Source organism: Clytia hemisphaerica, unplaced genomic scaffold, assembly GCF_902728285.1.
Source record: "Clytia hemisphaerica strain Z4C2 unplaced genomic scaffold, Clytia hemisphaerica genome assembly, whole genome shotgun sequence".
NCBI lineage: Eukaryota > Metazoa > Cnidaria > Hydrozoa > Leptothecata > Clytiidae > Clytia > Clytia hemisphaerica.
In genome coordinates, this window is record NW_027103510.1 from 202501 (window position 1) to 261226 (window position 58726).

Consider the following 58726-nt stretch of genomic DNA (forward strand, 5'->3'; position numbering starts at 1 on the left):
ATTGTGTAGTAACAAATTTGAAACTGTACAAACCCGGAGGGGGGCAGCTGGGCAAAAGGACCGATGGGTATGTGCGGGTCCTAAGGGTACCTTTTCCAATATGTTAAAAATGCACTGTAAAGGTCGGAAAAACTAGAAATGCACTGTAAGGGTAGAAATTTCAGAAAATTCTTGAAAAATCTAGATGAAAATGCTAGAATTTTGACAATTTTTTGGGGGGAAAATGCACTCTAAGGGTTTGATTTTCACTGATTTTTGCTGCACTGTAAGGGTGCAATTTTAAAAGCCAATTTTTGGCCCGCACATACCGTCAGTCCACAAACTCAGTGCCCCCCGGGTGTAGAAACAAGTCTTGTACTTTATGAGGCCCCCCAGTCAAGCCTCAATTCAGGTATTCACGCACAAATCTTTGCCAATTCACGTATTCACGCGCGAAAAAAAAACATTTTCACGTTCACGCACCAATTTTGCTTTGACATCTTTGGTTAAACGATTGTGACCTTATTGGGCTAAATTTAACCTTTTTATGGTCTCTTTTAAACAGATTGACCTATTCTTATACCAAACATTTTTGCCAATATATAAAGTTATTTGCTAGTTTTGTGACCTTATTCTCGATATCGTCGACTTTTTAAGGCCTCTTTTACAGGTATTTGAGCTTTCATAAAGGAATATTTTAGGTCTACTGCGCCCAACTTACTTGCTTGTTACGGGAGGTAGATGCAAAATGAAGCCTTTTCCCCAATAATTTCTTCATCGCAGACCCGTAAGATATCTTTTATATTGAGAATTAATTTAAAATCGAGGTTTGGGCCAATCATGGTCAGAGAAGCTGTAGACGTCCACATAGGCTTCATAGAGGTGGTTTTGTGGTGCTACTAGAGGATGCGAATTCTAAAGTTTAACCCTCCCCCTATCGGAGGAAAGAAAAGAAGTGAAAAATAAGAACGCGAGCGAAGCGAGCGCGAAAATTTTTCGCCAAGTTTCGCTCTCCTTTTTTATTAAAAAACGGCCTTAATACGCTATTGCTAGCCAAGTATGCCTTGTTTGGTCACACAATTTTTGATTTTATTTAACACTAAACATTTGTTGGCAAAAATATGGTACGGCAAAGCGACGTACCTGCCATACCCAGTGCGGCGTTCCAAGAGTTTCGCCCAAGAAAAAATTTAAAATTTAGAATGCCTAGATTGCCTGAAAACGCATCATATGCATCATGATGTGAATCATTTTTTAATCGTTCGATGCTGCACAAGATGTTTTTAGAACCTACTTTTACAAATTATTGAAGGAGTAAATACCGCCTTTACTGTCTCAAAGTTACTGCAGTATCAGTGTATTGTATTGCAGTAGCAATATAAGTGAATACGGAGAGACGACCATATCATTTAGGGCTGACGGAGAAAACTTTATCTAGACTCATTCGTTGGATGCAGTATTTGCATCACAAAAGTGTTGTCATTAAAAAAATGCGCCCGCAGATAAATAACGAAAATATTTGTTTAGATGTCGTAAAGTTTTGCTTATTTTGAATAACCTCACAATGACAATGAGAATAAGTCAATAGGACATCCGAGATTGTGCGAGCGAAGCGAGCAAGAAAATTTTACTGGTTAAATAGCGGAATAGACTTATCTTTTTTGAAAATTTTTCTGCATGAAACTCATAAAGAAACTAAAAGGTAAATAGTTTTATACCGAAATACCGTTTTTTATTGATAAAAATATCGAAATACCGACAAAAAAACAGGCAATTTACCGATACCGGTAGAAAATGAAATACCGTAATCCCGTCGTTTTTTTCTCGTAATACCGATTTACCGGTGGTAAAAAGGCCCAATACCGTCATACCGTAAAAGTGAAAACTCCCCCCAATACCCGTCGGTCAATTTGCCTGACTGCCCCCCCCCCCGGGACTTTTTCCAGTCAATGAATCAGCTCATCATCATAACCAGTCTGCCATTTTGTTTGTTTTGATTTCCACAAGTAATATTGTAAGGCATAATTATTGTTAAGGTGTAATTACTATAAACTTTGACAATTTGCATTTATAACACTCGCTTCAGCTTTTCAATGCTAAATCAAAACTTAAAATGTAATATGTAATAATGGTAATCGTCAGCCGTGCAAAATTACTCGAATCTGATTGGTTTAGAGGAGTGCGATTAATCGTTAATTGCACTATTACCACTTTTTGCACTCTTCGGCGGGGGTTCACTTTTGTCCCCTTATTCTTTTCTTTCCCAAGTCCTGTGTCAGAGACTTTTTTTTACTATATAATAAAAAACAAAGACATTTTTTTTCTTCAATATAAAAAAGAACAAAGAAATTTTACGTTACAATAGCTTCTTTTAATTGAAAACAAAGAAAAATTACACTGCAATGTTTTCTTTTTAAACAAAAGAAAAAAAGGAGGTTTTCGAATGTTTACAAAAATATAAAAGTTAGAAAAAGATTCTTTTTCAAAACGATTACCTCGGAATCGTATGTTTTGTCGTGCAATTAACGATTAACTCCAAACCATACGATTACTAGTACTAATAGCATACAACGTATTATGAAAATATGTATACTACCGTCCTGGAAAAAAACCGAGTAATTACGTAAGAGGGGGTTGGTCTAAAAAGCAGGGTAGCCAATTGGGGTAGCCAATTGGGCTAGGTTGTGGGGTACCTAAATATTTTACAGACCAGAATAGAAATACCGAAAATGAATGCATAGAACCACATTTTACTGACCAGGGAGCATGAATCTGATTGATACTTAGATTGATCATGTATGATTCCAAAGATAAACAAAGATATAAATTACCACGTGTTAATGCACGAGGAGTAAGAAATAGAGCTTCATTATTATAGAGCTATTTCAAAAGACCTTTTGTACCTATTATAAGCTGCCATATTTAAAATTTTGAAAGGAATTAATTGTTTGAAACATCTAAACATGATTTAAATTAAACAATAGATTCAATAACAAAGGATTGTTAAGATATGACAAGATTAGAGATCATATGGCCCAAAAGGCGATTCCAAAACTATTATCATCGAATTACAGCTTCACGGAAATAACAATTTAAAACATAAATAAAATCTAAATCTAAAATATTAAAAACTGTTTTGTATATATTTTTTATTCGGGTCTGTAAATTTTCAAACGAAGCCAAGAAGGAAGACAAAATGGCGCCAGGTCTCTTGAGAAGTGACAAAGTTCAGTACCTTTGGAAAAAAGGCTATTGTGGATGAAGTTCGAAAAGAATCTTAAATTTTATTACATGGAATCATTAACAAGATGTTGTAATAGTTATTTCCACATGAAAACAGGTTTCAGATTTCAAAGGTTTAGGCAAAAAGAGGTACCCCATAACCTAGCCCAATTGGCTACCCCATTGGCTACCCTGCTTTTTAGACCAACCCCGTAAGAGGTTAAGTACGGAACAGAAGAGTGCGACAAAAACAGTCGCAAGAAAACTAAAACTCTCCTTTGCAGAGGCTAAAACTGCGAAAACCCCTTTAGAAGAGTTTATTGTAAACATTTCAATCAGAGGGATTTCCCCAGACATAATATTTACTTTTCGAATCCGAACGAAAGAGAAAATATTCGAATCATAACAACAAAGGGTTTTCCGTCAGCATTAATAATAAGAAGATGCAACAGATCAGAAAGGTTTCCCCCTTCTTCTTTCTAAAAAAACATAACCATTCGAATGTAAAAAGATTCGACCTTCCGGATGAAGACAACTCTTTAACTGACATTGGCTGGATATTCAGATTGGCTTATCTAACAAAAAGCATTCACTTGGTTAATGCTTTGTAAGAGGGAAAACCCGTTGAAATTTATTAGCAATTGTTCGAAAAAATCTCTGAGAAAACCCAGAAAGATCGTGGATTTTTAACATACGAGTTGCGAGTTGGTCCTACGAGTTGCGAGTTGCTATCAAATATGCGAGTTGCGAGTTACGAGTTGCTATTTTAACCAAAAAGTGCGAGTTGCGAGTTGAAAATTTCACGTTAAGACATCAAAATCGCGAGTTGCAGATTAAAATCGCGAGTTGAAAAATCAAAAGTGCGAGTTGCAAATTAAAATTGCGAGTTGAAAAATCAAAAGTGCGAGTTGCAAATTAAAATCGCGAGTTGAAAAATCAAAAGTGCGAGTTGCAAATTAAAATCGCGAGTTGAAAAATTAAAAATGCGAGTTGCAAATTAAAATCGCGAGTTGCAAATTAAAATCGCGAGTTGAAAAATCAAAAGTGCGAGTTGCAAATTAAAATCGCGAGTTGAAAAATCAAAAGTGCGAGTTGCAAATTAAAATCGCGAGTTGAAAAATCAAAAGTGCGAGTTGCAAATTAAAATCGCGAGTTGAAAAATTAAAAATGCGAGTTGAAAATTAAAATCGAGAGTTGAAATGAAATTTTGTTTTATTCGTACTTTCTTAGTTAAAGTTACATGAATTTCGCATTTTTGCAGTTTGATTATTGTCTTTATTTTGCAGAAATACGGTATATATATATTTTTTTTTACTTAAGTCTCTTTCATCACCAAAAACTTGGTATATAATAACTAAATATCTCCTAGGTCTATAAACTAAAAATTTTGATGATAAAGAAATATTTTTTAGACCATCAACATTCAAGCGTCTGAATGTACCCTGAGTATCAGAGGTCAAGTTTTCAAAGAGAAAATATTAACCTCTGAGGACGAGGTTGGGTTTTCTAATCGGAAGGCGAATTTATTCGCGCTGTGATACTCACGGTAGTCTGAATGGGTGTTTTTTTGTCATTTCGAAAAAGAAGTCATTGCATTGTTTTTTCGCGCGCGTTCTATTTTATACTGAAAGATTCGAAAATGTTGCAATCATAACATAACAAATAGTTTCATTTGGGATTTTTGCTTTGGAAAGAACACATATTTGAATTATTGTGATTTTATCATTAAAAAAAGTTTAAGAATGAAGTAAAATTATAAAATTTTATAAATTTAGATTTGATTGAAAGAAGTATCTATCTATGTAGGGGAATGAAATGCTTTGTTTGCTTCAGTTTTCTCACACAGTAGACTTTTCCTGCCTTCGAAATTCAGTTTTCGAAGGGAGCCTTTATTTATAAAAACTTTATTTTCATCAATGGTGATTCATTTTTCGACAGCAAAACCTTCCAAAGGATAACTAGTAAGTTTTTATTTAATTTGGAGATGAAAAATGCCCGAAAGAAAATGAGTAGAAAACATATCCCGTCGGCGGTGATTCGTAAAAAAATGGATTTCTTTTTCGAATTTTCTTTCTTCAATCGACACTATCAAATTCTCTGCAAGCTTTTTTGTGCGTAACGTCAATTTTCACAAGCAAGATTATTTTATATAAGTGAAAAGTGACGGTTATAAATACCCTACATGTATTCATGCATTGAATTGGTGATCTATTTCTATTGATTTTTTTTGAGTTTCGAAATAACGAATCAAGCGAAAAATAACTCGAGAATGTTAAAGAAGGAAAAAAAATCGATTTAAAACACGAAATAACTCGAAAATTTAAAGGAACGCAAAATAACTCGATAATCTACAGGAAGGAAAAAATTTAAAAGACCGAAAAAAAATCGAGAAATAACTCGAAAATTTAAGGGAAGGAAAAAACCGAGTTACGAAATTTAGAATGATGTCATAAAAGGTACAAAATGACGTCATAACTCGTTTTTTTCGTAACTCGTTTTTTTAACTCGAGAAAAATAACTCGGGTTTTCTGAGCCATTTTTCCCGGAGCTTATAAATTTTCAAGAGAAAACTCAGGTTTGTCAATCGCGCTTTTAAATGATCGCTTTTATCGCTTTTAATATCGCAAAATCGTCTGCCGTAAAATTCGAACTTAGATTTTCTTATAAGAAGCGTATTGGTCTTTTTTTCCAGAAATTCATGGTTATGTTTGTCTATTGCTCATTCCGACATTTTAAATTTTCCGGGGGTTTTGTTGTTTGGAATTGCTTAGGTCAGGGTTACTAGTAACGGCTTGTCACTGTGCCGGGTGCATACTCGGCGCCTTGGGCCCCGCAGGGTTGCTAGTAACGGCTCGAATTTCAGTCAGGTTAAAAAAGGGGTAACTTTACCCATATTATAATAACATTACCCCCGTCTTTTTTGTCATTCTATAAGTATTTCCAAATCTTATCTCTCGTCAACCGAGATTTCTTGTCTTTTAGTAATTCATCAAAACAACATTGACCAAAGGAGACATGTTCTATCAAAAAACTTGAATTTTCTGAGATCTTTCTGTGTCTTCTTTAGAAAAACTAGGGTTTTCACCCGAAAAACCAGGTTTTTGACAGAAAACCCAGGTTTTTGGCAGAAAAACCTAGTTTTTCTCGAAATTGTGATTTTCGCTTGCCATACAAAAGAACGAGTACAATTTATTATTTCCAATATAGGATTTTCTTGTTGTTTTCCCGAGCGAAAACAGTAATTCTATCGTAAATATTTATTATACCACCTACTAAGGAAATTTTAAGATTCGAATTACACGAGTTTCACAGTATAAATACTTTTTATATATCAGCTTTTAATCTTACGATACAAAACTTTTCGCCAATTTTGAACCTAGACATGTCGCCCTAACGACAAAATGCTCCACACTGGTTGAACAAGCGTGCAACTCGCACTTTAAAATTTGCAACTCGCGATTTTAATTTGCAACTCGCACTTTTGATTTTTCAACTCGCGATTTTAATTTGCAACTCGCACTTTTGATTTTTCAACTCGCGATTTTAATTTGCAACTCGCGATTTTAATTTGCAACTCGCACTTTTGATTTTTCAACTCGCGATTTTAATTTGCAACTCGCGATTTTAATCTGCAACTCACGATTTTGATGTCTTAACGTGAAATTTTCAACTCGCAACTCGCACTTTTATTTACTTAAAATAGCAACTCGTAACTCGTAACTCGCAACTTGCAACTCGCAACTCGCATATTTGATAGCAACTCGCAACTCGCAGGACCAACTCGCAACTCGCATATTATCAATTCACGATATTGCTTTAAAATTTACGTTTTCGAGTTAGAAAAAGTAATATACGGAGGAGATATTTACGTGTTTTTTCTACATTATACTACGTTCTGTAAAATACAACTGTCAAAATTAAAATGGCGATAAGCATTTTCAGTGGATCATGGATTTTCTTCATCATCCAAAATTCAAATTTACAGCTTTCTACCCTTTATTTTCTTTAGAAAATGGTATATTTGTTTTGTTGAAAGTATTATTTTTCAAATTCTCCTTATTATAGCCTCTAAAGGGGGGCTCTAAAATTGACATTTTTCAAATATTATGCATTATGCATTATGCAATATGCATTATGTCTTATGCATTATGTACCTGTCGGAAATAAAAATGCCGGCACTGCTATATTGAAAAGCTGTCTGCAATATATTGTCAGCTCAATTCGCAATATTCCAACAATACATGGGGATTGTTTACAGAAAAAAAAATTTCCTTTTTATATAGATCACCTGTTGTCTACTCCGTACATTACGGTCCGTAAACTTTATTGTCCAATATTAGTCACCAATATATTGTGTAGTAGCCCTTAAGATACAGAAAATCAGAAAAGCTTAATTAAGTATAAATCTTAAAACTTTGATGTCATTTTTAAAACAGTAATTAAGAAGTTCTCATTGTTTTTTTTCATCGCCATTTTTTCAACGGTGTTTAGCTTTTAAATTTAGTATAAATGGTTGCTTAGAAAATAATAAAAAAGTATAGTCTCCACATACTTTGGAGAAATTTCTTAAAAACAGCCAAACATATTAAAAATAACAACATAATTCTTTTATTATAAAGTATTTATATTCATTTGGATCATAAAATAGTAATTATCTATCGATCATGGTTACATTGGCATTTGATTTCGGATTCCTGGCGTCTGTCCTCCGTTCATTGCGAGTGGCGCTCGGATACCCTGTTGCCCTGCTCCTTGCATCGGCATTCGATTTCGGATTCCTGGTGTCTGCCCTCCATTTATTGCAAATGGCGCTCGAATACCCTGTTGCCCTCCTCCTTGCATAGGCATTCGATTTCGGATTCCTGGCGTCTGTCCTCCATTTATTGCGAATGGTGCTCGAATACCCTGTTGCCCTCCTCCTTGCATAGGCATTCGATTTCGGATTCCTGGTGTCTGCCCTCCATTCATTGCGAATGGCACTCGAATGCCCTGTTGCCCTCCTCCTTGCATAGGCATTTGATTTCGGATCCCTGGCATTTGCCCTCCGTTCATTGGAAGTGGCCCTCGGATACCTTGTTGCCCTCCTCCTGGAATTGACATTTGCTTTTGGATCCCTTCAGGCTGTCCTCCGCTCATTGCAAATGGTGCTCCAATACCCTGTTGCCCTCCTCCTGGTATAGATATTTGCTTTTGGATCCCTGCATGCTGTGCTCCGTTCATATCGAGTGGCGCTAGGATACCCTGTTGTCCTCCTTCTGGAATTGACATTTGCTTTTGGATCCCTGCAGGCTGTGCTCCGTTCATATCGAGTGGCGCTAGGATACCCTGTTGCCCACCTCCTGGTATAGATATTTGCTTTTGGATCCCTGCAGGCTGTGCTCCGTTCATATCGAGTGGCGCTAGGATACCCTGTTGTCCTCCTTCTGGAATTGACATTTGCTTTTGGATCCCTGGAGGCTGTCCTCCGGGTATTGATTGAGCGTTCAGCGCAGATTCTTCCAGCTCGGAGCTTCGCATCGTGTTTGGTACATCAGATGTACCCCCTCCTCCAGGTAGCTCCAGTATTCTTTGGGTATCTACTACGTCTTTTTGGGCAGTTTCTCGATAATTTTCCCCAATTTTTTCATCACTTGAGTCATCATCCAGCTTCCTAAAAAAATGCCAGAAAACATTCATAACTTGTAGATGAAAAAATTTACGCGTAAGAAATGCACTTAGTGTCTACATTAAGGTATAATCTTACAAATTTTTATTCAAAACTTTGCTTCATTTTGAAATGTTTTAAAAGGAGCTCGAGTAATATATTTTTTTCTTCACTATCTTTTGACGTTATTATACATCTTTGTAGGTAAATATAGAAATATCTAAAGATAACATACTTTTGGAGATAAAATTTCCAAATGGCGAAGACCGTAGCAAGTGCCATACATAATGAACATAGTGATGCAACCGCCTTCGAAGCTCCGGAACTGGTTTTCTTAGGTTTGGGTTTGATTATTGTAGGGGTTGTTGTTATTGTTCTTGGAGCTGTTGTCTTTCCTTTTGACGTTGGATCTAAGGAGACGAAATGAAAAAAAATTACTGTTACGGTGGAGTCTCCATAACTTGAACAGGCATGGGGAAGACGAATCTGTTCGAGTTAAGTTAAGAATTTTGAGTAATCGAGTAAAGTTTATAGAATCACTGGTTTCTAAAATCCTCTAAATAGTAAAATAAATAGCCAAAACTTGTTTTTTACCTTAGAAAAAATACGAACAAAATAAGAACAATTCAAGGCTCAAAGTGCCAAAAAAATAAGAACAGCCGAGCCTCAGCAAAAATTTACTGGTTCTTATAGAAAAAAAGTGTACTCAACTTCGTAAGCTTTTGAGCACAATTTAGCGAAATTCAGAATTATTCAAAATGACCAAAATTGCAAAATTGACTACGCGCAAACGATTCCCAAAGCTAAAACCCGCGTAATTTGAAACACGTGAAGCATATTTCTTTCGCAAAATTACAGTTAGAAAAAGATTTTGCACGTGTGTCAAAGTATAAAAAGTTAAAAGATATTCGAAAACTTTTGGATAGAAGGATGAAATGAAATTGGCCCGCTCCTTTAGAGCTTTAGCCTGGGCGGCCGCCAATCCACCATCGGAATATCAGATAAATTGCGATTTGGTGATGTAAAGAATACCAGCAAAAATTTGTAATAATGACTCACCATGAACATGTACGACAACTTCGGACGAAATCTTTTTCGGACAAACTTCATTGGTATGCCACTGGCTTTTCCAAACGCCTTCTTGTTTCTTTTGTATATCGTGAATGGTCAAAGCTTTTGATACAAGAAATAAAGAAATTAAAAGTGCAAGCAATTGGTTAAGTATTATTACATTTTGAATGTACTTTAAAGATATACCAACAATAATTTTTTTAGCAAAAACGTTGAAAGGAAGGGCAAATGTTTCGAAATTCAGTCTCTCTAAGGTTCGATTTTCAGACTCTCGGACATACCCGGACATCTCAAACCTAGTACCCCCGGGCTTCAAATATAGGTTAAAACTGGGCTTTTCCAGAAAAACCATATACCCCCTGTTGAAGAGATCCATTTCCGTTCCTAGGGGGTAAGGTTTGATATGTAGCGGAATTCCATATGGATATACAAAAATCTGTCAAAATTAGCAGGAATTCCATGGGGAATTTTTAATTTTTTTAAATCCTACTAAAATTCAGAATTCGAGAGGGGTTTTATACCTAAAATTTCCTAGAATTCTAAGGGGTTACAGTATTTCTAGCAACAAAAGTTTGGACCTCTTCAACAGGGGGTTTACAGTTTTTTTTCTGGAAAAGCCCAATATAACTCACCTGTATAAGTCAAGACAGAATATTTGTATTTCTCAAAATCATTTGTCATATACTGAAAGGGTATTCTTTTGACTTTACTTTCAAGTTTGTAATTTACTGTGTTGCCATTATTTCCGTCAAACATGACTTTACCGTCCATTTTGTATATCTTGGAATCTTTAGGATTATATGTCTCTGGTATGTTTGAATAAAATCCTAAAATAGCAGTGTCTCCCTGTTTAATCTTGATACTCGAGCTGTTGGATTCACTTCTTAAACCTGAAAAGTGAAAGTAAAAGTTTTATTAAATTTTGTTAAATGTTATATTATTGTTAAGACAATATCTAACGAATTTCAATTAATTTTTAACATCTAGCACTGAAGATGGTTGTTTTTATTCTTAATTTCTGGAATCGACTGATTTAAACCAAATATTTAACAGTATTTAACCTTTTCCAGCGCGTATTATCTTTTTGAAATTCTAAATTTCAAATTTAGAAATAAAAGCTTGAAGCTTAAAAGGTAAGTAGACAATTAGTAGAATTACGGTTGTGCACATTTAAATCAAGTGGTCAGGAGTTATTATAACCTCAAATCTTGCACTCTGTTTATTAGCTTAGAAATTTGGTTTGATTCAAGAAAGGAGTAAAAACCTTTAGCGTTGCGTCAATCCACAATAAAGGAAGATATTTCCTTGCTTTTTGAGAGGTCCGCCAAAGCAAGAGTTCCCTGCCAAATATAATGCTGATTTTGATCTTAGGTCATTTTAAAGGTTTTGTTTTTAAATAAGAGTGATATCGTTTGCTTACTCATCAATTTTAATTTACAAGCTTTTTCACATTGAATTGACACGATTGTGGAGCAAAATTAGTCAGAAGAAGGAAAAGAAAAATATTTTTTGTTTATATCAGCATAATATAACAATACAAGACACTTGTCCTGATATGAAACATGTGTCTGATATGAAACGGAAACACTTATGTAAAAGTAAAACCTTTAAGTGCGTTTCTCCTTACCATGACAAGGCTAATCAGTAACTCCGCTGATGGCAGACAACGTTATGGCGTTATATTGACGATATGACCGCTAAGAAGACCTTTGAAGTTATGTTTAAGCTGGGTTGGTTGATCTAAACTTGTTTGCCCAAATAGCTGATTCAGCATTTCAGTCGTGGGAAAGCAAGCGGGGCGTCTTCTATGAAAAATACAATGCAAATATCTTACCATATACGTTTAGCCTATAATTTGGACATTCGAGGATTGTTGTAAATTTTCGTTTATAGAAGTATAATGCGTGGTCAGTGGGTACAAGTTCTTTAATACGCAGGGAACCACCTTCAATAGAATGCCTTTCATCATTTTTGATTTCGTATCCATCTTGATCGAAAACAGTGTTCTTTAGTTGTGCGGGTTTTTCCTTTTCGTTGACTCTAAACCAAGCATAATCCTGTTTTTCTGCATGGGATAGGAAAGCAGACTGTCCAACGCAGTACTCGTATGTCTTATATTTGTCACATCCTGAAATAAATAAAAAACATCTTTAATGAATTGACTAATTTTTGAGGAATTCACAAATTTCTTATTAGCAGATTCATATAAGAAAGTCACGAGAAAATGCCGAGTAAAACTCTGATTGGCTGAGACATGCAAAGATTACCTCATACGAATTTTTCAGTTAGAATGGGATATAAATAAATCCTATTTACCTTGCACCATGTGGTTATAAATTATACTCAACACGAGTGGAGAGTTGAAAAATACCAAACATATTAACACTTTATGATTTATAGAAACCTTCATTGCCTTTAGTTCCAATTTCCTCTTCATTCGAATCCATCACGGTGTTTGTTTTGCCTTTGTTCGATTTTTTTCTTTAAATTTATTTTCATAGAGGAAAAATGTTCAATTGTGTATTTGACGTCAAATTTTTAAGGCGGAAATCTGACGAATTTCAAATGCAACTCTAGAATATCGCCTTCAACGTACGTGTTTTCTTCGTTGAGGCGAGTCAAAATTTGATTTACTCTTTTAAAAACCGATCAACTCTAGAATTCGAAAAATGCACCGTCCCAAAAAAAAATATCAGATATTTTTATCTTTCAGACGACTCCAGCTCACAGAAAGCTGTTATACTTCATTAGTATTTTTGTTTCAGAATTGATCCGTGCCATGTAGATCGGTCCTTACAGCTTTAGCGAAGTGAGCGCAAGCAAGTGAACTGCATTCTTATACGAGAATGTAAAACGCACTAGGGAGACCAGGCTGTAAACCAGACAATAAAATATCAAAAACTAGACTGTGAAATAGTTTACAGCCTGGATATCCAGACTAGCGTTTACACTGAAAGGTTTCCTTAATTAAATCCATCAAAGTCAAACAAAGATATTTATGGCGGGGGGCTTCTGATGGTACGAAATACCGGAATACCGGTATTTTTTTTCGTCAAATACACAAATATCGGTAACGGTAAAACCCAGTCGAATCCGAGAAATACCGGCGTACTAGTAAGAAAATTCGCCGATACCGGACGGAAATGTTAGAAATCTTTCCTTGTCTAAAACAAGGAAAAACATAACTTTACTAAAGGTTTCTGCGTAACTCATTTTACACCCCTGTTTTAGTTACCCGGTCGGCTAAGAAAAAAACAGGGTTTCACCGGGGTAGATATTTTGATTGAGTAAATACACCGGAGTGGAAAATTTGAGCCAAGTTTTCACCGGGGTACACTATTTTTTTGTAAGAACCAGTAAATTTTTGTCGAAACTTATTTTAGGCTCAGTTATTTTTATGGCACCTCAAGCCTCAAATTGTTGTTATGCTGTTCTCGAGGCTAATATTAAGCCATCACAGGTTTGAGTCATTTGATTCAGTCATTTCCGGGCTCAGAACTGCTATGATTCTTTTTTCGGTATTGCTTAACCTCATTTATTCTTTTAAAATTGAGTATACGAAAAAAATAACTTTTCCCATAACATAAAATCTTGGAACGGAACCAATTTATACTTGAATCTGATTTGTCAACCCAGGGTAGGTTTACTCGAAACTTATAGGACCGAGGCGCCGCCATGGTTGGTCATTCGTTTGTAGATTTCTTTCATTGTTCTAGCTGAGCAAAGCCTAAAGATCGTTTATGTGTATCTATTTTCAAAATTCGAGATTCCAAGTTACAAGTCTTCCGAAATTATTGGCGTTTCAATTGTAGTCTCAGAGAAAAGAATCTATCAAATTTACTTTTCAAACATAAAAAGATTTTTCATAAAAAAATAAAATTTGTTGACAATCTTTATTATTCATTATTCGAGAATATCATCTCCTTACCAGGGTTGTGTACCCTGTTGTCCTGCTCATTGCATTTGCATCTGATACTGGTTATCTGCCATATGTGTTCCATTCATTGCGTACTGTTCTTGGCCATTCTGCTGCCATCCTCCTTGTGTTGACATCTGATTTTGGATCCCTAAAGGCTGTCCTCTATTCATTTCATATTGTGCTTGTGTACCCTGTTGTCCTCCTCCAATTGAGATCTGCTTTTGGATTCCTAAAGGCTGCCTTCCATTCATTGCGAATTGGGCTTGGGTACCCTGTTGTCCTCCTCCAATTGAGATCTGCTTTTGGATTCCTAAAGGCTGTCCTCCATTCATTGCGAATTGGGCTTGGGTACCCTGTTGTCCTCCTCCAATTGAGATCTGCTTTTGGATTCCTAAAGGCTGTCCTCCATTCAATGCGAATTGGGCTTGGGTACCCTGTTGTCCTCCTCCAATTGAGACCTGCTTTTGGATTCCTAAAGGGTGTCCTCCATTCATTGCGAATTGGGCTTGGGTACCCTGTTGTCCTCCTCCAATTGAGATCTGCTTTTGGATTCCTAAAGGCTGTCCTCCATTCAATGCGAATTGGGCTTGGGTACCCTGTTGTCCTCCTCCAATTGAGACCTGCTTTTGGATTCCTAAAGGGTGTCCTCCATTCATTGCGAATTGGGCTTGGGTACCCTGTTGTCCTCCTCCAATTGAGATCTGTTTTTGGATCCCTAAAGGCTGTCCTCCATTCATTCCGTATTGTGCTTGGTAGCCTTGCTGTCCTCCTCCTGGTACACCAGATGTTGTTTTTGAGTCTTCTTCATCCAATTTTCTAAATGTCAGAAAACATTCATTTATAGCCAAGACGACCGTAGTGCAGTGGTAGAGCATCCGGCTACGGTTCGCAAAGTTGTGGGTTCAACCCCTAGTTGGGTCATACCAAAGGTTGCCAAAATGGTACATGATGCCTCTCTGCTTGATGCTAGGGTAAGTGGAGCAATCCAGGGAGAAAGAGTGGAGCCCTCCCCTACCTTCGGGTAGATAGCTATTGAAAGAGGAGCCTTCGGGTTGCCTCTGACTGCGGTCGCAGTCTTACTTACTTATAGACAAGACATTGGGAAACGGGTTGAAAATATATGTATGTCCCTAAAAAAGTCGAATTCATCATTCAAAAATCTTTCTTAATAAAAAAAATAATTTGAAATAATCTTTTCATTATTTTTGTGTCTCTTCCATTGGAAAGCGTAGATAAAACAATCAGCCTTCATGAAAAAGATATCTTGAACACTTTTTCCTTTATGGCGAAATCGAGGTATTTCAAATGCTATACCAAATTTTTGTAGGCCATTTCACAGTCGAAAAGATCATGAGTAATCAGGACTGATTGCGCCTCCATACTGGATTTCTGTTGGCTATACGCAATAATCTTCAAAGAATTTTCAAAACTTTGGACCAACAGAGTGGTCCTGATTACCCATTATGCTTTGCAACTGTGAAATGGCATGCTACTTTCAACCTGAATTTATAAAATTGGTATTATATAGAAAAAGAAGAACGTAGTCAGATAATGACTCCTTACTTTTGAAGATAGAATTTCCAAAAAACGAAGACCGAAGCACATGAAATAGCGATCATGAAAAGTGCCCCGATTGCTTTTGTGGAACCAGATTCAAGAGGATCCTTTGGTTTAGGTGTGGTCGGTGGTGTTGGTGTGGTCGTTGTGGTCGTTGTCGTTGATGTTGTTGTTGTAGTGGTAGTTGTTGTTGTGGTCGTTGGTGGTACTATCAAAATGAAAAAGAAAATTTTACTTCTGTTTTTTTCGCCACCGTTTCTCTTCTCAAAGCATTGACCGTAGTTTGACCCAGCTGACACACAACGTTGTTTCAACGTTCATCTAACGTTATATGGACGTTGTGAACGTTAAATAAACGTCGAAACAACGTTATGTGCCAGCTGGGGGAAGTTAGAGCATGTGGTGGTCTAGCATGCTAGACGGCTATTCCAGACAAAGTAGAAAATAAGCAAAAAAGAATGGAAGGGTAAATTGTACAAACTTATTTTTTTTCCCCGTAACGTTATCCTCCTGTAACACTAATATTACTGTATTAAATAGATTATAAATGAATTTGGTCTAAGAAGCATCCGTCTGTGGTCAGTATACTTTCTTACGTGACTTGGTGAAAATGGAATCATTGGGGTCTTAGGACTTGCATATTTTACCGGGTCAGTGGAACTGAGACAGGGGTGTATCAGGTCAGTGGAACTGAGACAGGGGTGTATTAGGTCAGTGGAAATGAGACAGGGGTGTGTCAGATCAATGAACTGAGAGACAGGGGTGTGTCAGGTCAGTGGAACTGAGACAGGAGTGTATCAGGTCAGTGGAACTGAGACAGTGGTGTATCAGGTCAGTGTAACTGAGACAGGGGTGTATTAGGTCAGTGGAGCTGAGACAGGAGTGTGTCAGGTCAATGAACTGAGACAGGGGTGTATCAGGTCAGTGGAACTAAGACAGGGGTGTATTAGGTCAGTGGAACTGAGACAGGGATGTATCAGGTCAGTGGGACTGAGAGGCCAATGAACTGAGACAGGGGTGTAACAGTTCAGTGGAACTGAGACAGGGGTGTATCAGGTCAGTGGAACTGAGACAGGGGTGTATTAGGTCAGTTGGACTGAGACAGGGGTGTGTCAGGTCAATGAACTGAGACAGGGGTGTAACAGGTCAGTGGAACTGAGACAGGGGTGTATTAGGTCAGTGGAAATGAGACAGGGGTGTATCATGATGGAATAACTTACGAGGATCAAACCACACATGAACAGCGAGAGAAAAATTTCTTGGGCATAACCCTTTAGTTGTCCATTCGGTTTTCCAAACTCCTGCTTGTTTCCTCTTTATGTTGCGGATCGTCAAATCTTTAGATATGAGATAAAAAAAGACATATATATAAATAATTCTTGCTTAAGTCCGCCTATTTAGAATGTTTAGAAATATGAAGTACATTCATTAAGGTCATTCCGAGAAAATGTCAACCACGATTGCTGGAGAGCTATGCCCGATTGAACCCTCTATGGTTGCTATCAAATAGTACATGGGTCGCGGCGCTCCTAGGTCTCTACTGGCGGTATTCAGTCAAGAATGCGCGTGACGCAACGTATCCCTTATTCTGGAATGGCTGATTAAGCATTTACACGCTTATAAAAATGGTGTTTTTCATTTAATCATGGATATTGTTACCCAACTGGCACACAATGTTTTTTTGACGTTTATCTAACGTTCACAACGTCCATATAACGTTAGACGAACGTTGAAACAAAGTTGGGTGTCAGCTGGGTACCTTTTTGAGAAAATCTATAGGCTTCTGCTCATCCTCTAGCAAAAAGAGTCTCTTATTGGAAGTATATCTATCGAGGTCTTCGATTCAAACTAGAGGAAATCATCTTACGGTATACGTTCAGGCTAGGATCAAAATTTAGTCTAGATTTAACAAGAAGATACACCCGAAGCATAAAATGGCATTTTTGTGAAAGTATTGGGCTTTTACTGTGAGTTAATTGCCAATTTAAAGTAAAAACTTTTCTATAAATGGGCTTTTCCAGAAAAAAACCGTGCACCCCCTGTTGAGGAGTCCATTTCTATTCCAAGGGGGTATGGTTTGAAATGCAGTGGAATTCCATAGCAGTAGACAAAAATCTGTCAAAAATAAGCGGAATTCCATGGGGGTAATGATTGGAAATCTGTAAAAATTCGGAATTCCAGGGGGTATGATCCTAAAATTGCCTGGAATTCCAAGGGGATAATTCACAAAAGGTTGGAGCTCCTCAACAGGGGGATACGGTTTTTTTCTGGAAAAGCCCAATGACATTAGACTACACTAAAATTCAAACTGATACCTTAAAAGATAAATTCTGATGGGAATTTGATTTAGCGGATGTCCCAATTTCCGAAAAAAATGTCACCTACGAGGGACAGATTTTATTCGATAGGCTCCTTTATTCGATGAAATTCAAAGTCCCCGTTAATAAGAAACGATGCTTTATTAACTCCCTTATTCGATGAAAATCATATTCCTCTTTGAAAATCAAATTAGTGAGCGTCAACTTTATGCAACCCTACCTGGAACTCATAAAAGTGTAAAAAAAGGTACCCTGACCACTACACGTTTTTTTTTATAAGAACAAACTATATAAGAACATGCAGGCACGACGGAAGCTTTTTATATCTGGTACGGCGAATGAGGAAATTTAAGCGATTTTATAGCGATTTTACCGACGAAGAGGAAAACTTCGGGTATTTTTGTGAAAATCTGGTACGGCGGCCGCCGTACCTGCCGTACCCGTTGCGTCGTGCCTTTAAGGCTTCGAGGCCCAAAAATTTAAGAACATTCTTAGCACATTCTAAGGCTTTGGAGACTTAAAAACATGCAATTTCTTAAGAAATTACATCAAAATGCTAAAAAAATGCTGAAAATAAGAACATTTTAAGAACATTTTTAGGCTTCAAATCCAAAAAAATAAGAACATCCGAAGGCTTCGAAAATTTTTGACGTTCTTATAAAAAAAAAAAACGTGTAACTTACTTGTATATGTATGTGCAGCATATTTGAAATTATGTGTAACATCTGATCTGTACCGAAAATTAACGCTCTTGGTAGTACTTGTAAGTGCATAATTATCTTCATCCCCATTGTTACCATCAAACATTATTTTATCCTTCACTTTGAATATCTTAGAAGCTTTAGGTTTGAATTCTCTTATTGGTATGTTTGACCAAAATCTTAAAACAACTGTACCGCCTTCTTCAGCTTTGATTCTGTTGATTAATGGTTTTACTTCTGTAAAAAGGAAATTAAATTTTTTAGAGTACACTTTTTTTTATAAAAACAAACTATATATAAGTACATAAGGCTTGGATGTGGCAAGTATTAAGAACATTTTTTTAGGAAAATAGAATACTTAAAAAATGGCGAAAATAAGAACATGTTAAGAATATATTTAGGCTTAAAACTCAAAAAGTTGAGAAACATCCAAAGGTTTCAAAAAATTTTAATATTGTTATAAAAGAACGTGCATCCCTGCACCCTTCCTTTGAAATTGAAAATGATCATTCAATAACGTTTATCTTACCATATACATTAACTTCATAGTCGGGGCATTCAAGAAATGTCGTCGATGCTCGCGTATAGAAGTAAAATGCATGATCAGAGGGTGCAAGGTCTTTGATGTGTAGATTGCCAGCTTCGATAGTATGTCTGTTGCTATTTTTGACTTCAAATCCTTCATCGAATTCACTGCTTCTTTTTTTTTGCTTTGCGATAACTTTAAACCAAATATAATCTTTTTTCTGTGCGTGGTGTAGTGTAGTAGATTGTCCAGGACAATAATCAAAAGTCTTGTAATCGACACATCCTGAAACAAATTAAAATTATTACACTGTTTTATAAGAACAAACTATATAAGAATGAAAGATTTCGATGGCAAGAATATTAAGAACGAGTTAAGAATATTTTAAGGCTTGTCGATTCTTAATCACCTAATTTCTTTTCAAAATTTTTAAATGTTCTTGTAAAAAATGTGTGTATTATTAACAGGTGACTAATAGACCTTATGTTTATAAAAAAGTGATGCATTGTGAGATTGTTTCGAGTGAATTACAATAGAATCATCTCGATGAATTTCTAAGAGATTTCTATTTTGATACACTCGAAACAATCCCACAATGCATCGCTTTTTCAAAAAAAATCAAAAACTTCGATAAGGTCTATTGTTTAAGATCTGACGCTTCGAGAGTCTAGTGAGAAATTAACCAAGTCGTTGTATTTCGCCACAGCTTACGCTTGCACACGTTACATTTTCACTGAAGGAAAAACTATGAGATGCCTTGGAGTTTTTACAAGATACTTCACTAATCGGTCATTTAAAGTGATAGAGATGACGCGTTCTTTAGAAAAAGTAATAGGATTCTTTTATTACATTTTAACAGATCGCTGCCTTTAAAGGGACATAAAGTACTGACGAAATTTATAAACAAACTGTATGCAGCAGATACAAAATCAAAACAAATACCACATGTCAAAATAAAAATTAAAAACAAATATGACTGACTTTGATTGTTTCAATTGTTTTACAAGTTTGCTTTGAACACGTGATTCTAATTGTTCTCTTTAATCACACGTGGTTCTCGCGATGTTTACATTTTACTACTTTTATGTCCCTTTAAGGGCTCTGGACTACCCAATTTTTCGATTTTACACCAACTTAAATGGCAATTTCTGTATTTTAAAAAGATCAATGTATAACTTTTTTTATATGTCCTGTTAAACCTACCCTTTTAGAATTTAAAAATCAAAAAATTTAAATGAAAAAATTAAATGAAGAAGAAAAAGAAGAGTTTTTCGAAGAAGAGTATTTCACCTTTCAAAGCCCTAATCTCGGTAAAAATATAACATTTTGGAATTTTTTTTTGGTTCAGGTGATGTATCTATTTAGTATCTAAAAATACAATTCCGGAAAATTTTTGTGGAAGTATCTTTCCTTTAAAATCTGCAAAAAACCTCATTTTTGGCAATTTTCTTCACCAAATTTCCTAGCCTGGGAATCCAAGCGTTAAACTTTTTTCACAGTCTAGTTTATGATATTTTTGCTGCTGGTTTAACGCTTGGTGCAGGTAACTCGCCTGCAGGGAGATTTTTCCCTGCAATGCAGGTTCGGCCTGATTGGCCAGCTTTCGGCGTATTACTTAGCAGTACTTTCGCGCGCATTTTGATTATTTCGATGCGCGCGCATAATTTATGGAAAAAGCTGACTCTGCAGAAAAAAGGAAAACAAATGAAAATGAAAACATAGATTCATTTAGAAACAAAATGGCTGTTGGCTGGATGTCTAAATACATGTGGCTGATGTTTTGATGTGGTTTTTAGTAGTTTTGAAAGTCCTTAGAACTTGTGAATAAGTTTTTATGGTAAGTTGATTATGTGTGTTTACATGGGTTTCCAAAGTTCAGAAAGTCTGTCAACAAGGGTTCACACACAGACTGTTTATAACATTCTGTGTCAGACTAATCTACCTGCACCAAGCTCTATAATTTTAGAACTTTGTGAGGTGAGGTATTTTTTGTTTTTTCTAAAATTATGAGCTTGGATTCCCAGGCTACAAATTTCCATACGAAAACAGCTATTACTTGGGATGTAGCCAAATAGAAAATTTTTCCGAAAAAATCGAAATAAAGAAATTATTTGTCATTAACTTAAAAAAAGTTTGAAACAATAAAATGATTTCCCCAAAGAGATTAGGCTTTTTTTGTGAAAAGTATATGAATAGCGTCGTTATGACGTTTTATTAAGGTCCATGCCACACTTATTCCTTAATTACTCATGATGTAATTACTTAAATTTATTTTTTCAAAAGCAGTTTGTTCTTAAACATGTCAAAGCAGCGAAAACATGAGGTTTAAAATTTTACAGACGGCTGCAACGAAATTTACATTTTGGTGTAAATGCATCAGAAATTGCACAGTATAGCTGACTCGTTAAATCTACAGCGTAAAAAAATAATACAGATTAATTTACAAGTACCTGCATCAGAATTAGTTCAAACTCTATTTTATTGCACGCGCTTACAATTATTCCCTGCCATCCTCTGTCACCATAGCAGCCTGGAAAGAACATCAGTGTGGCCTTAGCCTTGACGAGCCCCCTCCCCCAAGCAGACCTTCAATTCACGCAATCACACAATTCATTTTTCTAATTCACGAAATTCACGCAGCTTTTCAAAATTTTCACGCATTCACGCAAGTCAAAACCGCGGGGAGGAACTTTAATGCTTTAAATAAATTCTTAAAAACCGTAAGCATGTGTACCTCTTGGAAACCGATGGTTAAAAAGTACACCAAAACCACTAAGCCCAAACACAAAAGAAGGGTCGAAAAACAGCAAATATATCAAAGTTTTATAATTTAGCACGGTCATTTCTTCTTGTTCCAGTCTCCCCCGACATTTGTATCCAACACACAATTTCTTTCTTTGCTTCTTTCCTCTCTTTTCTTGTTTTGAATTTATTTTCATGTAGAAATAAAATTTTCATCTGACATTTTTATTTGACGTCAAAAATTTTTAAGGTGCAAAAAATTGACGAGTTCAAATGCAATTCGAGAAAATTGGGAAGTTTTTTTAGAATTTCTAAAATATATTTTTTAAGAATATATTTTTAAGAATCCTCATTCATCATCAAATCAAACTTGATAAAGTTGGACGTTCTCTGATTCGACGTTCTATTATTCGATACGCTCCATAATTTGATAATATTGAATAAAACCACCGTCAACAAAAAACTCTCATAAACGACGCTCTACCATTCGATACGCTCCCTTGCTCGATAGAAATCCGAGTACCCTTGAAAATCGAATTAGAGAGCGTAAACTGTATTGTTAAATGTAACAGTAGTCTCTTGTTTCAAAACCATATCAAAAGTATCTTTCCAGCTGGTACACAACGTTGTTTCAACGTTCATTTAACGTTATATGGACGTTGTGAACGTTAAACAAAACGTAAACAACGTTATGTGCCAGCTGGGTTTCCACTTGGTTTCCACAATCATGTTCCCGTCGTTGTGTTGTTTGCTCCAACGACCTACCTTATCGACCAAAACTTAGTCGGCCTTAATTTTAGTCGGCCCTAATTTTAGTCACCTATCGTCAAAATTTAGTCACTAAGGGCCGACTAATAATTAAGACCGACTAAATATTTAGGCAATTTCTAAATTTACAAGCAGATGGAAAATAGGAGAAAGCTTAAAATACTGCAAAATAAGGAAAGCTTAATTATAAACTTTTTATTTGGCCCAAATTTTAGTCGGCCCAAATTTTTAGTCGGATCTAATTTATAGGGCACTTATAGGGCCGACTAAGTTTTGGCTTTGGTTTTATATAAGAACATCCAAAATTTATTGAAACCTTACGATATTCTTAATCTTTTGAGTTTAAGCCTTAAAATGTTCTGAACATGTTCTTATCTTCACAATTTTGTGCTTGGGCAATTTAATCATATGCAAAATTTTTCAAATTTACCTTAAATTTTTATCACCGTTTCCACTTGTCAAATCCTAATCCTACCACTTCATACATCGAAAGAAGCGTATTGTAGTGTAGATCACTGGACTAGCTGTGTCATAATTAATTTTTACACCAAAAGACATATTAGTCAGCAAAACTTGTTTTTTGAATATTTCCAGTTTGGCTAATTGTGGCTAATTTACCGAACAAAACTTACCTTGTTCTGCGTTTTTTAGAAATTTTATTCTGGTCTGTATTTTTTCGAGTAAGAGAAGAAGGAAGACAACATGGCGCCTGACCATGATAGTAGTAGTATATTTCAGTACCTTTGGGAAAATGACTATTGCGACTTAAGTTTTATACCCGGGGGGACTAGGGTTGTGAGCTGACAGGGAAATACCGCCCGACTTTCGACCCTTGGACTTTTACTGAGACTAAAAAGGAGAACAAAAAGGAACATTTTGTGAATTTTAAGACCATTATTGGGACCAATCTGACCAATTTTGACCAAATTTCGATCTTTCCCGGGGTAAAAAGTTGAAATTTTCCTATTTTTCCGACCCTTAGTGGGACTGAACTTTGATTTTCTGATTTGTTCGACCCTTAGCGGGACTTTGGAAATCCAAAAAAAGGTACCCTTAAGGGCGGCACATACCGTACCCTCTATTTGCCTAAGTCCCCCCCCCCGGGGTTTATAGCAATCTTAAATCTGATTTTTGTAAAAGATCACTCGTAGGTTTTAGTATCATTTTATCATGTATTTAAGCATCAGTTTGTAAAATTTAGGGAAAAAAGGGGTACCCCAATAAGCAGCCCAATTGGGGTAACCTAATTTTTAGGAACACCCCTTAAAGGGAGAAACTAGACATACACACACAAGAAGACAGAAGACACCCCGTACATAAAAAAGGCAAATAGATTTTTTGATTTAACTAGGAAGCTATGTTTTTAACAAAAAAAGGCAATCGATGCAGTTCATAACATTAATTATAAGTCATTATAAAAAAACTAAAATCCACCAATACCACTAAAAACAAGGTTGAAAACATATCTGTTTTATCATACTGGGGTTATAGTTTCTTGAGTATAACGTAATGATTTTGAAGGGTAATATCGATCTTCGAATTGTGTCCATGGTTTAAATAATTTAATGATAAATCTTCGAAACTCTTTCATTCGTCCTGCATAAATTAAACAATTCACACAATTATTCGTAAATAAGAGTAGCATCATTGATTGTATAGCAATTAAAATTTCGTGGTTAAATTCTGGCCAGAAATTCAGATAAAGACAATATTCAAGAGTTACTTTAATAACTCGAACAGGAACTATATTAATAACGTAAACAGCCGTTAAAACTTTAATGATTTTCAAAGCTTCTTGGTTACGCTTGAAAAGCGCGTTTGATGTTTTCGGTGTCTGTTCTCTTAATGGTTTTGTGACGTCGTCCAATTTGGTTGATAATCGGTTGTATAATATTATCATAAAACCAACTGGGATAACACAGTCAATAGTGGTGTAGGCCAAACTGTAAAGTATCAGGTTATACAGTATATCTGGTAGAAGTTGATCCAACTTCGTGTATAAATACTCGATTATAAATGCAACTAACACCATGAAAAAATACGCAAATATTGTTTTAGCTTTATGATTGCTCGTACAACAGAATGGTTTTGTAATGGCTCGATAGCGGTCATATGCTACTCCGCATAGTGAGAATATAGTGACCAACATACAGACGTTTGAAGCACGTGCTAGAACAAGTGAGAAATATTTCTGATCTCGAATCACAACAAATAATGCGAAGCCACATGTGCAAGTGAATAAATCACTGATTGCTAGTAACATTATCCATATATGATACGTAATCATACCTTCGATTCTATTCTTAGTGACAAAGAATATAACAATAAGGAAATTACCCACAATTCCAAATGTGAATAGAAATATACAGAAAATGAGCATTGGGATGTCCATGATGTTTGATGCTTTAAATGTTTGATCGTTGTATATGAATGTTGAACTGTTGCTGATGAATGTAAGATTAGATGAGTTTGAAGATTCCATCATTATCTTGGTGAAAATTTCCGGAGATGATGTCCTTATTACCTTACGGTTAGGCTGTTTTGTATACCAGCTTGGTCACTGGATCTCGGCTTGTTATTAGGTCACGGCTGGTTATTCGGTCACGGTTTGATCAATAGATCACAACTTCTTCCCGGATAACGGCTTGTCCCTGGACCACGGGTTTTTACTGGAATACTGCTTGTTTCTGGGTCAATGCCTACTACTGGATGATGGCTTGATATTCAAATGGCTTGCTACTGGATGACGGTTTGATACTGGATGACGGCTTGCTACTGGATGACGGCTTGCTACTGGATGACGGCTTGCTACTGGATGACGGTTTGATACTGGATGATGGCTTGCTACTGGATGACGGCTTGCTACTGGATGACGGCTTGATACTGGATGACGGCTTGATACTGAATGACGGCTTGATATTCGAACGGCTTGTTTCTGGAATACTGCTTGCTACTGGAATACTGCTTGCTACTGGATGACGGCTTGCTACTGGATGACGGCTTGATACTGGATCAAGGCTTGCTACTGGATGACGGCTTGATACTGGATGACGACTTGATACTGGATCAAGGCTTGTTACTGGATCACGGCTTGTTACTGGATGAAGGCTTGTTACTGGATCAAGTGTTTTTTTATCTTCGAGTTTTTTTTTTTTTTTTGAGGTTCGATTGCCCCTTTTTACCTTTTGACTCCTCTTCTCACGTTGTTTTCCTAGAATGAATTAGAAAAAAACTTGCATGATACAATTTCCTTTCTTCAGAGAGCTGGCTACCCAATGAGGATTTCCTGATACTTCAGTTAAAGTTTCATGTTTTTGGTTTTTGCAATCTTCAATTTGAAATGAATTTCCTCGTGACCGAACATATTTAGATTTTGGAAAAACGTCTGAATTTTCCATATTTTCAGAATGTTTAGTCTCCAATATCAATAATCCGGAAAGGGTTTTATCTCAAATTTATTGTTATGGTGAGAAATGAGTATAAGTAGGTTTTGGGATTATATTTTTTCATTGTATTCCCACGAATTATTTTTACAAACCTTTAAAACAAATTTTTAAAAATCGAACAAAAACTTCCAAAGTCATATCTTAGTATTCTGATTCCGAGCGTTATTTATTTCTTATTCCTTCCGATGAGTCCCTTTTCTCGTATCTGTTCGAGTTGTTAGGTATTTATATATTTCATACACACTGCCCATACATTATAACGCTTTTCTTGTAAGAAAAAACAACGGAAATTAAGGAAATAATGTTTAAATAAAAAGTACTACAGTAATGTATCAAAAACAGAAAACATTGGGGTAAAATTCACTAAGTGGGGAAAATTAACACACTCTCGCAAAAAAAAAACTCGTTCAGACTCATTCAAATATTTTCATTATGTCACAGACCCGGTGGACCCCAACCCCCAAAAATTTAACCCCACTTGTAGATTGACTTTAATTTCATCTCCATTCGAAATTCAATGTAAAACCTTGAAATTCAAATTGAGATTTGACAGAAATTTCATCCCGGCTGTAGCAAAAAAAATAACCGGGTTGATGAGACAGGGATGTTTTACTGCCAGTGGCATGCAAATGTTACAATACAAGTATTAGAGTATTTTATTCCCCAAATTTCATGCCTTCACGCTTCCAAATGTTCATACTCGACAACTATCTTCTCTATAACTGTAGAAATCATTGCTAGAGCACGGCGTTTCCTATCGGAAATACACAAAAAAAACTGTAGTTTGAACCCTGTTTGTTACTTAGGATAGTAAACTCCGGCCTTTTCGGGTGTCTCCGAAAGAAAAAAATAACAAAATCTTGAGAGTGAAAAAAAATTGCCCATAAATATAAAGAGAAGTTTTCTTCTTCTTGTTTATAATTTAGAGATCCATCTTTTGGTCATGAAAGCTGATTTAGGTATTTTTCATCGTCGCCTATTTAAATACACATGATAATAAATCCTTGTGCTTTTACAGTTATGGTCAGTTGTTTATCAGTTTTTCAATCTTTCTTCAATTTTATTTTTTTCTTTACATTTCTGTATTCCTCTTCCCCCTCTTTCCTTTCTAGCTTTTGTAGTAGCACTTCACAAACATTATGCATGATGTTATCCCACTGTAAGAACATTTTTAGGCTTAAATCTCAAAATTAAGAACATCCGAAGGCTTCAATAATTTTGGATGAACGTATTAAAAAAAGTGTAGACGGGTTGGGGAACTATCAAATTTTGGAGAAAAGCTTTTGGGAGATGCCGAAGGAGCTAAAGATGAAACTCCAATCTGGAAAGCGTAATCCGTGTGGTTTCAGCACAAACATAAAAAATTTATCCAGATTTGGATAGTATATGTCACGTGAAATCAAAGAATGTGCTAGATTCAATCCTTCATTCTAAACGCGGTGCAAATTTCAAGACTTTTGTTTACTTGAGAAAGGTTGTTCTAGGTGCAGATGTATATAATCTGTAAATAATCTTATTATGAAAGGGATGATCATATTGCAGAAATACCCTATTCTTATAGTAGTTTGTTCTTATAAGAAAACGTGTATTTGAAATCACTATTAAACAAGGAATACTAAAAAAGAAACAAAAAGTACTACAGGGTGTCCCTAATTAAAGTATCGAGTCGAAACACAACTATGAGTAGAAAGTTTTATGTGCGTGTTCACAAAATTGTATTTTAAGCTCTCCCTCTTTTTTCTTTGTCATTACGATTAATTTATACGTTGTAACTACCTTTTGTAATAAGCCTGTGTGATGTAGAACGTTCTTATATTTTAGCGATAACACACACAAACTTTTCTACTCAATCGCATGTTCAAACTCGATACTTTAATTAGGGACACCCTGTAGTATTTCATTACCTTATTTTTTTCAAGTGTTATTGATTCCCTTGTTGCTGTAAATTGTCTTTTCAGTTTCCTTCACTTTCTGCCAGCTCTGTGTTCCCTGCTGGGATCTTCAATTTCAAAAATGTGTGTGATTGGCATTCAAAATACCTCTTTTTATGTAGTTCAAACAGGGATTACTGCAGGTGTTTACCATACATACATCTTAAAAACAATAAAGTGTTTGTTTGTTTTTTTCTTTTCATATTTTTTTCACTATTTTCTTGTGACAAGCTGCATTGTTGAAATATATAAACCTTTTTTGGGTTTTATTCTTTGAAGAAAGATATTTGTTATTCGTTCGTTTTTTATAAAAACAAACTATATAAGAATATAAGGCTTCGATGGACAAAGTATCATGGACTGAATAAGAACATTTTAAGGCTTTGTGCGGATTCAAAACGCCCGATTTCTTAAGAAAATGGACAAAAATACTCACATAATGGTGAAATTAAGAACATGTCAAGAACATTTTTAGGCTTGCAACACAAAAAGCTAAGAACATCCAAAGGTTTTTAGATTTTCTTATAAAAAAGATGTATGGATTATTCTTTGTTTTTTCTCTTTTTCCCTTAATATATTCCAGGGGAACACTTATACGGGCCCTTATACCATTTTCAATTAGAGTACCCTAATCAAGTTCGAAAAAAGAAGACGTTCGTCTAACATCCGATAAACATCCATTATATGGACGTTAAATCAAGGTTCTGTGAAAGCTGGGAATCTAATAGACTAGCAAACTAGTCAATAGACTAGCAAACTAGTCTGTTAATTAATCATGTCATAGCTTCTTCGTAAAAGTGAAAGACACAAATATACTTTTTTCGGATCTGCAATGTGGGAATAGTATCAGGACCTGCATACAACCTAGTAGGGTTGGGCATGGGTGTGGTTTGGGTGTGGTAATGTATTAGATTAGCCAGGAATTGCGGGTTATTATCAGTTATTGGTTAGGGTTGGAGCTTGAAAGAAGCACTCCTTTGCGATTTTCTCTTAATATTATATAGTTTGTAGTTTGTACAATATAACTAGCCGTTAAAAACAGTCTTCTGGCGTGGATCCGAGGCGCAGTGGTTAGGGTGTTGGGTTTCTGATCAGCGGTACTTTGTTATTATTTGTTTATTTCATTTATTTCAACTTAGTTTACCATAGATAAATACCTAATTTACACCATGCATGTAGATTACATAGATCTAAAAGTTTAAGCCTTAAGCAAACTAGATTTAAACGTGGAAATATCTTTGGAATTCTTAAGCTCATATGAAAGCTTATTCCACAAGATACTAGCTCGAAATGGGAAAGAGTTAAAGCCATGGCGTACCGTCAAGACTTTTTTACGGACTGAAAGAAGATTTTTCGGGACGGGAACAGCCATGACATTACCATGGCATGAAGACAGAATTTCCAACATTCTGAGATTTTGCATTTAGTGGGCGAATCCTACCAGTGGCGATATTTCGGTAAATCGGTCAATCAGTTAAAAAACATAGAAAATAACTCACAAAGTCTCAGAAAGTCAGAAAAACTGCAAACTAGAGACTTAAATGTACGAAATAAGTCCAGATGTTCCTCGCTTTTACGAAGAAGCCACGATCCATTGTGACATACACGGAAAGATCTATAATATTGAAAAAATATCATGTACTAAAACACGAATCTTACGAAATAGGCTAATTCCGAAAAGAATTGTTCTCAATCATATTGACGAGGAGGGCTAGCATAATCGCATTTCCCGCGCGATTTCCCTCATGGAACAGATGGCTCATACTGTTTTTTTGCACGTGATGCAAGTTTAGCTAAATTTTTGCCGAATTTATTTAAGAGGGGATAAGGAAAGGATTTGTTCCCTCGAATTCACGACATTTGGTTTTGATAACCTTATATGGTTATACTATAAAGGGCTAGACCTAGCTTACCATCTGGGTTTGAGCAGAATCCCTCAAAATAACAATTTTGGAAAGCTCAGATTTAATTTAAGCAATTGCTCAAGGGTGGGGGATATCCTAGAGCTATACTTTTTTTTTGCACATTTGATTTGAAGTTATGTTATGAAATTCTGTCTGAGTGACCTTCACCGACTCTTTCAGCACTAAAGCTAAGGAGATAAAATATTTTTGTATGAAAAGAAGGGTCGCTATGAGGCAGTCAGCAAACCATTTCTCGAAAAAGAAAACGAAAATATTTTTCCAAACTTTGCGAAAAAAATGACCCTGGGAAATGAAATTCCCAAAATGTTGATTCTCAAAATTTCCCACTTTTTTTTCCAAATTCCCCCAAAAACGTACCCTGCGAGGGATTGATTTTTAGATTTCGGTTTTTTGCGATCATGGAGGATCTTGGGGGTAAAAACAGTATCCTAACCAGGGGCACATACTCGTACCCCCGGGTTTCTTTTTAATAAGTTGAATATAAGAGAATAAGTTTTTTAGTACATTAACCCGGTGGGGGGGGGGGTTCAATCAAGGTAAATGATTTACCAGACGTGCGGCATTTAAGGGTCAGTTTTTCAATTGTTAACTATAGTGCACCATAAAGGTATGTTTTGACCAGTGTTAAAAGGGGTTGTTTTTTTGGTTCATTTTTGAATCTACTGAAACTTAACCCTTTTTCGTTTGTCATACTTTTTTTGAGGTAAGGGTCAGTTACCCTTTTCCTTAATACTTAAATAACAACACATGAAAGTAAAGTTTCAGAGCGTGTTAACTTTCACATACGTCACATACGTTTCTCGTTCGTGAAATCTTTTTTCTCGCATGCCCTCTTCCACAAGGTAACGCACTTAGCTTTGTTGTTCATTAAAAAACTATTCAAATATAGTTTGTTCGAATTTTGCAATAGGTAGCAAACTTTCGTACTATGACCATATTTGACCTATTACTTGATGCTTGAACCACTTTGAAAGTAAAGTTTATACAACCTGTCCATTTTCATTGGGATTTTTGTTGATGACCTTTAGAGCCTTTTGTTTTAAGCGAAAACCTTTTCTTTTCACTACAAAAAACTAATGTCAGTCAAGTGTGCTTGTAGACAAACTTTGATGTTAGATGATAGTGCGGCCGGGGGGGGGGGGGCACTTGATTTCTAAACGACAGCATCGCCGCCAGCCAATATAAATCGGACCCTTACAGTGCCGCTCTTCTTGAGCAGTGAAAAGGTATACCCTTACGGTGCATTTTACCGAACGTTTCTCGCCCTTACAGTTTAGTTTGATTGCATATCTTACTTTGCAAAAAGCCATACAAAAATCAGCCTGAGATGTCGATGTTATGTACAGATCAAAATGGGTGCGAGTCACAACTATAAATAGGTACATCAGATTTTTACTGTCAGTCTTGCAATTCAGCAGTCGAAAACACACCCTTACAATGTATCCAGCTAAAAGAGGACCCTTTTAGTGCACTCTATCAAAAGTAAACCCTTACAGTGCATTTCTAGGGTCTCGAAAAACCTACTCTTAAGAGTGGTGCATGCCGTTGGACGGATCATATGAGGGGGGGGGGTACTAGGGCAAGATGGGTTACGGGGATGCTCCGCTGGTCAGGGTACCTCTTTTAACCTCCACAAGTCCTAGTTAGGATCGCAAAAACATCAAAATAGAAAAATCAGTCCCTCGTATGGTGTCTATTTTTGGAAAATTTGGGGAAAAAGTAGAAAATTTGAGGGTCACTTTTTTCGCAAATTTCGAGTCCCACATAGGGTCCATTTTTCGAACCTCAGCGGAGCACCCCCGTCGGTCGACAAGGGTAGTACTCCCATCCCCCGGGATGAGTACCCCCTCTCCCGGGGATAGTGGAAAAAGGAATAGACTTGAGTCTCCATAACTCGAACCTCTACTACTCGAACAAGTTTTCTTATCCCTTCATTTAACAATGCCTTATGAAACTTACTTAAATCGAAAAGGTTTGCGTTCCCCGCGCGTATTCGAGTACAATTTCAGTGGCACCATTGCTTATTTCAAGATACCTCGCCATTAAAGCTATGACTTTGGTACCGAGTGCAAAATTATTAGTTTGTGCAACAAATCTCAAACAGATCGAAATGTAACTAAAATCAAATTTCAAACGTCAATCTTATATATTGATTAAAAGAACAACGAAGGAGAACCAAAGTTACCAAACTAGGTATAAAAGTTGGGGAGCAACACTTCTCCGTTGTGGTGTTGTGTTTTTGAACCCATTGCAAAATGTTTTGTTTGATCTAAAACTAATGTTTATTTTATGTCTCGAAATATAAAGTGGATATATTTGTGCAAATCTATCTAATACCCTTTTCCTGATTTATACATTTGCAGGAGGAATGAGCTATAAAAAGGTTATAGTAGCATTGTAATGCAGACAGTTTGGAGGGATTTTAGTTTAACTTTCTATATTTTACTCCTGGAAAAGACGCTGTGAGCAGAACGGAAAGCCCGGATGTGGGTGAACGATAAGGGAAACCAGGTGTATAAGTTTTGGCATTTGTTTATTGGCTAACCACTCCTATACAAATAATTCTTGGGATAAAATATTTCCCATGTTTGACAATAATTATAGTGTATAAAATGGCCGCCTGCAATCATGCTCACAAGCCTTGAAGGGAGGGAGGGAGGGAAAAATTTTCTCTGTCTTCACTGTAAGAGCTTCGTTGCGAAAGGAGGATCGTACTCTAAGTCATAGCTCTAAACCACCTCTCGAGATTCTACCGAACAGGGCAAATACGACGGGTGCGTACTACAAGCGGACGGCCTACTAAAGCCACTCTAGCTAGATGCGCTGAAGGGAGTGGTGTCGTAACAAAATAAAAGTCAAACTAAAACTTAACCTCTTAAATTATCAATTATTTCTTAATCTAGTTTTTGCTATTATACGAAGAAGTACTATGTCGTAGACTAGAAGTGAATCTCGTCTGTATTCAAAATTTGAAGCAGTTGTGTGACCGCGTGTCTACTCAGATACTTCTCTGTATACAGACCCAGTACATCTACGGCTAATTTCAAAATTTATTACCATAGAGGGTCTGGTTCTCATTTGAGATTTTTGAAACCGACCGCTGCGATGGAGTGTTGGTGAGAGAGGGAAGACGATAAGAGAAGTGCTGGAACCTACACAGAAAAAAAGCAAAGGGAGTGCTAACTGGAAAATATTGAATATATTCACTTCCAGCCTTCGGTTATACTTCATTTATATTATCTGTCTGGTTTACCGCCTGTCGTCTTTCTTGAGCAATTTGATTATAGAGTTTGGAGATTTGACCATGCATAAATTATTAAATAAATGCTTGTGCCTTGCATAGAATTTTCAAACAATCTAGGAAAACAAGAAATTTATACGCTGGGGTGGTTTCAATGAAGTATAAGCCCGAAGGGCTAGAATCGAATATCCTTGAATATAATATACCACTCGAAACAGAGAAATCGTCAAATCCAATCTGTATAATAAAAACGGCGCATATTTTAAGGCTTGCCTGAGAAAGGTTAAATATTCGATTCTACATGATTCTAGCCACTCGGGCTTCTTCATTGGGTGTTTTTTAGTCTAAATTACCAGACTAAGGTGACATTTGTGATTGGATCATCTGAAAGCATTCTGAGATTAATTTTTTTCTTAATTTATTCATAAAAATCCCAAAACATTAACTTGAAACAAATTCTCATATTATAGCAATTTGAAGAAATTTACCATGCTACATCGTATATCCACACCAATTCTGGTGGCCATTCTTTTATATCATGGATACCAATATTACCAAGACCAGAATTTGCGCAAGAGTGTACAGAACTATGCATCGATGAGGAACAAAGAGCAACCAAAAACTGACCATAGCGCTAAAATGATTACACCAGGTATTATTACTTCCCTTATTGAAATGAAGGTAAGTTTTTCAAAAAAAACTTACTAATTAAACTTTTGAGAACTACACCTCTACCTCTACCTCTAGAGCGCTAGATCTAGTTTCCCTCCAAAACTTGATGATGATGATGTAGCACAGGTAGACGTTAATTTTGAGCACTGCAATAGCGGATATAGCTTGGTCCAGGGGTATATAAAGGTCAGTGGGTCTCCCAAGCGGTTTTCGTGATGGTGTGATGTGATAGGGACCTTTTTCTTGCGTAATTGTGTGATTTGGAAATTTTTTTGTCGTGATTGCGTGATCAGAGGTCAAAACGTCATCGTAATTTGAAAGATTTTCGAGCCGTGATGCGTGATTTAAACTTTTTCAAAGGGATACGTGACTATCCAAAATTTTTGCTGATTTTTCGGGATCGTGATTGAAGTCAAAGAATTGCGTCATATCGTTCGTGATCAGACTTACCACTGTCCGTTAACAAACCCATAAACCTTATTCCATGACTCGAAAGTTTCAACAAAATATTTTCATTTCTTTACTTTTCTTGAAGGTGTGCACAAAGTGAATGAGGAGATTTACGTAGCTGTTGGATACGCTCTCGGTAATTCCATAATGTTGATCGGTGATGATGGAGTTGTTATCATAGACACAACGGAATCACTGGCCAAAGGAAAAATCATTGCCGAAGCCTTTAGAAATATCACTGATAAACCAGTCAAAGGTGTAATCTACACTCATAATCATTTGGATCATGTGGTTGGTACCGAATCATTTCTGAACGTTCTAAATGGTAGTAAAGATGTGGAGATTTGGGCACATCATACGTTTCTTGATATATATTTCCAAAGCACTGCACGAGTTGGAAAAGCACATGCTGTTCGAGCATTCCACCAATTCGGTGTGTTTCTTGATGATGATTTCATATCAGGTGGTATCGGTGTTCGCTTAACCATAGACAAGAATCTCAACTTTGTTTTTCAGCCTCCGAACCGTGTTTTAAGGCAGAGCCGACAGACCATACAAATAGCTGGAATGTCTCTAGATTTAATACATGTTCCAGGTGAAACAGATGATACTATATGTGTTTATTGGCCAAAACACGAAGCTCTACTAGGTACTGATAACTTGTATGAGGCTTTCCCAAACCTGTATGCGATCAGGGGTACACCATTTCGAAGCTTAAAACAATGGTATGAATCTTTGGACACAATGAGAGCTTTAGAACCAGAATATTTTGTGATGAGTCATCATATGCCACTCATTGGTAAAAAATTGGTTGCAAATCAGATGCGGATTTATCGTGATGCTGTACAGTTGGTACATGATCAAACAGTCCGTTACATCAATCAGAATCTCCATCCTGACGACATTGCATCCAGAATCAAGTTACCTAAGCATGTGCAAGGGAACGCATATCTTCAAGAGATTTACGGGACGGTGAAATGGTCTTCTAAAGGACTGTTTGCAGGCTATATGGGATGGTTTAGTGGGGATATTACAGAATTAGATCCATTACTACCAATGGAAAGAGCTGAACGAATTGTTAAGCTGGCTGGGGGACTAGACAATATTGCCAAAGAAGCGTCCAAGGCGCTTGAAGATAATGATCCACAGTGGGCCCTCTTTTTAGCTGACTCAGCTCACAAGGTATTCCCAAATGACCAGAAAGTAAAAGAAGTCAAATCAAAAGCTTTAATCGATATGTCCAATCGCCAAACGTCTCACAATGGGTATAACTATTATCGCACTGTCTCGCTCACAACTCTTGGTAAAGCTACCGTCAAATCCAGTGATAAATCAAAGAAAGCTATAATCAATTCTTGCAGTATTCCTCAACTATTTCACTTGCTGTCATTAAGGTTCAAAGCAGAAGATGAGTCATGCGCTACTATGGATAAAATGGTGAAGTTTATTTTTCCTGATGTTAAACAAGAGATCAGATTCCATGTCCGAAATGGTGTAGTTGATTTGAGTGGTCTTCAATTCAGAGAGGAAGATGATTTAAAGGTCACTGTTGATTCGATTGTTTGGCGAGCTCTCATGACTGGTGAATGGAAAACCAGTATATTAGCTGAACCCTCTATTTTTGATTTAAAAGAACTGATGGGTTGCTTTGAAAGGGATTAAAGCATACATGCAGGATTTTTTATTGATTTCAAGAAACTATGTGCATTTTCTTACTTGTTTTATTTTTTTGGTACATGAGATTCTAATTAAACCTCACTGCGAAATGTTATGTTTTTCCCCATCTCCACTGAATTTTCTGACAATGGAATTTAAATACTCAGTCATAAAAAAATATGGGAATATCAATTCCCATCGAGTTTCAATCTGTTTTTTTTTTACCCCCTCTGGCTGAAAGAAATCGTACCAGGTCTGTGAGAAGGGGGTTTTGAATGACGCACCAATGGCACCCTTTTGACATGCTGGAATTCTCCAACAATTCTAATAAATCTCTAGGCATGGGTTTTAATTCCACCCTTACTTTAAAGACTAGGGATTTAAAGTATAGGTTTAAATCAGAGTTTAAGTTTATTTCGGCATTATGCGCCCTCCGCCCTCCGCCCTCCGCCCTCCGCCCTGAAAAAGCAAGTAAAACATTTAGTTTAATTTTATCATGACTGTATATTTTTGAAGAGATTCGAATAGATTATTATGTATTTTAAAACAGATCATTTTCATTCAATAAATTTACCATCGAACTTAATTATCGAACTTTTGCCTTATTTTGACGATTTTATATATTCGAATTAAACACGACAAAAAACCGACCATATAAGCTACGCCTAAGATTACTTTCTTTGGTTACTTCGCAAGCTTTTTTGCATTTTCGATAACATTCGAACAAAAAAGTCTTTACCTAATTTGGACTGAATTTCAAAGTTTGTTTTAACTCGGGAAAGCACCACTTCTTTCTCTGGATTTCTCTACTTTACCCTTGACTCGTCTCTTAGATTAAGCAGACATACATCAAGTACCATTTTGTTAGTCCTTGATATGTCCAGATTGGAGCACAACCTTGCCAACTATAACCGAATGCTCTATCTACATTTGCTTTACTTGAAAAGTAGATGTACCTTTACCCAGATTAACACATGTCATATAAGGGAAATCGGGCGACATTATACTCAGATACAAGAGTGTATCTATCATCGTGCTGTTTGGAGTATCACAATGACTGGCTGTCAAGGTGAAATAATCTTTATGCTTTTGCAGTCACAGTTAGTATTTCATATAAAGTACAAGAAAATATACTAACGAAAGTGTTGTGTGGACACGAGGGGGGGGCACAGCATGTGTCACCCTTAAGGGTAGCCCTGGTAAAAATTCTTGATAAGATCTGAAAAGATCGTTGAAGATCTTTCAAGATCTTTCACAAGTAAGAATCTTATAAAATCTTTGTAAGATCTTACAACGATTCTTAGGCAATCTTGAAAATTTCTTCCCACAAAAAGATCTTGTAAAGAAATCGCTAATAATTGTCAAGATTCTTCCCGCGTATTTATAGTAAGATAATTATTATTTCTTATTAAGTTCTTAAGTAGAATCTTACGAAATCTTAAGCCATTAAATATTTTAAGATTCTTTGCGTAACTTGTAAAGTTTTTATAAAGAGACTTTCCAAATCTTAACTAACTATTATGTACAAAGAAGCTTTAAGAATCTTAGTGGTTCTTATCAAGTTTGGGTTAAGAATCTTAGAAACACGTAAATTTCGGGTTATGATTGTTTTTCATAAGAAGGAGTCTTTAGACTCAAGGAGAGCAATCTCTAAGGATAGTATTTACGAAGCAGTTTTTGGTCAGCCTCGAAATACGATAAGTGGTTTTTCTTTTGTGTGTTTGTTATCATTGACTGTATTAGTGAAATAGTTGATTAATGGGAAGTATTCACGAGGTCATCAGTTGAATGTTGTCACTCGAGCGAAGCTTTCGGCCCTTATTCAATAACTGAACGGGGATAGTAGTAAGATCTCGTCAGCGACCGTAGTGCAGTGGTAGAGCATCCGTTTACGGTGCACAAGGTTGTGGGTTCAACCCCCAGCCGGGTCATACCAAGGATTTCCAAAATGGTACTTGATGCCTCTCTGCTTGATGCTCAGCAATTAAGAGAATGATTAAGGGTAAGCGGAGCAATCCCTCCCTTCAGGTAGATAGCTATCGAAAGAGGAGCCTTTGGGTAACCTCCGACTTACTTTTACTTAAGATTTCATCAAGATCTTGAATCACTGTAAGGGACAAGAATCCTATTCAAAACTTATAAAAGAGTCTTATCAGATCGTTAAAGATCTTGAAAGATCTTGGCACGTTCGTAGTAAGAAAATGAAAAAGAATAAGCAAAGTTTCTTGATAAGATCTTTTCAAGAACTTTTCAAGAATTTTTACCAGGGAGGTTTTTTGAGACCCTCGAAATGCACTGTAAGAGTGTACTTTTGATAGAGTGTACTACAAGGGTCTTTTTTTAGCTAGATACACTGTAAGGGTGTGTTTGGAAACTGCTGAATTGCAAGTCTGACAGTAAAAATCTCTTTATAGTTTTGCCTCACCTATTTTGATTTGTTTTACACACTATGTCGACATCTCCAGGCTCATTTTCAGGTGGCTTCAACAAAATAAGATATGAAATCAAACTACACTGTAAGGGTCCGATTTTGAAAGCCTTTTTTGGTGGCACATGCCGTCGTTTAGACATCGGGTGTGTGGGGCATGACGCTACACCAAGTGCGCTCGCATAAGAACAATTTTCAGTGTAAAGGTAGAGCATTAGGCTATGTTGCGTCAGATCGTAGGTTCAACCCCTAGCCGAATCATTTGAAACATTTCTAAAAATGTATTGATGCCTCTCTGCTTGATGCTCAGCCATTAAGAGAAGGATCAAAAGGGTAAGTGGAGCAATCCAGTGAGAAAGAGCTATTGAAAAAGGAGCCTTCGGGTCGCCTCCGACTGCGTTCGCAACTTATTATAACCTTTTTTGCCTAAAGAAAAGATTACATCATAAAAAAGTCTCGTGCGAACAAAAAGAAAAGATGAAGGAAGTTCAACTTTTTTAAACCGTTACGTCAATTTTGACCAAATTTTGAATTGCTGCGTGAATATGGAAACCGGCCTTAAGGGGCCGTCCACATAGTACGTACGCACTAAGGGGGAGAGGGGGGGCTTCTCGAAAGCGTATACTTGCATACTGGGGGAGGGGAGGGGTCAAAGGAAAATGTACGTGCACTGAGAAAATTTTTGTTTTTTTGTTGATTTTTACATACGCTTCTTATACGCATCAAGGAAAAGAAAAAGTTTCTTAATAAACATTGAGTTTCATGTATGGATTAAAGGTCCGAACCAAATGATTTGAAATTTTCTTCAACCGAGGGGGGGGGGGAATGAATGAAGAAGTACGTACTTACCAGGGGGGTTAGCCATTTGTGTACGCTTGCGTACAGGGAGGAGGGGTACTCGATTTTCGATATTTTAGTGCGTACGCACTATGTGGACGACCCTTTAGGATGATGTTGAATTAGAATCTATTCGGAATGTTTTTTTTTCAATAATTCTTATTTAATTCTAAACTTTCAGAAATTAAAAAAAATAGGCAAGACTGAGACAGAAGCAACCACTGCTCATATACATGTTTTTCTATAACCATTGCACTCATAAGGAAATCTATGGCTCAGATATAGCAAAATTTAAGCATATGCTAAGCATTACCATGAGGGTGTATTTTCGGATTTTCGGAATCTCCCTAACATTTGACTATTATATTATAAGTATCCTTCAAGCATTTTTCAGCCCTGTCAATCTCTCGATATAAGCATCACCGAGCCTGTTTTGGATTTTTGTATGCTTATAAAAAACCATGTAAATGCGTGAAAATTATGACTTACATATCTTTTTTATTTGACTCATTCCTATAAGTGAGAGGCAAAGACTTCTTTTCACATTCTTTATCTTCAATGATGTTTTAAAAGCTTTTAAAAATGTTGCTGTTTCTACTAATTACCGGAATTTAAACTTCAGTGTACCATTTTTGGATATTTTAAAGTGCGTTCCTTATTTTATTACTATATTTAGGCATGATTGGATGTAAAAGGGAAGTAAAGGGGGAATAACAAATCATCATTAGATACGATTTTTGAAATTTCGACAATATATCCACTGGTTCTGAGTTCAGAATATTTAGTTTAGAAGCGAATGATTAGAAACATAGATATTTTCAAAAATGTTGTCTCGATGACTAACATAGCAGTCATAAACTCGAGGGTCACTCTTTAAAAAATAGGATATGTGAATATCCGCAGACTATGGTCGCAAAAATAACAATAAATTTTGAGGTAAACTTCGGAAAAAAAACTATTTAACTAATGACTTGATCCAAAAATTGTCTCCTAAGGTCCTAATTTCATTGGGCTATTCCAGAAATAGTCTGTACCCGCTATGTTGAGGAGGTGTGACGTCCAGGGTAGTCTGGAAAATAAAAAATCCAGGGTGGTCTGGTTTTTTTAATGATAAAATCCAGGGTCAGTATAATCGGGCTGAAAATCCAGGGTGATCAGTATAACTAGGTTGAAAATCCAGGGTGGTCCAAAGAAATGGGAGAAAAAATCCAACGGGGTCCTGAAAAATTGGAAAAAAAATCCAGGGGGTCACCTTTAAAAAAAAAGATCTCCTCAACATGAAGGGTAAAAAACATTTTCTGGAATAGCCTATTTTTAGTCCCAGTTTTATCCATCCCCGAATACGAAGGCTGGGATCCAGGCTTTCCGCTGCAATATTCTTTACACGGTCTTAAAAATTTCCGCAATATAAACCTTCCAGATGTTGAAAATTATCTCGACTCGAGCTTGGAAATCGTTATACAAATGAAAACCAAGAATGCTTTTTCCTATATTAAGAATTTATAAAATTTAGCCAATTTATTCGGGACACGCTGTATTCCATAATTATTAATTGTGAAAAGAAATAATCACAAAAGCTGTGCACGCATTTTGTTTACAGCTTAACCCAATACACCTTTTCGACCGTAGCCACCAATTGCCGCGCGGGCATTTTTTTGTCCACTTTATCCCACTAAAACCGTCCCAGTCCTTTTTTCGCACCAATAGACAATAGAAAAATGCGTCAAAAAAGGATTGGGACGGTTTTAGTGGGATAAAGCGGACAAAAAAATGCCCGCGCGACTACGGTCGAAAAGGTGCATTTACAGTCCACATGTACAGTTCATAGGATGGAATTTTCTTCTCAAGCCCGGTGGAAGCGGGCGGGGATACTGGGGAGCTTTCACATTTTGATTGATTAGGTGTAGCACTCATTATGATGACTCAAGAAATAGAGATTCTCAAATATTAAAGATTTAGTAGTTGAGTTTATTGTTACCGAGTCTGTTTACAAGTTTTTTCTTAATCATTTTTTTAGAGTATACCACCTGCTGTGCAAAATTATTGTGCTTCCCAGCTTATACCCACACACATTTCGCTCTCAAGACCCATAATGCCTTTCATCGACCACGTTAGTAGTATGAAGTACATCTCATTAAAATTAACGTTTTCTAAGTAACAAAAGTAGCATCTCCATTATCCCACGTACACTAGTTACAATAATATTTCAGATCTCATTGACAAATATACCCACATATTTAGCTCTCAAGACCCACAATGCCTTTCATCAAACACGTGCGTAGGATGAAGCAACTTTTTATAAGTAACAAAAATATCATCTCCATTATCCCACGTACACTAGTTACAATAATATTGCAGACCTCGTGGCTTTTCATATTTCCTCCAGTGATTAAAAATATTTGAGGTTTTATAACATTCTTACCATGACTCATAAATTACTTAAAATTCCAGGCTCAGCTCCGAGGGCTGGGGTCCACGGCATCACATATCGATTAACTTATGGAACCAATGTCAATCGAACGTTCAGCTAATGTCCATGACGTCCATATAATGTTAGGAGAACGCTTTTCGAATAACGTATGAAAACTAGGTTGCTTCCGCCGGTAGTAACATGCTATAACACATCGTATGACCGCTAGGTTACACATCATCGAATAAAAGACTTTCTCCGGCGTTAACATAACGTTAAAACAACGTCTAGATAACATCCATTTGGTCCATATAACGTTAGATGAACGTTCAAACAACGTCTGTCAGTCAATAACACTATCAAATTAGCCTATCATAGGTTGTTTCGTGGTCTACTATAACGTTAATATAACGTTAAAACAACGTCCAGACAACATCCATTTGGTCCATATAACGTTAGGTGAACGTTTAAACAACGTCATTCAAAACACACCATCTAATTAGCCTATCATAGGTTGTTTCATGGTTTACTATAACGTTAATATAACGTTAAAACAACGTCGATACAACATCCATTTGGTCCATATAACGTTAGATGAACGTTTAAACAACGTCATTCAAAAACACCATCTAATTAGCCTATCATGGGGTACGTTAAAACAACGTCCAAACAACGTCCACTTGGTCCATATAACGTTTCAAACAACGTGTGTGGTAGATTGATTGCACAATCATCAGATGAAGGTTTTGGCTTTTCGTTCGATAAGATGGTTAACACTTTGTGCGAAAATACCAATCGCTGTGATGATCCCACTACCCTATATTGGTAAAGTAAAAAAAGAAATCCACAACCTCGTCCCTGTGTATTCCAGGCTTTACTAACGTTACTGATGGACACCAGAGAATATCATCTACACGCTTTTTTTTATAAGAATACACTTTATAAGAATGTTTATGATGAAAATGACAAAAAAATTAAGAATATGGTAAGAATATCACCATCATGAAATTTAGTAACTGAACCTAAGAATGCCATTTCTAATGCATTTTAACCTGTAGATTGCCGATTTCGATCTTAACCTAAGAATACCGTAAGAATATTTTTGGATGATTTTTGCCAAAAAGTTAAGAATATCCATGATGAAATGAAAAAACACCATTCTTATAAAAAAAGCGTGTATTATCATATATTATCTGGCGCTATCAGTAAGCATCAAAAAGCTGATAATACGCAAGGAACGAGGTTGATAGCAACCCTTTCACACAGACCCGGAAAGGATTGTTTCAGCCGGTTAGGGTAGAAATAAGAAATTAGAGCTTGAAATTATTCGGGATTGATATCCCCCATTCTCTCTAGTCAGGGCCAATAAATGATTCTGCGACGTAAAGATACAAGTGCCGTAAATTTGAGGACTAGTTTAGGAATCGTATACCCCCCGTGAACGCATCAGATTATCAAAAGGATAAGCCTTGTTTTGGAGGGTGTGATATTTTCATGTTTTTAATGGCTGGATGTTTAAACTCCGTTTTTTTCAAGTCAGAAAAATAGATAGGAGTATAATTTCCCACTTGGGACGATATTTCCTGTTCTTAATATTTTTTGGTGAAAAATGAAGTATTTGAAGTTTTATACCATTCTTACTACTTTGACTCATAAGATATTTGAAATTCCAGGCTTAGCTTTGTTCTTAGATTGCTCTTATTTTGGCGTTTTTAAGCCTCGTTAATTGGTTTTGTTTAAAAAAGAGAGTATTCTAAAAAGTGGCTGATTTTAATAAACTAATCCTATCCTTTTTCTTAAATTTGGCGGGGGAGTAACTCGGCGAATTGCCGATTTTCGAAATTTTTGGCAGGGGGTTTTGTTCGGCGGATTTTTAAACATTTGGGGTGATAATTCAAAATAAAATGTTGTTCGATAGGCTTTTTTGGTGTACAAGTATACGGATGATTTAAAATTACTCACGCTCACTACCACGACAGTCGAGGTAAAAAATCTTTACGCTTTTGCAATCACAGTTAGTATTTTAAAGAAAATACAAGAAAATACACTAACGAAAGCGTTGTGTGGGGTGGTAATACTCCACAAAGTGCACTCGCATAAGAGAATTTTCAGTACGCCTACGGTACGTAAGGTGGGATTGAGACAAGATTGAAGATATAAACAATACACGGGTTTCAAAATTATATCAGTGCCGTCGAAACATGTGATTGCGTGAAGAAGTTCACGTGATTTTTTTCCCATGTTATTTGCTTTACAAAGTACAGCTGATAAATTTATTAGTGTCAATAAATTCGAACCAATCAGAAATAAATGTCATGTAACAAGCGCATAAAGATTTCGAGTGAAAGCGTGATTTGTTTTCAGACTTTAATTTTGTAACATGTGTATTGTTTGTTTGTCGGTATTAGGGAGTGGCCGTCTTCTTGTTTTCCTCGCAAAAATTTTGAGCAAAGGTAGGTCATAGAAACGAGACATTTTTTGACAAGATGGCTGTTTATAAGATCGAATGTATCGTTTTTCGAAAAGCAGAAGGGAGGTAGTAAAAAAGCATAACAATAACAAGAAAAATTCAAAGCTGCAGATTTTGACGTGAATAAAGTGTTTTCAGTTAAGTTTTGAGGTCAACTATTCCACCTTTTTTTATTTTATTTTTCAAGTTAGATTTTCCAACGCTTTAATTTCAAAACATTTGAACCATACTACTGTCAATAGAAAACAAAATGGAAGAAAAATCAACTTTAAAACTAGACTCGATTCTGTTATTATAAAAACCCTTTTTTACGTTGGCCTTTATCGGTGTTATATTTTTTGTCTCTGGTGTAATAAGGGCCGACGTAAGGGAACGGAATTAAATTAGGGCCGCGAGTTAAAGATAGAAAGAAATTGAGCTTTTGTAATAAGGTCCGGTGTAAAAAGGGGTCAATGTTAAATCAAAGAAGTAATGTGAATACTTCTTTGGTTAAATTAGAACCGGCGTAAAAGGGCCGATAAGGTATAGATCAGTCTGCAACTGCAGTCGGGGGCGACCCGAAGGCTACTCTTTCGATAGCTATCTACCCGAAGATAGGGAAGGGCGCCACTCTTTCTCCCTGGATTGCTCCACTTACCCTTGATCCTTCTCTTAATTGCTTGTATCAAGCAGAGAGGCATCAAGTACCATTTTGGGAATCTTTGGTATAACCCGGCTGGGGGTTGAACCCACAACCTTGTGAACCGTAGCCACTAAAATCAGTAAACGAAACAAACAATTAATGAACTTACAACAGCACCCTTGAGATGTGCGCATGCGCGTCTATCAGAACACCATCTGTCATTTATCCGTGGTATCAAATATCCCACAGAAAGCAATATGAGGGTGGAGCAAGTTAAGCAAAATATTGACATCTGTGCGAAAAAAAGAATTAAGGAAAAGGGGGTTAAAAGAGGAAAAAATATAGCAACTGTTTTTCTACCAGTTTAATTTTAGGGTTTCCGAAAAACATTTACTTAGGATGTTTTTCCTTTCGATACTAATCTTGAATTTAGAGTTTATTTTGCAATACTTGAAATATTCTTTAATACTCTGAGGTTTTGTTTTTTTATAGCTTTGCAGTAAAACACTGAGAATTTTTGCAACATTTTGCGACTTGTATACTTAATTTTTCAATCTCCAAAACCTAAATCATCTTGGAAATATTGAATATCTAATGATTAAACACAGAGTTTTAATCGAACTATTCTATTTTAAATCCAGTTTAGATAATGAGATTTGGAGTTTTTACTTTTTTTTTAAAGCTGTCCACTTCTTCGCGAGACACACTATATAACATCTATCTTAACAGCATTTTTATAGTGACTGAACATTTTTACGACTCTTCATGTTTTCAAAAGCCTTTAAGAGCGGTCTACACCCGTACTTATTTTACCTAAGTTAATATCTCCTATCCCAGGGTCTAAACCGGCCTACAACATACAGTTGGCGCTCTCTAATTCGAAATTCTACTATTCGATAGGCTCTCTTATTCGATGAAATTTAAAGTTCCCGTCAACAAGAAGCTCTCATAAACGACGCTCCTTTATTCGATAAGCTCCCTTATTATTCGATGAAAATTCAATTCCCCTTGAAGATCGAATTGAGAGTGTTAACATTAAACTTACCAAGACATTTGCTAACGCTGGTGCGATACTGATTTGTACAATAAAGATATCTTTCAAGTATATTAACATAAACATCAACAGAGGTAGAAGGATTGAACCAAGAAAATACATTGTCAGTTGATCAAGATCGGAATGGTGTTTTTTGTTTTCTTTCATGACTTTAGCACGCCAAGTTGCAATTAAAAGGACACTCATTATTAATAATATCTAAAACAGAAACATTGAAAGCAAAATCGTTAAAAAGATTCCCAGCTGGCACACAACGTTGATTCAACGTTTATCTAACGTTCACAACGTTCATATAACGTTAAATGAACGTTGAAATAACGTTGTGTACCAGCTTGTAATAAGATAAGCGTTTTTTAGAAAGGGGGAAAGGGGCTTTTCTTTAGAAAAAATATAATAACACCCCTGTGTCACAGACCCACCCGTTGGGATGGACTTTCAGCCTCACTGGGAAATTGACTTTCATTTCATCCCCACTCGAAAATCAGTGTCTAAAAGTTGCACTCCAAAACTATTCCCATTTTGGATTTTTTAACCTTGGAACAATTGAATTTCCAATTTTTATTTTTTTTGGGATTTGAATAGGGATTTATATCCCAACTGAAGAAAATAGTTCCACCGGGGGTGTGAGACAGGGGTGTGTATAATAGCAATTGGGTCAAAGAGACAGAGTTGTGCCCAGGAAGAGAATTAAGCCTCTCTTTCATCTTAATCTCAGCTTGACTAGTTACACAATTCTAGTTATAAAAAATTAGTAAGAGAGTTGCATGAAAAGTGTTTGATATAGGCCATTCAATGTCTTACAAATTCTTAAAATATCCACTTTGAATAATATGTAAGTCATGATTTTTTGAAATTTAAAAATGCTGCAAATTCACAGTTTTTTCTTACAAAATTGAAATAAATTTCAATCGAAATAAAACTTACAAAATTGATGAGCATGATTAATCCAGAGACAGTTCGAATAGATCCAATGCTGTGCTGTTTTGTTGGACGTCCTAGATCTTCTTCCTAAAAAAAAGAGACATATAAAAAAACTAGAGCAGCTTTATCTAGTGATTTATATTTGATATCCAAGGGTAGTATCTAAGGATCAAATAAGTAAATGTACTAAAGTCGTTACATTGAATCCCTTTTTGACGAGAGTTGATAGCTATTTTTTCAGTGAGATTTTTTTTTGCTCACAGCAAATAAAATCTATTTTCAAGAAGGGCATGGTAGGCCCGTAAAGCTTTAAAAATATGGTGTGGTAGGTTAAAGTCGTCCCTGGTATTAGAAAAAAGCAGCAGTAGTAATTAAGTGTCCCCCGTTTTTGTGGGGAAAACTCGCATTTAAATCAACAATCTTGTTAAATAGTTTCAGAAGAATTGAGTTGAAAGCTTCGAACGTTACTCATGTCTCCCGAATAGACGGGGGGGCCGAATAAGCAGAGGCGTAGGAAAATTTTCTAAATTTTAATAAGGGGGGGGGGGTAATTTAAAGACAGAATTTTTTTTAACTGATATCAATTCAACAACAAAAAAGAAACTTTAAGAAATGAACACTTAAAATAAGAACCAAAATTAACAAAAATTCTAACAATTTCAAGGTCCATCTACACTGTAATAAAATATTGAATTATTTGAATTTAATTACCGGGAGGGGGTCTAAATAAGAGCGGGGGGAATGGATCATTTTTCTCTTAACAATTAGCGGGGGGGGGCGTCTACTCGGGAGACAAGAGTACTACCAATGTAGTAATAGTTCATGAAAATTATAGTTTCTTTTCCGAAACCTATTCTTTTCTACTCTATTTGTAGCTACAGAAAATTAAGCAGCATATATCAGTACCACGCATTTTCATTTAGGAATCCTTAATTTTAGGTGCGAAATTTTGAAAAACAGGATACTATTCTATTGTGAAATAATACCACAAAAATCCTACTGTTTTCAATACTAATTGAAGAATTGTGAAAATTGTTGAGAAAATTGGGAATGTCTAAAACATTAATTCTATTTTTGCCAAATTTCAATTCGTTTTTTTGTACAAACATCAGTCACAACATCTCGCAATCTGTTTTCATCTTTAACAACCATATCTATGAAAACTTGACTTTTTTATATTCAAAGTATGGTGTTCTCTCCTCAAACTTAAAATGCAATCGATTGTGTCTGATTTATGGTCCCTAAAATTTCAATCTCATCTAAAGACCAAAATACGTGTTTCTTTTTATAAGAACATCAAAAAATTTTTGAAGCCTTGGAATGTTCTTAACTTTTTGAGTTTTAAGCCTAAAAATGTTCTTATGTTCTGATTTTGACCATTTTGTGAATATTGTTGACCATTTTCCTAATAAATAGGATGATTTTGAATCCACAAAGCCTTTAACTTGTTCTTAACATTTTGGACAACGAAGCCTTATGTTCTTACATAGTTTGTTCTTATAAAAAACGTGTAATCCCCAGAACAAATAGGTCATTTTATCGATTATGAGCTAGAAATCTAGGCATACGTGAAAAAACCATCTTACACTTCGTTATAGTTCTCCCTAAAAGTAGGTATTAAATTGTTGGTATATTATTAGAGCGGCATAAAAATAAAAGAGAATACCTTATCGGGGAAAACTTCGTCGGGGAAAATTTTCGTCGGGGACAATTTTCGTCGGGGAAAAATATTCGTCACTTGCTGGTAGTTGGTAAACGCATTAAGGCCGGAAAAAATTTTCGTCGGAGAAAGGTATTCGTTATTTGGCTAAAATTTCGTCACTATTCTCCTACGAAGTTTTCCCCGATAAGGTAACAAACTTGGAAAATTATTGTAACTATTTGTATTTATTGTAATTATTATAACTAACTACTCTGACGAAATAAAGATAATAATGTAATGACTTTCATTCAAAATCTATCATTTTAAATACACGTTTTTTTTATAAGAACAAACTATATAAGAACATAAGGTTTCGATGGTAAAAATGTTAAATAAACAATATCTTAATATCACAAGAGCAGAATTTTGAGTTGCGTTTAGGCGAAACCAATTTAATTTGTTGTTCTACGGGCAGATCGTTAGAAAAATATGGGTCGGTCGGTCGGTAAAATAAGAATAAATTTTTCATTTATCAGGGCTGGTAAGTTACCGAAAATATTTTCCAAAAAATATCTGGATCAAAAATTCACTTTTTTTACCTACGATGAAGATAAAAATAAATTTTTTGTGTATGGAATGCTTGATTTTTAAATTTTTCATTTCATTTCTTGAATTGATTTTTAGCTTTATTCAAATTTAAGTCTTACAAATAACTGGTGTGTAAAATATATTGCAGTGGAAATTAAATTTTATTATTTTTTTTAATTTAGCAAAAATAGGTCGGTCGGCCGTAGAACAACAAATAAATTGGTCTCGCCTTAAAGGCAATAATATTATCAGAGATTAGACTATGTTGACATATGAAATTGTAAGAAGAGGGATCCTTTAACAAACATTCTCTGTTAGTCCACTGAACCACTTTTTACACAATGTTAGGACCAAAAGAACCGAAATAATGAGGCTATAACAATGATTTTTCATGAATACAGTTAGGCCGAAAATTTTTTTAAATCCTCAAATGTGAAACCATGAAATTTGACCTCCTGAGTTATCTCTTGAATTGCCCAAAAATATTTCGCACCCCCCCCTTTTCCATTGAAAATATTTTGGAACTCCCCCCCCCCTAAACCCTCAAAAAAAATTTCGAGGCCCCTCCCCCCTGAAATCCTCCACTTCCCCCTAGTAGATACTTTCTGACCACTCCCTTAATTTTTTCCTTTCAGAAAAAATATTGTATTTTCCAAAGTACCACAGGAGAAAAATTGTTAAATCTTTTGTATTTTGCACGCATTTTCTAATCCACTAAATACATGGTCGAGGGCATGTATGAGAAAAGAAAAGAGCGAGGATAACCGGATCAGGAAATACAAAAGATTTTTTGGTTTTCTCGGTTTTTACAATATTTCAAGCTGCTTCAAACCTACACCAAAGAAACAAAGGCAATTATTACTTTCGCTTGAACATTTCACATTACATCAACAAGAAGTAGTAAAAATGCTTTTCTTTTCTCGACTTTCATCATTTTTCAACAATTGTTATGATCTAAACCCGGGTACTAGGGAAAAATGGGTTACGGGGTGCGCCGCTGGTCAGGGTATCTTTTTTAACCTCCATGAGTCCCAGGTAGGGTCGCAAAAACACCAAAATAGAAAAATCAGTCCCTCGTAGGGTGCCTTTTTTGGAAAATTTGGGGAATAAGTAGAAAATTTGAGAAATTTTTGGAATTTCAGTCCCATTCAGGATCACTTTTTTCGCATATTTTGGCAATACTTTTGAAAAAACGAGTCCCACGTAGGGTCCATTTTTCGAACCTCAGCGAAGCACCCCCGCCGGTCGGCAAGGGTAGTACCCCCCCCCCCCGGGATTGATACTTTCAGTGTGAATACACTCTTATTCTTTCAGTATGAGTACACCCTTATTACCTTCATGTTTATATCAACCTTTTTAATTTTTTTTTGTACAAACTTTCAATAGGAGAATAATATTAAAACCATCCAATGGGGAAGGCTTTCGAAGGTTATATAACGTAGCCCGGGGTCCACTTAAAGCTTTTTTTATAGACTGGATGGTGTGATTACTTCACTAGACTCAGCGTCATAAAGGATTAGCAAAAAGCAAAGCAGAGCCAAAAGTAGACTCTAGTCTACATAAAACGATGAAGATACACCTCCCCTCTTAGAGTGTTTGTGGAAAACAGAGGACTCAGGCGGTCTTATATCGAAGTAAGTCTCATCTTGAAAAGCAATAAAACGTACCGTGGTAGGAGTGTTCCGGTATTGTGCTTTCAATGCCATGTTTGGTTGTTTTGAGCTATTTCTTTTAGTTGGTAGTGGTGGAGGCTTTTTCAAGGGTGGAGGTGGTGGTGGTGGTGGTCTATGAAGGGCGTTTGATCTGAATTTAAAAAAAGTGGAAAAAATTAATAAAGGAGGGTCTTTTATGGCTATCCTGTTAGGATCGACCAATGTTGGTGTGCAGCTAATCTTTATGTGTAAACAACCAAAATTTCACTTCCACTACGCTACGCTGCATAATACGACATGAGATACAGGGTAAGCTAATCAAGATAATCTAGGTTCACACATTTTCCTAATCGCAAAAGAGCAAACTGCCATAACTTAAACAACAGTCTACAGTGAAAAATTGAGGCCTGTGAATATCTTTTAAACATCTCATGTATAGCTATGAAACACCCCTGTGTCACAGACTCACTGGGACCCCAGCCCCACTAGAAAATTTGGCAAAAATTTCGTCCCCAATGGGAAAATACCCTGAAATATCAGTCCCCCCTGGGAAATTGACTTTGATTTCATCCCCACTCGAAACTGAATGTCTAAAAATTGCACTCTAAAACCACAACATCACTGATATTTTTAACCTTTGGACAATAGAATTGCTATCCCCATTGAGAAATTTTTATCCCCAGTGAGGAAAAAAGGGGTTTTATGAAAAGGGATGAATCTAAAGTAAAGAAAACTATTTTTAAAAAATATTTCAGAACAGGTCAGGATCATTATCACATTTCATTTTCAAAATAATGCAAGATCTATCCCACTTTTTTATCTTAAATAATTTATAACACGGCTTTGTAATATGTCTTCTCTATTTCCAAACTACAATGCTAGACGATGCTATCGTCCGTTTAAAGGGTCAAAACGCTAGAAAGTATATGCGCAGAGTCAGGGCGCCAGGGTGGTTTACGGTAAAAAGTGGCGGTAGAGTTTTGGAATACCGTAAACACCTCCGCCACTGTTTACTCCGCCCCTGAACTAAACTCGTTTTCAAATTTATCCCGCATCCTGAATTATTCCCTTTTCCAGTGATAATGTGTAGGCGATAGGATCGTCTACTGCAATGCTAGCTATGATTCTAACACAATTGATTATGTGATTCTTTAAATATATCCTATATGTTCTATTTATAAGCCTATAATTTATAATTCGGATCTCTACCCCAATCTCTACGGATAGGATATCTATTCTTCCCACTATCAGAAAAGTAAACTCTTACTTACAAGTCTTAATGGTAGACAATATGATGCCAAAGCAAAAGGCCTTTTTGATGCAAATACAATATTGAAACGAGCTATCCCAATAATGCGCCTATACTTTCGCAAATACGTGTATAGATTTGCGAACAGTATAAAGAAAAGCTAGTTGCTTATTTGATTTGACCCACCCATGTTCGTTAATGCATTAGGTCTAATTAAATAAAGAAGACAATAAAAAGCTTTTTTGTTTAAGAAATATTGCATCTATTTCGCTCTCTTATAATATTTTAACAGATTATTGTTGATACCGATAATTTGATAATTCCCCAAAGTTATTACACCGTTGATAACAAACATATCCCCAAACAATCACATGCAGGCCCGGCGGAAGAGGGGAGACTGGGGAGACTTGAGCCTCCCTACTCTTGAGCAAATGAGATTTTTTATCTCAAATTCCTACAGTTGGGTGGCTGGGGGGGGTGTAAATTATACGTTTTTTTATAGAAACAAAAAATAAAAGAATATAACATTTCGCTGGCCAAAATGTTAAGAACATATATTAAGAACATTTTTAGGCTTGCAACTGAAAAAGTTAAGTACATCCGATAAGGCTTCAATAATTTTAAATGTTCTTATAAAAAGATTTCTAAAGGACCACATTTTTGGGGATCTGAATTGCTTTGCTTTTCGATCCAGAATATTCGTGGGGATGGAAAAAAATAGCATAATATTTTAGTAAGGATTTTCTTATCTGATTATTTCCTACTGGGAAACAAAAGTTAGAGCTTAATTTTCCACTGGGACCATATTTGGTCAATTTTTCAAATGGGAACGGGTTCCAGTTGGTCTATGAGAAGGGGCAAAACATTTGAGACAAAGTGATTTTCCTGCGAAATATAAAACTCCACAAATGATTTTTAAGCGCTTTAAGCTACAGTTGGCAAGTAGAGTTTTGACATAAGACTTAAGACTTACGACCTTAGGATCTTAGGATTTGAAAGCTCAAGTTTGCCCCAATAAGGCTTGGAATATAGCCCCGGGGTGGGGGGGGGGGCACTGACCTTGACGGCCGACGGGGACGTGCCGCTGGAGATTGAAAAGTGGACCCTGTCAGATATGTACTGTGTATATGTATATGATACTGTTTGGTAAATTTGGGATCCTGTCGGTAAGAAAATAGAAAATATTTTCCATTTTCACTCTGAAAAGTGGCAAAAATGACGAAATGTAAACAAAAGATTGAAAATTTTTCTAATGTCCACCCTGAAAATTGTCCAAAATAACCAAAAGACGACCCTATCAGGTACAAATGTTGAATTTGGGACCCTACACGGCGATCTTTGATTGGATTAATCGGATTCAAATTTCCTTGTTTTAGCTAAATTTTTGGAAATTAACTGAACAAAAAAGCTTTCTTTTTCTTTTATCCTTTAGAGGATAAGTATAAGTACATTCTGTGAAAATTTCAAGTCTCTAGCACTTCCCTATCTGGAATTATCTTGATTCCGATTTAGAGGGATCTCAACCGGGATGAGGACGGGATAGAGGGATCTCTCGAAAACGAAAGTGCCCATTAGCTAGTGAACAGTTTGATGTATCAAAAAACTTTTTTTCCTACTTTTACATTGCTATAAGGAGACTTTATATACCAAATTTCCTCCTCTAATGAGCACTACTTAAGGAGATACTAGGGATATTAGCCAAAATAATCCCGATTTTACAAAAGTTCCAATAAAAGATCACTGTGCTATCAGATATCTTCAGAGCCTAAAAAAGGGACCCTGGCCAGCGGCACGTCCCCGTTCCCAATTTCGTCTGAGTGTCTCCCCCGGGAATTCACCGAACCCCTCCAAAAACGTTAAAATACACTAAATCTCAATATTTGTCGACCATGATTGAAGGCATGAAGGTATGCCTTAATCATATAATAGATCATCCATTCTGCATACAGGCTCTGCTCTATAAAGGAATATTGTATTGTATTTACTCCTAGTATTGAGAATTTTAGGGGAAGTGTTATATTGTCATGTCCACTAGATTTAAAAGCTGTCGATTTTTGTAAATCATATAAATATCCCCAATCGGAATTTAACTTCTTTGTTTTATCTTCACTGATTAACAAGTTCTAACTGGCTGACAGTGTTGACAGGGCTGCACAAAAAAACATTGCTATTGAACCTTTTAGTTTATAAAGTCAAACCATGATTTCCAAATACACGTTTTTTTAAAAGAAACCTTAACTTGGCTCCGAGCCTGGAGTTCCTTATTTTTCGAGAGAATTTCAGCTTCAAAGTTTCTTATCCAGTTTCCTTATTTACTAAGCTGCTAAGATTGGATTTGCTAAGTATGTGACTTATGTATAAGTATAACAATGGACTAAAATGCAAAAAGAGACGTTTATTGAACGTTGTTTTGTCAACATTTTGTTATCTTTGTGTTTAGGCTTTGTAAAAAATGTGTGCAAATTCAAGTTTAACCCTTTGTTCTTTTAACTTGTTTCTTATTCTCAGCCTGAGCAGTTCCTTAACAATTCCTAGTTTTTCGGACCATTTTGAGCCTCAAGTTCCTTATAAACGTGTTCCTTATAAAAAAGTCTCGAATCTCTCCAATTCTTTAACTCAAATGTCTCCTTAACTCAAACAATTTTCTCGTCCCTTCAATAAACAATACCCTTTTAACAATACTCTAACAATTTCAAACAAAATTCTGTTCCCCGTGCATGTTCGAGTTATGGAGATTCAACTGCACTTTGTCGGTAATACGCACAACTGCCTAATCATCGTCAAAGATATCGGAGCTTAACAAAATATATCTACACAGGAACATCATGTTTGAATTTTTATGTCATCCTAAAAAACTTTATTTTAGAATTCTATGGTTTCAATATGTAATCTGATCGATTACGTAAACATAATGACCACAAATAAAACAGAGACATGATTTTGACATTTAAGCTACCGCTTATAAGTAACATCATCTTTTCCTCATACATTTTTTCGACCGTAGCCTCAAATTGCCACACGGGCATTTTTTTGTCTGTTTTACCACTCTAAAACCATTCCAGTCTTTTTTTCGCACCTATAGACAGTAGAAAAAGGTGCCAAAAAGGATTGGATCGAGTTTAGGGGGATAATTAAACAATAAAATGGCACGCGCCTGACAACGTGACTACCGTCTAAAAGGTGTATTTCTACCGTCGTTTAGGTTAAGAATCAACTTTAAGAACTTAGATTCCACTGTCACTTTCTAGCAAGACCAGAACTTCGGTTCGTTGAAAAATGAACTTCGGAAATATAGCCACTCAACTACTCTCGGGTACTTAATAGCCGCCCCCCCCCCCGCTAATTAATTTTTCGAAAATTTTCCACCCAGGACATTCTTATTCCAACCCCCCTGCTTATTAATTTTTGGGAAAATGTTTTTGAAAGTTCCCTTTTTTGTCCTAATTCAGCTGTATTAGCCTCCTTTTCAAAAATTTTCCACCCAGGACATTTTTTTCCAACCCCCCCCTCGCTTATTCCAACCCCACCGGCTATTAGGTACCCGAGAGTACTCGAGCTATTTTCTGCATCTCTAGAAAAACCCTAAATAATTTTCAACCGACTATTTTGGAAATAACAGCGGAAACATCCCAAAAAAGTGGAGTGTAATCTTAGTCCGGAAAGTAGAATCTTATCCGAAATGACGGTAATCCTTCTAACCCGAATAAACAAAGCAAATTAAAAAAATCTTCTGTTTTTGTTTCATAAAATGGTGATGTATAGGTTCTTCTGGGGGAAATACTGAAGAATTGCGAGCATTTTTTTATGTTAGAAGAATTTATCAACATCTGGGAATTTTCGGAAATGCTCAATCTCGTACCCAAAGCTACTTCTATCATTTTTTTTTATTTTACTAATGGGCGTGAGTGTTATCAGAACCATACGAAAGTGAGCTAAAGGGACCGGGTTCGAGTTTGCGGAATGCTAGGAATGTGTGACAAAGTTGAAAGGTGGTTAGAGCCTCAATTCTTAATAGCAAGTAAGTTTACTATGCAATCTTATACTCTAAGCCAGGGGGGGGGGGTACTAGGGTTGGCGAATGAGGGGTATATGTGCGGACAGGACCTTAGGGAGACTAATTTAAAACTTTCTGATTTTTCAGACCCTAAGAGAGACTTTGAAAGGTGAAAAAACCGACCCTTACCGTCCGCACATACCCATCATCCATTTTTGCCTGAGTACCCCCCCCCCGGGACTCTAAGTTAAAACTCTCAAATAAGTATAAAATGAAAATTCATTTATACTGTATTACACCCCTGTCTCAGAGTCAAAAATTCAGCGGAGATGGTTTTGGAGTGCAACTTCTCCCTTGATTTTCAAATGGAGATGAGCTAAAAGTGGCCAAGTGGGGCAAAAACTGTAGAGTTTCCCAGTGGGGCAGCGTTCGCAGTGGTTCTGTGGGTCTTATATTTTTAGACTGTCAAAAACTTCTAACCTACCGTCTTTCAATATCCATGTTGTTGAAAAATAACCTGTCTCAAGGAACGTTTAAAACCTGTATAAATATAATTGAAAACAGTGTTCGTTCACTCTCTTATCAAAGCAATTTTCTAGAAATGTGCTTTCACTATTCATTTTTTCTAATCACGAGCACTATTCCTGATAAAATGAATGCAGCAACATATGAGTTATTTTCCGTTTAATTAAAAATGCATTTGTTAGTCATTAGTGACCTCACTTTAAATGACTTAAGACACGTGATATCTTATCAATGATAAAGACATTAACAATAGTCTTATACCCGGAAGACTAAATGGTAGTTTGAAATGCTCAGGTATTTCTAAACTCCGTTAGAGGAGTTTGTTAACCCTAAGTGCCAATGTCGAGTATATTGGACATGGGCTATATAGGAAGGCGACGCTCTCCTGTAATGTCCAGTTTGAGTTAGAAATCGTCAGGAATTGGATTGTGCTTATTCATGCATGGTCAAGCAAAAATAAATTCGTAAGTGAGACCTTCCAGCAAAATTTTTAGTCAAAAAATCAAAAAATGCAAGAATTTGACAACAATCCACTTTTTTGAGATTTTGACCATTTTTTGACCACTTTTGGTCAACGAGTGATACAAAAACCTCAAAATTAAGCCCAGTTTTACTTTATTCTGTCCTCTAGCGAATAGACTTTTTTGTGATTATTCGAGTACCCGATTATTCGTAAATCCAGACGTCAATCCCGATGTTCTGATTTGAAGATCCTATCGTATATGTCGGTGTTTTTTTTAAGAATGTGCCAAAGTGACTTTTTAGAGAACTTTAAAATCATTTTTTTCGCAAACTCTTCTACAATGAAGCAAAAATATTTCACATAAATGCTTTTTGGTTGAGTTTGCAGCTGTCATTGGGCTTTTCCAGAAAAAAATTGTATACCCCCTGTTAAGGAGGTCCATCATTTTGTGGGTGGAAATGCAGGAACCCCCTAGGCAGTTTCAGGTTTCAACCCCTCTGGAGTTCTGAAATTTAGCAGGATTTAAAAGGCTACCCCCATGGAATTCCAGTTATTTTTGACAGATTTTTGTATCTCTCTATGGAATTCCGCCACATATCAAACCTTACCCCCCTTAGAACGGAAATGGACCTCCTCAACAGGGGGTATGCGGTTTTTTTCTTGAAAAGTTCATTGTGGCTGGTTTATTTTAATGTTTAAGTCAAAATATTTTCTAAAAGGTTCACATAACTCTTCATTTTATAATTTAAAGAATAAATTTATTCACTCAAAGTTATTTTTTCAACGAGGTATAACTCTAAATTATATCTTTAATCATTAAATGCAATCTATAAAAATAAGCACTTTCGAAAATCTTCAGAAACTTTCTTACAAATCTTCAAAAATATGATTTTGGAAAAGGATAAGACTTTATTACAAGATTTTTTTCCAATGTGTAATGATACTTTTAAAATCAAAAAATTTACGAAAATCTACAAAATCAGTTGGAAAAAAAGTATAAAAAAATAGAAAAATTGCTTTAGTAACTAAACAGTTTTAAAAATGACTTGATTGATACATCAATGGACCCCAAATGAAATATAAGCCCAAAGGGCTAGAGGCGAATCTTTAACCTTTCTCAGGAAAGAAAGAGTGAAGCCTTTAAAATGTGCGCAGTATTTTTTATGACGGATTGAATCTAGCGATTTCTTTGTTTTCGAGTGGTACATTTTTGAAAACCTGGGGGTAAATTTTACTTCCGATCCGAGGTTCGTGTGAAATCCAAGTCTTTAACAACAGGGTTTTTAGCCCAGTTAAATCATCGTGTTACTTCAGGGGTGTAAAAAACTAAACACTGTTTGGGTGTTCGATTTCTCGAATCAGTTTATAAGCCGTATAAACTGATTCCTCATTTTCACACTTATAAAACCACCGCAGGATCTACCTACTGGAAAAATCGGGCTGAAACAAACTAAACACTTTCTTGGATAATCAATTGTCTCAAGTCCGTTTCGTCCATTTGTAGGTCTGAGTTATCTGTCAGTTGTCTTATATCAGCCATCGCTGCAGAACTATCTGAATACATATCAATACGGTTTTGCGATAAATGGAATTCTTGTAATTCCGAATACATATGGAATGTCTCGTTCTCAGCATTGATGTTCGGCTCACGAGGATAATTCTGACAGCAACAAACCTTACTAAAAATTTCTTCCAGCTTTGTCATAAATCGTTTATCAAGGGATGTTACAATCATAAGATTAAAAGGACTTTTTAAGATGAACAGAATAGGTAAGATATATTGTAATCTTACGTAATGTTCGAATTCAACACGATTCATGTATAGGTGAAGTGTTTCAGCCATTGATAATGGTAAAAAGCAAACGAAATAGATGATATATAAACCGTATATAGCAACGTAGTTCAAATTTCGACTACTCACACGCTCACGTAGTACGTAATTCTGGTAAATAATCAAAGTTGCCAGTAATATAAAGCTCATTGTTAATGGAAAGAATACAATCATGATGGAGTCTAACAAATGGACCCATTCCGAGAAATCCGTATACTCTTGATTTAACACGAACAAAATTGTACCATAGGCTAGTGAAAGACAAACTGCTA

General features: G+C 36.1%; 6 protein-coding genes across 7 annotated transcripts; 1 reads left to right on the forward strand and 5 right to left on the reverse strand.

Moving 5' to 3' along the window:
• Positions 1–7828: 7828 nt before the first annotated feature.
• Positions 7829–12402, reverse strand: LOC136799005 (uncharacterized). Its single transcript, XM_067055690.1, has 6 exons — positions 12233–12402; positions 11751–12044; positions 10549–10806; positions 9905–10018; positions 9081–9255; positions 7829–8851 (listed from the first exon to the last, which is right to left on the reverse strand). The coding sequence occupies exons 1-6, from the start codon at positions 12351–12353 to the stop codon at positions 7870–7872; spliced, it is 1944 nt and encodes a 647-aa protein (XP_066911791.1). The 5' UTR covers positions 12354–12402; the 3' UTR covers positions 7829–7869.
• Positions 12403–13752: 1350 nt separating this feature from the next.
• On the reverse strand, positions 13753–21842 carry LOC136799061 (uncharacterized). The gene is made up of 6 exons (XM_067055740.1): positions 21672–21842; positions 18941–19222; positions 18394–18648; positions 16613–16729; positions 15399–15600; positions 13753–14651 (listed from the first exon to the last, which is right to left on the reverse strand). The coding sequence occupies exons 1-6, from the start codon at positions 21778–21780 to the stop codon at positions 13871–13873; spliced, it is 1746 nt and encodes a 581-aa protein (XP_066911841.1). The 5' UTR covers positions 21781–21842; the 3' UTR covers positions 13753–13870.
• Positions 21843–23921: 2079 nt separating this feature from the next.
• LOC136799022 (galanin-like G-protein coupled receptor npr-9) lies at positions 23922–24710 on the reverse strand. Its single transcript, XM_067055702.1, has one exon. The coding sequence runs from the start codon at positions 24708–24710 to the stop codon at positions 23922–23924; it is 789 nt and encodes a 262-aa protein (XP_066911803.1).
• Positions 24711–25149: 439 nt separating this feature from the next.
• On the reverse strand, positions 25150–26031 carry LOC136799023 (uncharacterized). The gene is made up of 2 exons (XM_067055703.1): positions 25986–26031; positions 25150–25658 (listed from the first exon to the last, which is right to left on the reverse strand). Exons 1-2 carry the CDS (start codon positions 26029–26031, stop codon positions 25150–25152), a joined length of 555 nt encoding a protein of 184 aa, XP_066911804.1.
• A 7431-nt stretch (positions 26032–33462) lies between these two features.
• LOC136799063 (linear primary-alkylsulfatase-like) lies at positions 33463–36354 on the forward strand. Its single transcript, XM_067055741.1, has 2 exons — positions 33463–33642; positions 34198–36354. Exons 1-2 carry the CDS (start codon positions 33480–33482, stop codon positions 35772–35774), a joined length of 1740 nt encoding a protein of 579 aa, XP_066911842.1. The 5' UTR covers positions 33463–33479; the 3' UTR covers positions 35775–36354.
• Positions 36355–40980: 4626 nt separating this feature from the next.
• Positions 40981–56281, reverse strand: LOC136799064 (uncharacterized). 2 transcript variants are annotated; one of them, XM_067055742.1, is made up of 6 exons: positions 56120–56281; positions 50408–50543; positions 46514–46597; positions 45581–45787; positions 44705–44827; positions 40981–42260 (listed from the first exon to the last, which is right to left on the reverse strand). In XM_067055742.1, the coding sequence occupies exons 1-6, from the start codon at positions 56134–56136 to the stop codon at positions 42177–42179; spliced, it is 651 nt and encodes a 216-aa protein (XP_066911843.1). In that variant the 5' UTR covers positions 56137–56281; the 3' UTR covers positions 40981–42176. The 2 variants fall into 2 exon arrangements, with proteins under 2 accessions (XP_066911843.1, XP_066911844.1); XM_067055743.1 differs by lacking the exon at positions 56120–56281 and adding an exon at positions 51664–51820.
• Between the last annotated feature and the right edge of the window lie 2445 nt (positions 56282–58726).

Coding starts and splice junctions, on each gene's coding strand:
- LOC136799005 (XM_067055690.1), bottom strand. CDS start 12,353: ATGAAGAGGAAATTGGAACTAAAGGCAATGAAGGTTTCTATAAATCAT. Junction 10,807..11,750: donor TTATAGGCTAAACGTATATG/GTAAGATATTTG, acceptor TTCACTTTTCAG/GTTTAAGAAGTGAATCCAAC. Junction 8,852..9,080: donor TGGAAATTTTATCTCCAAAA/GTATGTTATCTT, acceptor GCATTTTTTTAG/GAAGCTGGATGATGACTCAA.
- LOC136799061 (XM_067055740.1), bottom strand. CDS start 21,780: ATGACCGTGCTAAATTATAAAACTTTGATATATTTGCTGTTTTTCGAC. Junction 19,223..21,671: donor TAACCATCGGTTTCCAAGAG/GTACACATGCTT, acceptor AATTTGTTTCAG/GATGTGTCGATTACAAGACT. Junction 15,601..16,612: donor TCATGTGTGGTTTGATCCTC/GTAAGTTATTCC, acceptor TCATTTTGATAG/TACCACCAACGACCACAACA.
- LOC136799022 (XM_067055702.1), bottom strand. CDS start 24,710: ATGTTACTAGCAATCAGTGATTTATTCACTTGCACATGTGGCTTCGCA.
- LOC136799023 (XM_067055703.1), bottom strand. CDS start 26,031: ATGACTTTGGAAGTTTTTGTTCGATTTTTAAAAATTTGTTTTAAAG. Junction 25,659..25,985: donor TTTAAAAATTTGTTTTAAAG/GTTTGTAAAAAT, acceptor AATTCATTCTAG/GAAAACAACGTGAGAAGAGG.
- LOC136799063 (XM_067055741.1), top strand. CDS start 33,480: ATGCTACATCGTATATCCACACCAATTCTGGTGGCCATTCTTTTATAT. Junction 33,643..34,197: donor CGCTAAAATGATTACACCAG/GTATTATTACTT, acceptor CTTTTCTTGAAG/GTGTGCACAAAGTGAATGAG.
- LOC136799064 (XM_067055742.1), bottom strand. Junction 45,788..46,513: donor TAATCATGCTCATCAATTTT/GTAAGTTTTATT, acceptor TTTCTGTTTTAG/ATATTATTAATAATGAGTGT. Junction 44,828..45,580: donor CAGCGTTAGCAAATGTCTTG/GTAAGTTTAATG, acceptor TTTTTCGCACAG/ATGTCAATATTTTGCTTAAC.